Consider the following 56,641-nt stretch of genomic DNA (forward strand, 5'->3'; position numbering starts at 1 on the left):
TTGCTGGAAGCTTTACAACACAGTGCTCTTTGGTGACATCTGGTGGACAAAATATGAAGAGCAGCTTGAATCTACAGATGAAAATGAACTGCTTAACTATGATTGCCCCATGTCATGTTGTTTTATCGAAACTCAGCATCCTGTCTTTGTCTGCTGTGTTTAATACATCACAGCCATTGGCACACAGCCCACACACTCTTTACAGCCTTTAAGTCAGTCACAGAGTCCAGGTTAGGTTTGTCTCCTCCAGTTAGATGACTGAGTGGGTTCGCAGCAGCAGGAAGTCCTTTTTCAAAGTGTTTCCATTCTTGTGACTGAGCCTCAAGTCAGTGTGACAGTAAAGGAGCCTGGATGGATGCTGCTGTCATGATGAGTCACTATTAGGGTGATCGTGGCTTAAAGAGTGGGCAGTTCGTCTTGTAACCGGAAGGTTGCCGATTCGAGCCCCAGCTTGGACAGTCTCGGTTGTTGTGTCCTTGGGCAAGACACTTCACCTACCGCCTACTGGTGTTGGCCAGAGGGGCTGATGGCGCGATATGGCAGCCTCACTTCTGTCAGTCTGCCCCAGGGCAGCTGTGGCTACAACCGTAGCTTGCCTCCACCAGTGTGTGAATGTGAGCGTGAATGAATAATGGCATTGTAAAGCGCTTTGAGGGCCCCGAAAAGCGCTATATAAATGCAATCCATTATTATTATTATTATTATTATTATTATTATTCCATTATAGATGGAAATGTGTGATGAAGTTTCACCGCCAGCTCACCTCAATCCCTCTGCAGCTACACTCCCTCATCTCCAGTCCTCTCCCCACACCTGCCATCCTCACAGTGGCCACCAGGTGTCCTCAAGCAGCTCCTTTATAGCTGTTGTCTGTTCAGCAGTTGGGAGTTTATTCATTCATTCTCACCATCATGTAGGCAGCAGCTTGATAAACAAAGCTTACATGTCATTGGCACAGATCAGGTGAAACAGATTTTTCATCACATTTCCACTCTTGGATTATTTAAAATAATTTTTATAGTATAAAATTTGTGTGTAATTGTGATGCAGTGGTGATAATAATAACATAAACTTAAGTAAAAACATCATGAATTGGAGGGTGGAATAGCCTCAGCTGCTCAGCAAAATATAGAAATTGTGAAGAGAATTTAAATTTACACTTCATCTTCATTTTGTTCATGTTCTTTGGATTTTACATCATCATCATTGTCATCATAAGGAGTTATCCAGTTAGGATACAGGGTTTAAATCCAGTTGTTCATACGCAGCAACCGCAGCTACAATGACTCTTGTAATGAGTGACAATATGAAGGCCGTCCATTTCCCCAAAATCCTGTCAAACCATATAAACATGGAACTGTCTGTTCCTGCATTCTGTTTTCATCAGCCAATGTTTCTATTTTAGTGAGGGCTTCTGTACAAGAATCATTAGCTGCTGTATTTTTAGGGATGACGGTGCAACATGCATCACCAAACATCACACACACCCTCCTTTCTCAGCTGACAAGTGTCATTCCACCCTTCATTGCCATCAGACTGTTTACCTGCATTTGGTCTCCTAGAGCTTTAAGAACATCTCTGGTGACATTAGTAAATCTTTGCTGGTTATAATAGATGTAATTTTATCGACTCTGTGGTTTTATTGGTTTTTATCAGAACTGGGTCACGAGAGCCATTTATTTTCATCAGGAACCCAATTGTGGTGCTCCAATAGCAGCTACAGTATATACACTTTTAGAGTCAGCCTCAAAGATGTAACTGAAAGCTTTAAAAGGGCCATAAGGGTAGTGCTGCAATTGAACCTGTGGATGAATCACGGTTTGTTGAATTCATTTAACTGTGATACTTGCCTTTCCAGGTTTGTGGTAAAACCGGGAACAATTCAATTCAATTCAATTCAGTTTTATTTATATAGTGCCAAATCACAACAAAAGTCGCCTCAAGGCGCTTTATATTGTACAGTAGATCGTACAATAATAAATACAGAGAAAAACCCAACAATCATATGACCCCCTATGAGCAAGCACTTTGGCAACGGTGGGAAGGAAAAACTCCCTTTTAACAGGAAGAAACCTCCACACAGCCACCATATATCAGCCACTTTTGATTTGGATTTTACAGCAGAGTGACAGATAGGCATTTATCTGTCCACTTAGAGTGCCATAGGTCATGCAGCCTTTTGTCATTTTTACTGTAGTAAGATAATCAGTTTGATAACAGCCCTGCATCAATAATTAAACTGAACTGAGAACTGAGGATCCAATGCACAGGTTTCTGAAGGGTCAGGAATCGGTGTCACAATAAGAACCGTTCTAGATGCCACACAGGCTGTGCATGAAAAAATTAATAGTGAAGTAGTCGTGACATTTGGGGTGGCTGTAACTCAGGCGGTAGAACAGGTCATCTACTCATCTGAAGGTTGGTGGTTTGATTCCTGGCTTCCCCTAGTCTGCATGCCAAGTATCCTTGAGCAAGATACTAACCCCAAATTGCTCTCTGATGAGTATGAATGTGTGTGTAAATTGGGTGGGTGTAAGTTAGAAAAGCACTAAGAGAATGTGCTTGTGATGTTTGGGCAGTTGTTTATCATATGGAAAAATGAGTAGAAACGTCACAGAAATAGCCACCATAGCCACTTCTCCATCAGCAGTGCACACTTGTCGGCATTGGTCCCTGTGCAGGCTAGTGTGGTGTTAGTTTCACACTGACAGGGTGACCTGTTGTCCAGGAAACTAGACTCACCCACGTGAGACTACCTGAGGTCCTGCCCCCCTCTCCGTTAAACGTGTGTGTGAGCTTTAAAGAACAGGAACCAGAGTGTTCCTCAGACCTTCATGCTGTTAATGAAGCATGAAGCACACGGAGCTGCTCTCACTGCTAACGTGTCTGTGCTGTGATAATGTAACAGCCAGAGATCATCTTAGAGCTCTGTGCACTGACATCATGAGCCACCCTGTCACACTTTAGCAGAGGTGGTGTGTGATGCTGCTGCTGTTTGTGCTGCAGGGACACACCCCATCCTTATTCCTCATTACGAACATGCTCGCGGTTCCTACCACCTGAGAGATGAGTAGAGGAGAAGAGAGGAGTGCAGTGAGCATGGCTGTGGTGCTCAGACATTAAAACTGTGGAGTCCGTCCATTGTATTGTTATAGTTTCTCCTGCATGTTCTGTTTTCTGACAGGTCAGCAGAGGATGACCCAAGACAGCTTTTATCCAATCAGGGCGCAGAAACATGTCAACCAGCATCCAGAGAAACAAGGGTGGGGAGCTGGGGGGACTTCATGTTTTTCTTTCTCAGAAATGTAGAAAATGTCCAAAAACTCCGATCTGAGTTTGTCATCACGGGGCCCTGAGTGCAGATCACTGAGGACAACATGGAGTTAAATCATTGAACCGTTTATTTCTTAAACTCTGTATTTGAGTTTTGAGTTTTTTTAATTTATGTAACTTTTACTAAAAGTTGGTAAGCTGGTGAGGGGTAATTGTGGATGCTGCTCAGGTTCGTCCTCTTCCTCTGCAACAACACTGCAGACCACACCCCACCACAGTTTAATTTCTGTCTTAAAACCTTCATCTGTTCATGATCTGAAGTCCAGAGTTCAGAGTGTTTGATTTCATGTATAGTTAATCATTTCTTCTTCCTGCTGGGATCCTTTGTCTTTTATTTCCCTGTCGTTCCTGATTGTAGAGCTGAGATCAACATAAAGCACCACTTCTGTTTCCCTCTTTCATTTACAGAAGAACATGTCTGCATGTGTTTCCGAGTAAAGTGTGCAGTGACAAAAACAGCCTGGTTTACATGTGAACACTTTAATGACAGATTTAAAGCTCAGTGCATGAATCTGAAATAATAACACACATGTACATTTCAGCCTTTGTGCAAACACACAGTTTCAGTGAGTTTTGTTGGTCTTTGAAACTATAATGGTCTCTCAGATTAATCACATTCATATATATCAGACGCTGTTTGGTTTCTTAGTGCAGCTGTTTGTGTTGGTGGAGGTCAAAGGTGTGTTCAGTGTCTCCACAAAGAGTCTGAAATCACAGGAGTCTGTGACCTGTGATTAAAAAAGGTTCTGGCTCAGGCTGAAATCAACACATTAATCCCACAAACACTGATGTACAGCACAGAGTGAAGCTTCCTGTAGTTGTGTGTGTGCAGTGTGTAGCATCCATGCTAACATAAACTCAGTGAAGCACAAAAGCTTCATATTTCAGTTTTATTGTGTTTGATTCACAAAATTGCTCTGGGCTGGTTGTAAATGACGGTCATGTGACAGGACTTTGAACTTTCTGTGTGTCGCTGTGAACCTGGAGCAGTTACACTACTGGGAGGCTGAACGTCCTCCTCTTTCCTCAGAAGTGATCTGTGGCTGGCCGGACTTCATTCCACAGATGTGCTTTAACAAAGTGTGAAGCTGAACTCTGTGACAGTGTGAGCAGTGTGAGAGTGTCAGTAGATGATCAGCAGAGGAAAGTGAGAGCTGCTGTGAGCTGATGTCCTGAAGGGCTTTTAAAGAGTCTCTGAGTTTGACAGGAACATGAAGATGTTTGTGGTGTTTGTGATCCTCCTGCACGGTAAGTACACCTTCCTCTCTCTGCTCTCATCATCATCTCTCTCTCTTTAATGTGTTGAAGTGCAGCAGGAGGAGATTTCCATCAAACACTGGATTCTGATTCAGATCAAACTAACAATCCAAAGCAGCAACTTTCAAATCACTGGATTCTTCTTGGTGGCTTTCAGATGAGCTCATGTTACAATCAGCTGCTGTGTGTGTGTTGTTGTGTAGCTGAAGCTCTGACTCACATTTCATATGTGACCAAAGGAAACTTGGTGCTGTGTGACACACTTTAGATTCTCTGCTGCTGCTTTGAACTCTTCAAACTAAAGAGCCAAACTGATGATTGACTGTGCAGCTCTGACATGGCACCAAATGTCCCTGTTATCAGCTGCTGGATGGACGTTATCAGAGCTTTTTAGTCCCACACGGATCACCAGGAGCTCCTCCTCTGTCTGCAAACAGGCTCAGCGGCTCTGATCATTCATTGGAGTCAGCACAGAGTGTGGAGACATCTAGTAGTGGTGGAGAGAAGTGCATGTAACATGTGTGTGTTGTGTTAATCAGCATGAGTAGTTAAGGGGACGTGCCTCCCTGTGCCTGATGGGAGTCCTTGTAATTACCCAGCATGCTGTGCTGTGTGTTTCATTTCTAACACTGATTTCACTGAAGAGCTTTCTGAGCTTCTTTCATTGATTCTGACCAACATACATGTTTGCTGTGGATCCACATCTGCTCTTACTGCTAATTTCATGAAGCTGTTTGAGTGGTGAGCAGTCAAAGAAGCAGGTCCTAACAGGGACATAGCAGGATATTCCTGCCTCTAAATGAGCTGTAACTGCACATATGAGCACAGCTGGTCTGCATGTAGAGAACAAAACGAGTCTGTGTGAGCTGAATTTACACCAGTCTGTTTGTGTTCCTGTTATTTTGGCCCTTGGACAAATTAAAATGTATTTAAGCTTAAATGAAAGTGCACTTATAAAAATGCTGTAAAATCACAGTCCTGCTGATTTTCCTTTGGTGGACACCAAACATTTTTATCTGAAGGTGAAACTTTGCAGTGACCTGAGTGTGTGCTGTTCTCTGGCATCTCTCTGAATCATGTTGACCTGCTTGATGTTCTTGTCTATGGTCATGAGGATCTTATCTTCCATCCCTGCTTCTGTTTCCTGCTCACAAACCTGCATCCATCTCAGCGTCTAAACTCAAAGTCAGCAGCAGCTTCTTAGCTGTCTCTGCCCTCATAGCCCTGATCATAGGGAGCTCTCAGGGCCTCTTAGATCATTTCAATATGTACATGGAAATCTGTCCTTGTCTCTGCTGCCGTAGATCCTCTGAACTGTGACAGAGGTCTCACTCTGGAGGAAACTCTCAGCACTTTCCAGCAGCTCCTCCATCATGGAGGACGTTCCCTCACTGTAACAGGTGGAGGAGAGAGGAGAGGAAGCACAGTTGGATCCTCTGAGGAAGAGGAGCGTTCCTACAAACCACATGATCACATGACCAGAGGACAAGCATGTGTAGAAACACATTAAAGTCAGCCTGTAATAGAGATGGACCGATCCGATATTACATATCGGTATCGGTATCGGTCCGATACTGACGTAAATTACTGGATCGGATATCGGCGAGAAATAAAAAATGTAATCCAATCCATTAAATATCAAAAAAGCACCTCACAGAACTTGCGACACGGCGTAATTCGGCTCATAACCGTAGCATGTCAGAGCAGTATGCATCACGTGATAGAGCGGCTGTGTGTATTTGTAGCCTCGCTACCAAACCAGCATTTCATCTCCGAGGAAGTTATCCCAGAGAGAAGTAAAGCAAGTGTGTAAGTTCATCTGTGAATGTTTGTGAAGCGTTCCCACGTTAAGCTTAACAACCGATATATGGAGCATCCTGGTAACTGTGCAGGCGCGGATCTAGCAAAGTTTAGCCAGGGGGGCCGATAGGGCATTAACAGGAAAAGGGGGCACAAAGACATACTTTTCTTTCTTATTCTCATTTAAAATGTCTAGCTTTGAATAAATAATTATCTGAATCTTACACCCAAAGTTTTAATCTGATGTAAAATATATAGAAATCCATTACTGTATATAGTAACTGTTAAATGTCTAATATACCCTAGTAAGCTATAGTACTTTTTCCTTTGGGAAGATACCATCTGTGAATACCATCTGGGAGGAGGTGTTGGCCGTTGGGATCTGGGATGCGGGGCCTCCCTGCTGCTGCGGAGCCTGGGGCGGTCTGCTTGCCTCCACCCCAGGGGAAAGGGTAACATCTCCTGGGTCTAGGTGCCGTTTCCCCCTCTGGGGGCGAGGGTACCTGGACCCGGGGTATAGAGTATGTTTGGGAGTGTGATTGTGTGTACATGTACATTTAGGCCAGAGGGGCCGATGGCGCGATATGGCAGCCTCGCCTCTGTCAGTCTGCCCCAGGGCAGCTGTGGCTACAGCAGTAGCTTGCCTACACCAGTGTGTGAATGTGAGAGTGAATGAATAATGGAATTGTAAAGCGCTTTGAGGGCCCCGAAAAGCGCTATATAAATGCAATCCATTATTATTATTATTATTATTATTATTATTATTATTATTATTATCCTTACGTTGGGTGAGTGCTAAGTATTTGTATATGTGTGCATGAGGGTGGGAATGCATGTTTGTGTCTGTGTCTATATGGCTACGTTCACACTGCAGGCGAAAGCGCATCAAATCCGATTTTTTTTAAACCTATGCGACCCTTATCCGATCATGGTATGACAGTGTGAATGGCACAAATCTGATATTTTCAAATCCGATCTAGGTCACTTTCGTATGTGGTACTGAATCAGATACATATCCGATGTTTTAGAAAGCGACTGCTGTTTGAACAGTCATGTCGCATTAAATCCGTCTTTTACGTCACTGACACAAGACAGACGCCAATTATCAGCGCCGGAGAAGCGCCTGAGAAGACATCGCGAATGCTTCCTGGCCATCCAGTGTAGATGTTAGTGAAACTGTTGGGAAGACAATGTGAACATTTTATTTATACTGTAACTGAGTTACTTTTGATAGAAGTAACTAGTAATGTAACTAAGTTACTAATTTAAAGTAATTTACCCAACACTGGTAATGACCCACGCCATGTTTCATACTTTATGTGGTGACTCACATGATCAATAGTGGATCAATCACCCTCAGCACCACCTCCAAGGTGACAGGAGTAACATACCTGAGACTCTCCAGGTATCACATGAGAGCAGAAACATCTTCCAAGAACAAATGAAGACCCTTCTTTAAGGTTGGTTCAATGATTGCTCATAGGCTGAGATACACAAACACAGGATCTACCACTAATCACATCACACTCATAAAAAGCATGACTACAATTTAATAGTTTTTATTATGATTTTTTTTTACTGATTTAACAATAAAAGTAAAATAAAAAAATACAAAACAGATTCCCACTCATGTCACCATCTCCCACTTTTACTATTTAATTGTTTATTATTTAAAATTTTGATAGATTCAACATAGATAATTTAAAAGAAATATTAAAGAGTCATATTTGACTTCTTTTCTCATGAGTACATGAGACATATCATAAATCACATTGATAATAGGCTATGTCAGATCTCAAATGAATGAAAGCTTTGACTTAAGTGAAAGTTAATGACAGGTGATGATATTACTCTTAATTTATTAAGGCTGTTCCATAACTCACATTATGTTATTAATCTGTGGCAGATCTTATTACTGCCTCATGAATCAGATTTAAACAGGATTGAACTGAAAGCCTTTTTTGTCATTATACATAGTATAACGACATTAGAAACAGCTCTATAAAAGGGCAAACATGCTTTAGCACATTAAAAACTATTGTTACACCCCAGCCCAGGGAAACCTGGCGTGCAACATACGGAAAATAAAAATAAGGAGAACTGCCCCCACACTCCCTGCTCTCAAGGAAGACGAACCAAAAACACAACTGCCACGGATTTCACAACAGCCAGTCAGTTTATTAAGGCCCAAAAGGTAGCGGGCGTCAGGGTGAGCATGGCCAAAACAACAAACCAAAAACTCTAGAAATGAAATGCAGCTGGCTTACCTTTACAGAAAACCCCAAAAGAAAATTACAGGTGTCTTACCTGCCTCCCTAACCTAAAACAGGAGAAAAGGTTCCCAAAGAAAAATGGCTTCTCACCCCTACAGCTACCGAGTAAAATTAAATATTGACAACTATTTACATCAATATACAACACTATTTACAACATGGAAAAAGCTTCCAGAATACAAATTCACACGCAGCCACATGCACAGTTCATTGGGAACAGGAAGTAGGCGGGGGGGGGGGGGGGGGGGGGGGGGACGTGCCAGTTGAGAAGGGTCCTCATTTATAGCCGGCCTCTCCCAGTCCTCCACCAATGGTCAGCCTCCACCTGGAACTCACATAGCAGCAATAACACAGGACACAAACTATGCCACCCTCTGGTGTGGCAGACAAAAAACACAGTACAACAATATCCATAACACTGAATCATAACATACACCCTCCAGCCCTGGTAAAAACGATGTTTTATAAGGAAAACGCTCAAAAGCACTCTCCGTCTGTGAGCAAAGACAACACCAAAAAAAACCCACCCTTTCCTATTGGTCGAAAAATGTACCATGTCGACCAATCAAAACATGATATGGCAACATGGCATTTAGTTGTTTAGGAAGGGGGGAAGTTTTAGGAGTGACAGCGGTGGTTTGAGATGTGAGAGATTTGAGACGTTTAGCGCAAATCTTGTGTAGTCAGTGTGTAGTGTAGTCAATAGTTTTGTTGTGTGTGTCAGAACAATGAGGCGACTGCTGAATGTTACAGGTGTTACAGGAGTGATACATCTCCTGTTGTCAGGCCTGCAGGTATCAGGCTGTTGTTCTCCTTTATCTCATAGTGGACAGAAATTAGTTTTTGGAGTGGCACAAATAATTTGTGTGGCATCAAATTTGATGCAGAACAGCTGATTGTTCTGTAAATAGTTTGAAATGTTTATATAAAAAAACGCCTTGGCTGCATTTTTAGGTAAACAGCTGCAAAAAACTTTGTTGTTTGCAAAACTCAGTAACTTTTTTGAAGAAGTAACTATATAATTAATTGCCCAACATTGGTCATTATATACTGTATTTTGCAGACAGAGAGTTACAGACTCTCTCCCAGACCACAGACTCATACTCATAATTAGAGATGGCACGATACCACTTTTTTATGTCCGATACCGATATCATAAATTTGGATATCTGCCGATACCGATATGAATCCGATATAGTGTGTTTTTTAATCAATAAAACTGTTTTTTAATATCTTGCTGCATTTTGTATAAGTTCAAACTCAAGTTTTTTTTTTAAAAAAACACTAAAGCTATTCTGTTATACCTGTATGCAAGAAATACACTGCACCCAAAATATTTCATAGTTCAGCAATACTGATCAATCTAATAAACTTGAACCTACACCATCCTCCGTATTCTGGTATTTTAAAGAGTAAGCAACCTAACTAATAGGGTTGCAAACTCCCAGCAAAAAAAAAAAAAGGGAACCACCCCCCGCCCTCCTCCTCATGATGCTTAATTGACGTAATCAACTTTAATTTGATGCAGTGTGAAAGAAAAAGCACAGAAATCAATTATTTTTCAAGAATAATTAAATAGATTCAACATCTTTCTTCAACAGAACTGCAGACTGCACAGATGGTATCTTCTCAAAGGAAAAAGTACTATAGCTTACTAGGGTATATTAGACTTAACAGTTACTATATACAGTAGTGGACTTCTATACATTTTACATCAGATTAAAACTTTGGGTGTAAGATTCAGATAATTATTTATTCAAAGCTAGACATTTTAAATGAGAATAAGAAAGAAAAGTATGTCTTTGTGCCCCCTTTTCCCTGTTCATGCCCTATCGGCCCCCCTGGCTAAACTTTGCTAGATCCGCGCCTGCACAGTTACCAGCCGTCAGCTACGTAGAAAAAGGATCCTGGTGTAGAAAGTAATATTAAATATATTCTAACAACAGCTTATCAAGGTTAAACGTGCTGCTGTTGTTCAGCCGCTGGTTTCCTCTTTCTGGCGCGAATTGGGCGATAAAAAAAACAAGAGAGACGGACTCGCGACAGAAAAGCCGATCAGCTGATCATTAAGCAGTTGAAGTAGCAGCAGGAGAGGGAGGGAGAGAGAGAGGCAGTTGCTCCATATATCGGTTGTTAAGCTTAACGCTGGAACGCTTTACAAACATTTAGAGATGAACTTACACACTTGCTTTACTTCTCTCTGGGATAACTTCCTCGGAGATGAAATGCCTGTTTGGTAGCGAGGCTCCAAATGCTCAACCAGACCGCCGACAGGTCTCGCACAGAGTCCTATCACGTGATGCATACTGCTCCGACGTGCTACGGTTATGAGCCGAGTTACGCCATGTCGCAAGTTTTGTGAGGTGCTTTTTTGATATTTAATGGATCGGATTACATTTTTTATTTCTCGCCGATATCATTGTAAGTGGGCTAAAGCAGTTAATTAAAAGTATTGGGGAATTTGTGTGTTCACTCAGACACATGAAAAATTAGAGGGAACATTGGTCAGCAGGTTCTCGATGGTGGATCTGTAGAAGGTCACCAGCAGCGGGGGGTGTAGTTGTTCTTTCCTGAGCACCCTTAGGAAGTATAGCCGCTGGGCCTAGTTGGTAATAGTCTGTACGCCTTGCCACACCTGTCTGGGGTCGTTAAGATGTTCCACTATTCTCCTCTTGTATTCTGCTTTGGCTGTTCTGATGCCCCACCTCAGGTTGGCTCGAGCGGTGCTGTACAATGCTCTGTCACCCGACCCGGAGGCTGTATCACGGGCCCGGAGGAGCATACAGATCTGGCTCGTCATCCAAGGTTTCTGATTCGGGAACACCTGGATGCGCTTTTCCACAGTGACGTTCCCAATACAGTAATTGTGGTAAGACAGTACCGTATCTGTAAATGTTGCCAGATCTTCATTGTAGAAGACATCCCAATGTGTGTGTTCAAAGCAGTCCTGCAATCGGGGGAGAGCGACCTTGGGCCAGGTGGTGATGGTCCTCTTTATGGGCTTTGTTTGCCGGCTGAGGGGGGTGTATGCTGGGTGGAGGAGAAACATCAAGCATGCTCTGTAAGCGTGCTTGATGTTGGAATACACATGATCCAGAGTGTTTTCCCCTCGTTGAGCATTTTACATGCTGGTAAAATTTTGGTAAAGCAGTCTTGAGATTTGCCTTATTAAAGTCCCCTGCTATGATGTGGATGGCATTAGGATGGGCGCTCTGGTGAGAAGTGTTGGCATTTAGCAGCAGAGAGAGAGCTGTGTTTACATTAGCGTCCGGTGCTACATAGACTGCCGTGATTATTACAGCACTTAGCTCTCTAGGCAAAAAAAGAGGGTCTGCACCTCACCATCATGAACTCCAGGTCAGAAGAGCAGTGTCTGTCAACAACAGTGCTGTTGTTACACCAACCTTTGTGCACGTAGATGTAGAGTCCCCCTTCCTGTTAACTTCCTGTTCAACCGAAAGTAAACTTTGTGTGTGGGGGTGTTTGGAAGCTGCAGGTCTGTCCAGCTGTGGGTTTGTTGGGTCAGCAGAGGATTTAACGGGACTTTGTGTCGGTTTGAGTTGCTTTTAAAGAAGGATGAAGACGCTGGTGGTGTTCCTGCTCCTTATGAATGGTAAGTCTCTGTTTAACCTGCAGCAGCTCCGCAGACAGTCCTCTGTGAGCGGAAGTGTTACACTCAGGTAAAGTAGCCTCATGTCTGCGCTGTTCTGAAAAACGTCCTACTTTGTGAAAATATCCTGCCTTTGCGTAAATTTATAGTCATGTCTATCAATTGATGGAAGATTGGACTTCCCCCCTGATCCTTTGATTCTGACCTGGAACAAGAAATGACTCCGAGACGAACGCTTATTCAATTCGACAATTTTATTCACCATGTACAAAAGCCTGCTGCAGATCCGACGGGCACTTATACTTTTTCAGAGTTCCTCATTCAGCATCTCCCTATCCTGTTTTCTTAATACTCTGTGTTCTTCATGCACAGTTTCAATAAAAAACATCTTTGTATGGTTTCTGCCCCAACTTCTATTTCTACTTTCTCTGCACATGCTCACACTTCCTCTATGTGTGGGTGGCCTTTACATGAACTCTCTATGCACCTTAAGCTTCGCTACTAAGTTCTGTTTTCCATTCTACGCTGATCTATACCTTTCTTTATACTTCTCCAGTGCTGTTAGACACTTGTTAATGCTTGTTTTGCACCCTTTCCTGTAAGTGTTACTTCCTGCCTGACTACTTCTCTTTTAGAGCTACACAGAAACCTACCCTTACAAGAAGGCCTGACCTTAAGATAACCCTCTCATACTTCAATGCAACAATATTCTATTGCTAATCTTTATAATGCAGCAATCTAATGCTACTGAGTTATAAAAGGTTTCCACACAATCCGTACTACCTTATCAGAAAATACGTCCTTACGTGATTTATGCCTCCATCGTACATATCTATAGGTAGGTCGTTCTGATGGCCAAATCACTATCAAAACGTGCTTCCTGCACACATTCATCTAATGTTAACACAGAATACAAGAAGAAATGGAGGGGAAAAGACAGCTGTTTTTATTAGAACGTTTTACATGTTTTCCTCATTTTTTTTTTGCATTTCTATTCAAGATTGCTCTCTTTATATTTTGCACATTCAAAATGTGCCCATCATTGGCAAGAATCACACTGCACCTGGAAAGGAAAAATTAATGGCTCATATTCTTTTTGGTAAATACTTTAGATAACATTTTAAACATGATTAGCAAGCAATGATAATAAGACTTGTGTTGTTGTGGTTTTTTTGACCATTTCAATCATGCTGCGGTCAGCATCAGTGTCATAGTCCTGGGTCATTGGCCCAGCATTTTGTGTTTATTATTATTATTGTTATTATTATTACCATCATTATTATTATGTTATGTTCTGTCTATATGTATTTGGGGTTGGATGTTCTAGGTCTTTGGTTATAGTTATGCTCCCGGTCAATTTCGTGTTCTTGGTTTTGTCAGTGTATACTTCCTGTTTTACTTCGTAGTCCCATGTGTGACTCCTCTGTGTTCCGTTTTGTGCTCTCCCTGTCTCATCTGTGTAATTAGGATCAGCTGTGCCTCCCTCCGGTTTGCTGTTTTGTGTTCCTCAGCATGTGTATATATAGTGTCTGGTTACCTGTGTTCCCCGTAGGTTCGTCTGTGTTATTCTGCGTCATTTAGTCATCTCTGCGTCTCTCTGCTCCACATCCTGCTCTCTGTTTCCAGCTCTCTATTCCCTGCGTACCTCCTTATGTCTTTCCCTGCGTGTGACCTTGTGAGTTATGGTTTCGTGTTTTGTCATTATTAGTTTTCCCCCAGTTTAGGTTTATGTTCGGTTCTGCCTTCGCCTTTGTTATTGTGCACTGTAAATAAACTCACTCACACCTCCGCCGCTGTCTGCAACTTGGGTCTCATTCACTCCACCACACGACTGCTGCCCCAGACGTGACAATCAGCATGCAACACAGAGCAAACAATGCAGTAGTCCTCGGTGTTACCTAAAACACATTCATTTTTATTTGCTGTTGTTCAAACATTATTTCTTTAATTGATAAAAATATAAATAAATTAAAAAAAAACAGATTTTCATTTAATTTGTAACAAATTAAATATATTTTTCACAAAGTGCAGCTTTAATAAAAAAATAATAATAATCTGTTTATAAAGCACTATTTAAATTGGAAGTACACACTCTAACATGATAAGGACATTACTGGACTTACCTCGATGTTCAAGTAGGATGCAAGCTATCTCCATTCGCTCCAGCACAACTGCTTACGTAGTGGTTAACACCCCACTGACTTCTCCAAAAGCAAGATAGTCTTCTACAAACTGTGAGATTTATCATATTTATAATGTAAACTCTTAATTATAGTTTACAATAAATTGAATCATTTGAATAAGTGCTTTTAACAGTAAAACTCCGCAACTGCTGGAATCCTGTTGCTTATTGTGTTGGAGAGTCTGCAACTGCCACTCCAGGGTGTCTTCATGCCCTCGCATCCTCAAGAAATTCCTAGTTGAAAAAGCAATTCATAATGAAATGAGAAATGTTTTTTCAAACAATAATACCTCAGTATCATACATACCTCCAGTTGCGCAGAATTTTCCTGTCATAACAATATTAATTCCCCCTGAGGTCTAGAAATGTTGACAATCTAAAGAAAATAAATAAATTAGAAAGTAAAATAGTTTTTGCCAATGAAAACCAATTTAATAATAACACATTCATCCAGAAACTGCTTCACAACAAATTACGCTAATTAATAACTAAATGAACACATACCACAAGAATCCAGTGTGAACCAAAGTTCACAGGGCAGAGCCACATGTTTCAACTGGGAACTTTATCTGTGGGATTGGAAGTTTAGAATAACTTTTATTTACTTAGGTACCATGCGTCTCAGGGTGATTTCAAATATAGTTACTGTCACGACTCGGGCAGCAGTCGTGTGATGAATAAATGAGGACCCAAGATGCAGACCGTGATGGAGATGCGAGTGGAGGTTTATTTACAGTGAAAATAACAGAAGTGAGGGCAGGACTGAACATAAACCTAAACTGGGTGAAACTAACAAACAAACCTGGAACATAAGGTCAGCGGGAGAAACTCAGAGATGGCAGATGAGGACGGCAGAACAGGGAGACGTAGGGAAACATAGGGAATGGACACAGACGACGCGACCAGGAGCACAGGCAGACACGCAATATAAATACACACACCAGGTAATTAGGAAATGGCAGACAGGAGGGGACACAGCTGGAACTGATGGACATAACAAGACACAAACCTACAAAGTAAAGCAGGAAACTCACAGACTGTTTTACACAACCAATTGGGGACACGAACAGAACACAAAGGAGAGACACAGGTAGGAATGAAAGAAACACACAACTCAAACCCTAAGAACAAATACAAAATCAGAATAAACTAGAAAAAGGATAATAATAAACTTAAAGCGCTGGGTCACCGACCCAGGACCATGACAGTTACACTCGTGGTCCTAAGGCCAAAAAACCGCCATGCCCTATAAAATTGTATATTAATATTTTTCCACTTTAACTGAGTCACTCTTTTAAAACTACTTCTGCCTAAAATATTCATATCAAGTATTAATTATATATTTTGGGGTTTCAACCCTTTAAATCCCAGTGTCTTTACATGAGCGCACTGTTATTTTAGCCGAAAAAAAAACAAAAACCTTAAATATTTTTTATAAAATACATTTCAAGTAATATTTTATTGTTATTATGATTAGGCCTTTATATTGGTCAAAGATTGGCACCAACACTGAGTTTGATCCATCAGTATTTTATTTGCAGGGGCACATTTAATGCATGCTTCAAATGTGGAAAAATGGCGGACAGATAAAAAAACATTACAAATTTAAGGCCAGTAGTCTAAGATGAAATCCTAACGTTAAAGGAATGAGTTAGTTTTTGTTATAATAAATTTGGACTGAAAAATGAAAAATGTTTATCATGGTTTTCATTGGGGCAAAGTTCAAGGGGGACGAATACTTTTGCAAACCACTGTACTTGTAACACTCCGAATTATTACCTCAGGTTTTTCTCTTCACATTTTCTGTAATATGACAAATATTTTACTGTCAAGTTACCTGTGACATCGAAAGTATCTATTTAAATTTAACCACCTCCATTTGCAATAATGTGACCAAAAGTTACATTAACGTCTTTTCAACTCACTTATGAGGTGCAAAATACTTATGCATCCAAGTTTCATTTTTTTCTCTTGAATCTCAGTTACCCATTACGTTACAAATACATCACTATATTTTTGACTCTGACAACACAGAAAACAGAAAAACATATTTTAAGTGATGTTTTCTTCAGCAAATTTTTACTATGTCCACCTCTGATTATCACTTATTCACTCTTAAGTAAAACATAGCCAGCAATGCTCCTGAGATAAAGAATTAAATCTTTAACTTTTGTTGAGTAAGATTATAAGTTTTATTCAATTACTTTTTTTTATCACCTCTTGCAGCATGTTCCTGATGCGCTTGATCTTAATTTTTGCATCACCTCCTTCTGAAGAGGCCAGGGAATACTGGTCCAGTTTTTATGAATGTTATTTCCAAGTTAACAGTGGTGATCCTTTACAATTCATTATTCATCTGTGGAAAAAGAAGAAGAAGAAGACACAATTAAATAGTACAAAATGTTAATGTAATACACAATGTCACCTGAGCAATGGCGGTACATTAGCTAAAATCCAATACAGTGCTGTAATTTTGTGCTTTTTTTCTTGAGGTACCAAGTGGATTACACACTTCAAACTCAGAGGGAAATGGCTGGACTCTCTCCTGATAACAATTTATTGTACCCTGACAAGTGAAAAATTTTAATTATAAGTGGAAAAACTGACAATGTACTCTCTTATTTGTGAGGCACGTTTGCTAGCTAAAAGAAATGGCTAGCTAACCTTTTTAAAAAACAAAAAAACAACAACAACTCTACTCTGCTAAATTATGATTAAAGCCATCAAATTTCAGGTCTTTAAAGATGACATTTTAAAGTGTAAATATAACTTGTAATTCATCTATTTAGAATTCAGTAGTGATGTGCGATACCACTGATTTCCTTTCCGATCCGATACCAAGTAATACTCAGGGTGGTATCGACGATACTGATCCGATACCGATACTTTGTACAAAAACTTATTTTATTTATTGTATCTCAAATTATAGCTTCATAATAATTACAGGACATCAGATTACTTGTTTTTATCACTTAATAATGCAGGGTTCATCATATAGAAATAAAAAAACTGAAGTTGTGCGCTATTTGAACACCTTGCCTGCCTGCAGCACTAAAGGACTCCGTGAGAGACGTCTGTCTCGCCCTAGCAGCACCTGTCCCTCTCCTCCTCTTCAGTTCGTCTCAACATACGCTCGTCATATTCTGTGATATGATTTACTCTGAGGTGTTTGACAAGGTTAGTGATGTTGCCACAACCATACATGCCAACCCTCCCGATTTTTCCAGGAGAATCCCGAATTTCAGTGCCCCTCCCGAAAATCTCCCGGAGCCACCATTCTCCCGAATTTCTCCCGATTTTCCACCCGGACAACAAAATTGAAAAACCATATTGCAGAATTCATAGCGCGGCCCAGCCAATTCCAGTTTCCAACAATGACGACAGCTACTTAGTTTTAATATTACTCTTATTTCTCTTTCTGGGTCGCAAAAAAACTTTTAACATATTTTCAGGTGAGAATGTAGCTGTGTAAACTTCAAATATCTGAGCCGATCGACACATCGTTTTCAAACCCCCGCGGTCTTTCACTACTTAAACATGATGCATAAGTCACTTTCATAACTTAAAAATGTTATTGTTTGGCTTTTTCAGTGTTTTATTTGTTCGTGAGTAAATCGGTTTTAGATTAAAGTTATTAGATTAGATTAAATTAAATTTAACTTTATTAATCCCTCAGGAGGGTTACTCCAGGGTTTTCACACAGCTGAATAAACGTCAAACAGAAAACTGATTAAACGAAGTGTGAGACGGTCGAGAGTTTACGCCAGCGCCCTGTTATATTTTAGATAGCAAAGAGCAGACGGCAGTTTCACTCCACCGACGGATCTCGTGCCGTACTACCCGGCTTTCTTTAGACCGCGACGGCCGGGTCCTCAGGTGGAAGCAGCCTCTGAATTTGGACACCCCCGCTGTTTCCAGACATTTAACGTATTTTATCCGATAAATAAACACTGTAAAATGTATTTATCCCCCCCCCAACAGCCCTTTTGAATATCTCCTTAGTATGGCCACAACACCTCACGTTTTTGCCACATGTATCGCAAACCACGTCTCAGTTTTTGTGGAGGTAAAATACGTCCGCACATGACTCTAATTACGCTCAGCCATTGTTGTGAGTGCGCACGCCAAGGGGCTGCGAGACAGACAGCCGTATTTCCGCACATGACTATGAAAGGCGGAAGATGAAGTAGTTCCTTTGAATGTAGACAATCCGAATGTTATAGTTTCTTTCCACTGTGTTCCTGTTAATGATAAACTACAAATTTACCCTAAATTACTAAAATATCGATATTTTAATGTGAGAATCGATTCTAGAACATAAATGATTGGTATCGGAGGAATCGATATTTCAGGATCGATCCGCACATCACTAGAATTCAGTGCTTTGTTAACTTACCCAACACACTCTCGGGAAAACACACCTCTACTCCCACAAAGCGAGAAGAATGCTGTTGTGCCCGTGATGATACAAACATATGCTACGGGGTTGCCCTGTGCTGCATGCATGGTCTCATACAAACCTATGACTAACCAAAGTAACCACCAAAGTGACAGATTTAAGTAATAACAGAAAAAAATACCATGCCTTTTACTTTTGTAGAGTAACAACTCAAATAACAGGCTAAGGCTAAGTTTCAGTTTACATCATGTAGCTGCCATTGTCAGACTAAACTTACACAGTAAACTTATAGAACTAGTACATAATAATAAAAGAGTATAAAACAAGAAACTTACCAGGTAGTGTTGCCAACCTCTGTTTCTTCTTTTGCTTTTAACGGTAGTTTCAATTATTATGTTATGGTCCAGTGCGTGGCAACTCAAACGTGAAGGATGTTTAAACTCGCTTTTACATGTTACACAAACTTAATATTTTTTGTTATTGATTGATCACAAAAGTATTTTGTTCAATGTACTCAAACATTTAACCCATATGGAAAAGAAATAGAAAAAACTTATAAAAGACTTGCATCAGATTTGGCTTGCTTCATATAGTAAATCATATAAGGCTTATATGATTTACTCATGAAAGTGGCCACTTCCTAATTACTTTCATATATTGTTTTAGGAAGTATCCAAAAAATACAAGTTTCATTTATATAATTTTTCAAGGGACCTTATATCTGTTTTCACTCTCGTATGCCTTTCATACAAGTTTCACACAAGACCGATACAGACTTTATAAGATTTATATATATCTTTTCCATATGGGAAATTAAGGAGGTGATTTTTAATTTTGTGTTGCACTGACTTTTAACATTGATTAGTCAACTTACGGAAACGTGTACATGTAGACAACTTACTTTTTTAAGCAGAAAAATGCTTTTTTGTTAAGTTCTACCTACAAACAGCATGATTATTTTTACAGGCTGTGATCAGCTGACCTGCTGCTCTTTGTCATTCATATGAATCTCTGCTACACTTGATGTAAGCTAACTGTGGCCATGAAACCACAGCCACTGTGCACCAGTCAGACACTGTTTTTTTTTATTTAAATCCATCAGCAGAAATGACCTGACACTAAAAAATATTACTCCCTTTATGCCTGCTCCCCTTCAGCAGAGCTAGCTAGACGCTGAATTACTGCAACTAACAACACGTGCAGTCGTTCAGGTGTTGTGGCAAAAACAAAAACAAAAAAAACCCCTTTAACCACTTTTAACCCCTGACTTTGACACATCTTTTTATGTGATATCTCCTGGTGATTAATAAATGAACAGGATTTACTTTGATGTGTTTCTGGTCAGGCTTAAATCGGTTAAAGGGTCTCAGTGATGAAATACTAATAATAACTCCACAAAGTATCGAGTCTGTTTTGAAAATGTAAGGAGTAGAAAGTTCAGATATTTGTTTAAAATTGTAGGGAGTAAAAGTAAAAAGGAGTCACAAAAAAGTACTCAAGTCCAGATAGCTGAAAAGTTTACTTAATTATTTACTGCGCAACCCTGGAGATGAGAAGTTTTTATTACTCACATTATGTAAATTAACTAGCTGTTGATGTTAAAGTGTTAGAATTGTCATCAGTTACTATGAATCTATGTAATCAATATACACTAATAATGTACCATTACACAGTATTAACTAGGGATGGGTATTGATAAGATTTTAACAATTCCGATTCCATTTTGGATTCAGTTTAACGATTCGATCCTTTATCGATTCTCTTATCGATTCTTTTGAAAAAGGAGAACACTAAGGTCGATTAGCTTAGAACTTTGTTTTATAGCTTCTCTTTGAACAAGATAGAAATTTAGGAGTAATATGGCGTTACAAACCCAACAGTGCAATCTCAAGAGAACCAGCCTTCAATGGGGTGTCACAGGGTCCCCAGGAAAAAAAAAGCAAATGTAAAATAATAAAATAAATATTCTTCTGTACTATAACATAAATTATTCTGTAGCAATTACACAAGAATATCCAGTAATGTCCCTGCCTACAATTAAACACCTTCACTTACCGAAAATCGGGGGCATCTGCTGTGACAAATGGGTGCAAGGCTTTGACCACAAACTTAGTCACTGCTCGGTGACATTCGTCTATCCTGGCCTGAAAGGAGACGCTACCGGTAGACTGCAGCGAGAACTGCCAGCATCTGAGCCAGCCAGACTCTGTCTCTCTCATCACGGTCACCTAAATGCACAGTAATGGCAGGTTTTGTAATAAAGCAGATCGCGCGTGTTTTGTGAGCAAATGCTTTTGCAGATTCGTAGTGTTTCCTCCCTTAAGTGAAATACCTACTTTGCAAGTATTGCAAGTTGCCCTGTTGTCATCCGTTCTCGTAAAGTATAAACAAACTTTTGAGCGTTTGAGCCGCCATGTTTCCTGCCAGGTAAATGACGCTCCGCAACGTGGTGATGTCATTCGGGGCGACTGGAATCGATAAGGGAATCGTTTGTGTTGCCTCCCTAAGATGATGACCAGAGGGGCAACTGGTTTCCTGTTCAACAACGTGTGGTGCTGTGATAAAGAATAGAAAAAGGGACACACGTTGAGCTGATGTCAGTTTCACAACAGGAAGGTTTATTCTTCACAACAGCTTAGAACAGCTTCAGGTATCACCATACTAACTGCAAAGAAATGGCCTTATGTTTCAGTCCAGTTTACCATACATGGCCACAGTTCCCTGAGCTAGAGACTGTATAAATCTCTCAATACAACTTTGACAAAACATAAACAAAATGTTGCTTAAATCCATTGATAATATCAGATCCACAATGTATCACAATAAACACATTTGTTTTACAAGAATAAACAAAACACAATAGTGTACTCTGTACTTCATTTTTAACTACATTTACAAACATCATAAAATTAACTCGTTTTTAAACATTTTAATTCTCGTTCAGCACTAACTTATTTATGTGAAATGTATTTCCACTGTACTGACAATATAACTTCTGTTTTTTTAATATACAGCTATTTTACTCTTTACAAGAAAATAATGTCTTTGACATAAAACAAACATTCACTGTTCTTATACAACCTACAACTATATAAAGTGCAATGCTCCTTTAACAGCGTTCACTACTACTGTGCAGTCAGCATTGATCAAACAGTTTCCTTATAACACTCTATAAATGTCTTTGTATTAAACCACAGACTTGTTCTTGTAACCACAACATCAACCACAAGAATAAAACATAGTATAAAACCGATTTATCAGAGTACATAATACATTAAGAGTTCACAGTCCAGAAGTCTCTCACAGGTCAGATTAGCTTCCCCACACACACTCAGTATCCCACATTAGCCCAGTCCGCTAGCATTAGCATCATTTAGCCTGCAGCCTTAACCCACAATTCAGACACAACTCAGAACGAATCCATTTCTTTAGCGAGTTGCGCTCATTACCCACATAAACAACATCCTCTGTTTGTAAGGTCTGCAGTATACATTCATTTAAATGCATTTACTAACCTGTGATAAAGAATAGAAAAAGGGACACACGTTGAGCTGATGTCAGTTTCACAACAGGAAGGTTTATTCTTCCTCTGTGCCCCAAAACGCTACTCGATACCACTGCGCGTAATGCGCCCTCTAGCGGCTGGATGCAGAATAGCATTGTAAACTGACAGGTACACAAATACAATCATAACAAAAACCTTCAGGGGGGGGCTGTTTTCCCCAGTTTATTTCTGATACCAGATTTTACTAGAAAGCTATTTTCAACTCTCTACACTCTCCCCCACTTAAAAGAATGTCTCCTGACATTTGTTTCTTCATGTGTGGACCCATCAGTGTATGAGTGTGAAGTCATTGTGGTAGTACGGCTGGGAATAGATGGGGTGAAAGAATGATGGGACGCTGTGTGTCCACATCCAGGGTTGCCTAGCCGAAAGGGTGTTCATATCTGCCCTCCAGTGACAGTATGATGGCTGACCCAGTGCGTTGTACGTGAGTCTTTCTGCTGGTCTCCCCCTCCTCTGTGACCTCCTTACAAAGTCATTTTCTCTATTTTCTCCATCCCTTTCCTCCATGTCTTTTTCTGCTAACTCCTCAGCCTCTACAACATCTTGCTCTCCCCCATATTCTGGCCTGTCAAGTGGACAGAACTCTCTCGCTGTCGCACGTAGCTTGGGCTCGCTTTGAGGATTCTGCTTCGGAATGACAGTTTCCTGTTGCTGAGGGTGCTCCTGTTGCATGGCAGGTCCTTGTTGTTGAGGGTTCACGAGTCTGTAGCATGGAATCTTGCTCCGGAGGCCATGGTGGTAGGTATAACTATCTTCCTCATCAGAGCTACTTGTCGCTGTTTCATTGACATCTCTTACAGGTTGTCTTTGCCTTTTTGCTTTTGTCTTTTCTTCCACAGGAAGTTCTTCCTCAAAAGGTAAGTCGTTTACTGGTAGTAGGAGGTTTCTATGAAGAACCCGCATGGCTTTACTACCTCTCTCTGGCTGTACCTTATAGACTGGTCCATCTCCCAGTCTCTCCACCACGCGATGTACTACCTTCTCCCAATAGGCGCGCAGTTTTCCTGGCCCTCCTCTCTCTGACAAATTTTTCACCAGTACTCTGTCACCTGGCTGGAGAGTGGTACCTCTTACATGTCTGTCGTACTGCTTTTTGCTTTTGGCTGAGGACTGTCGGCTGTTATTTGCAGCTATTTGGTAAGCGACTCGCATCCTCTCAGCCCACTTTTGAACAAACGTTTGGTGGTTTTGTGCCTCAGTGTCTTTCCCTTGGTGAAAAAGTAGGTCAACTGGTAGCCGTGGAGCCCTGCCATACAAGAGAAAAAATGGAGAGTACCCTGTTGCGTCATGCCTTGTGCAATTGTAGGCATGCACGATCTGAGGCAGATGATCTTTCCATTCACTCTTTTTCTCTTCTTGTAGGGTGCGCAGCATTTGGAGAAGTGTACGATTTAATCGCTCCACTGGATTGCACTGAGGATGATAAGGAGTGGTGCGTGAGTGTGCAATTCCTGATAGTTCTTGCAGTCTTTGGAACAGGCTGTTTTCAAACTCACGTCCTTGGTCATGATGCAACTTCTCTGGATACCCAAAGCGAGGAATAAAGTCCTGAAATATCTTTTCAGCAGCTGTCTTTCCTGATTTGTTTCTCGTTGGGTATGCCTGCGCAAAGCGCGTGAAGTGATCAACGAGGACAAGGATATACTCACATCCTCCTTTGCTTGGCTCCAAGTGCAAATAGTCAATAGAGACCAACTCAAAAGGTGCACTGGTGGTGAGGGATCCCATTGGAGCTCTCTGCTGGATATTGGGGTGCTTCTGTTTAATACACTGGCATTTTTTTGTCACGTATTCTTCCACATCTTGCTGCATGTACGGCCAATAGAACCGTTCTCGGGCAAGATGTATCACCTTTTCAGAACCTACATGCCCCATGTCGTCATGTAAGCTTTTCAGTACCACTGATTTGAGCTGTTCAGGGAGGACCAGTTGTCGGTTTTGGATTGTTTTTCTGTAGAGTAGTCCCTTTTCTACTTCTAACTTGTTCCACTCATAGAGCAGTCTCCTTGTCTGTTTAGACATTGTTTTTTTCTCTTTTTCATTTGGAGTCCATGCTCTCAGTTTCAAAGAAGTAACTTCTTTAATAGCTGGATCTGCTTGTTGTGCAGCTCTCATATCTCTGGGAATGATGCCTGAAACACTATTGTGTGGTATAGCATTTCCATTATCACCGTTTAGTTGCAATGCAGCCACCCAGGGAACATCATCGTTTTGCACCAATTTTGTCCCCTGCCACACGGCAGAGACCACCTCCGGTGACACTGTCTCTGTATGGTCATTCATCTGCTGCTGCAGGTTCACGGGATACCTGGACAACATATCGGCATCAGCGTTCCTCTTTCCTGGTCTATACTTAATGTCAAAATGGAAATCCGCCAACTCCCCAACCCATCTGTGACCCACAGCATTCAGTCTTGCTGAACTCAGGATGTAGGTCAAGGGGTTATTATCGGTATAGACCGTGAAAGTTGGTGCATAATACAGGTAATCCCGGAACTTGTTGCAAATAGCCCATTTAAGTGCCAGGAACTCAAGTTTGCCCGAGTGCAGATGATAGTTCCTCTCTGCAGGTGTTAAGGTCCTGGAGCCGTACCCAATGACACGCAGTTTGTTGTTTTGGCGTTGGTATAATACAGCTCCCAGACCTTCGTTTGAAGCGTCTGTGTGCAACACAAATGGAAGATCAAAATCTGGGTAGGCCAGGATGGGGGGGTTTGTCAACATGTCCACCAACCTGGACACCACGTTCTGATGTTCAGTAGTCCAAGTGACAGGTGAGCGAGAGGGAAGTTGCCCCTTGTTCCCTTTGGTCGCTGGACTTTTTCCCTTAACAGTCTGAGGCTTAATGGCATGACCTGTCTCAGCTGGGCTTTGGAGAATTTCAAACAGGGGCCTCGCCAGTCGTGAAAAGTCTTGGATAAAGGACCGGTAGTAGCTGAGAAATCCAAGCAACGTCCGGACCTCTCCAACTGTGCGAGGCTTCTTGTCTTTCAGGGCCAGAACTGCTTCCAAATCCTTTGGATCGATCTGAATCCCTTCTCCTGACACCACTCGCCCGATGTACCGAATTTGTTTCTTAAAGAGCTCACATTTGGCTGGGCGAAGCTTAATACCGTGTTGTCGCATCCGGTGGAACACTTGTCTTAGATGGTCTACATGTTCATCAAACGTTTTGGAATAGCAAAGGACATCATCCAAATACGGCACGCAACACTCGTCTCTGATGCCCTCTAACACTCCCTCCATGCACCTCTGAAAGGCAGCTGGTGCATTCGTCAGGCCGAAGGGTATTCGTACCCATTCGTAGAGTCCCCAGGGTGTGCTAAAGGCAGTTAGAGGTCTTGACTCCTCACTCACAAACCCTTGATGGTACGCACTCCCTTGGTCCAAGATGGAGAACCATGAATTGCCTCCTAGGCTGTCCAACAAATCCTGGATCCGTGGGAGTGGATGACGATCTGGAACGGTTTTGCGGTTAAGCACACGGAAGTCAACACACAGGCGAAGACTGTTGTCTTTTTTTCGCACACACACTACAGGTGAGGAATGGGCAGAAACAGACTTCCTAATCCACCCCCTGTTTAGGAGATTCTGGATATACTCCTTTACCTCCTTAAACAGTGGCCGTGGAATGGAATTGTAGCTTTTTTGAACTGGAGTGTCATCAGTCGTATTGATTTTGAGCTGTAAGCCAGGGACACACCCAATGTCTCCTTCATCACGAGCAAACACGTCTGATTCCTCATAAAGCATTTGCCGTACCGTGCTCTGGTCAGGCTCAGGCAGGTGATCTAAATCAACATTTGGATGCCATCTTTCCTCCACACTGCCAGCCCGGCCATTTTCCTTCCCATTACTTTGTTCTTCACTGGTTGGACTTGTTTGGGTAGCGCACAGAAGGGTGTCATTGTGTGGTTCTCCAGGCCCCTGCATAGTTGGATGGATGTTTACAGGCGTGCTTTCAACAATTTCTTCAATGAATCCTAACACTGCTTTTGGAGGTAAAAAAACATCATGCCTTGTTGAATTCTGGATTGGTATCCTCACTATTTTTGAGGCGCCAGCCGGCACATCAACGAGCGCAGGAAATAACTCCAACCCATCTGGCAAGCGACAGTCTACTTTCGGCTCAAACAACATGACTCCTCCTCCAGGAAAAGCTCTCATGCGGCATTTCACCTGACAGATCTGACTGCGGTGGATGGTGAGTCCCTTCTTTCCAACTCTTAATACTGGACATTCTGACTCTTCCAGGGGTTGCTTTGTGTGAACCACCGAAACAAGGCTTTCAGCATTACTCTTCTGAATTCTCAGGGCTTCTGAAAGGAGACTCACTAAGTTGCCGTCGTCTCTTTGATCACCATTCCCTGCAATCATCTCTTGTATCACATTGAAGCCTAGTAGCGGGCTGCTCAGCCCTCCGCGACTTACTAGCATGGGAACATGAATAGCAACTGAGCCATGTCTGCTACTTGTGATCTCAAGAAAAACTTCTATCCATCCTTCAAACGGCACATCTGTCCCATTAGCTGCAGTGACTTTGAGTGGGTGATCTGAGAGTAGGCTTTCCAGTGGCCTAATTGTCACATTTGGCAAGGCTTTTTGCACCCAAGATTTCTCCACAATACTTACTTGGGCCCCACTATCCAACAACATTTGAAGTTTGACCCCATCTAGATAACAAGTTACCATACACCTACCCCCAATCAGCTGAGCAACACGCTCCCTTTTGGACACTTGACACGATCTGGAGGTCCTGGTTGAAGATGGAATTTTCTCTTTGGAGTGCAGCTTCTCTGGGATTGGGGACTCTGCTTTCTCCAAGGTCACTGGTGGTCCCTCCCCAGCGACCTCACCCGGTTTCCCGACAGAGTTCCCTTTTGTAAGCAGCCAATAGCTCTGTGTCCCTCTTTTCCACATCGGAAGCAGTGTGAGCAGATGTCATTTCCTTGGGATACACATTGGTGACATTTCCCTTTAACTTCAGGCTTAGCTGACTGTTTTACGTGTGGCAAAGGGTTGTAAGCATTTTCTGTTGCCACATTCACTACCGGTGTGATGGCTTTCTCCAAACTTTTGGCCAAAGATGACACTTGGGCTGTTAACTCCTGTATAGCACTGCGATTGGCCTGCACCTCTGCCTGCACTTGAATGGCATTCTGTTTGTCACTGTCCAGCTGGGCTGTATTGATACTGATTGCTTTTTGTTTGCATACCTGTCCCAACCTGGTTTTCCTCTCGGTGTCCTCCCTCAGTGATCTTGTGATCACCTCGAGTATAAAGTCGTCAGTCACATTCATGTCTGAAATATGTGGTTGAAGATCTCGTCTGATGTATGAGCATTTTTCATTCATCCCCTGGTAAAGTGAATGAAGAAACACCCCCTGCACCAGTTTGCTGTCATATTGAAAGTCTGTACCTTGTTTAGAAGCAAACATTATACGCTGCTTGACCCCCGTTAGTCTATACATAAACTGTTGTGGGCTTTCTTTGTCATGTTGCTTTGCGTTACTTAGTTCCTGGAACAATTCAGTACTGCTCTTATCCCTAAGGTGTGCTTTAAGGAACCTTTTTAACTCAGCAAGGGTCAGGGTGTCTTTGGTCATGAGCATGTCTTTAAAGGTACCAGGCTTAATTACCTTGAGCACTGTTCTTAAGACCTCAGCTTCTGAGAACCCCTCAGCCAGACCTTCATCAATTTGTTTACATAGACAGTTAAAACTCAAATCAGAAGCTGAGTCTGAGATTTGACCACCATGTATCTTAAATTCTCTATGTGGTAACAATGCAGCAACATCTGTCAGTTTTACTAAACCAGTTACAGGATCAGCAATCACTGATGTTGGGACTCTCTTATTCATTACTGATGCTACTACTGCTGGTTCAGTCTCTGATACAGAAACAGCATCCCCTTCATCAGATGCATGACCAAGTTCAACAGTTACCTGGGGTGCTTGCAGGTCATCAATGAGGTCACGAAATGCAAGCAGACGAGACATGCCCTGATCTTCGAGGCTCTTCAGTCGTTTACTTCTCAGAAAGTCAACGATAAAGTCAAAGAGCTCCACCTCAGTTGCATCCTCACCGGGAACATCTTCCACCTCTTCTTCTTGACACAATACTGCAAGTTTATGTAGCAGGTCCCTGTTAGCGGCTCTGGTCAGCTGATGAAGCTGGTTCTGGATCTCCCACTGTAGGTCATGCAGAGAGGCCATGTCTGGATACCTGATGTCAATCGTTACTAATGCTGTGCATCAGAGGGATATGGATCCCGCAATTCTTGGCTGATTAGCACCTGACCGCCATGGCGCTAATCCCGGACGAGCCCCCAGAATTGTTGCCTCCCTAAGATGATGACCAGAGGGGCAACTGGTTTCCTGTTCAACAACGTGTGGTGCTGTGATAAAGAATAGAAAAAGGGACACACGTTGAGCTGATGTCAGTTTCACAACAGGAAGGTTTATTCTTCACAACAGCTTAGAACAGCTTCAGGTATCACCATACTAACTGCAAAGAAATGGCCTTATGTTTCAGTCCAGTTTACCATACATGGCCACAGTTCCCTGAGCTAGAGACTGTATAAATCTCTCAATACAACTTTGACAAAACATAAACAAAATGTTGCTTAAATCCATTGATAATATCAGATCCACAATGTATCACAATAAACACATTTGTTTTACAAGAATAAACAAAACACAATAGTGTACTCTGTACTTCATTTTTAACTACATTTACAAACATCATAAAATTAACTCGTTTTTAAACATTTTAATTCTCGTTCAGCACTAACTTATTTATGTGAAATGTATTTCCACTGTACTGACAATATAACTTCTGTTTTTTTAATATACAGCTATTTTACTCTTTACAAGAAAATAATGTCTTTGACATAAAACAAACATTCACTGTTCTTATACAACCTACAACTATATAAAGTGCAATGCTCCTTTAACAGCGTTCACTACTACTGTGCAGTCAGCATTGATCAAACAGTTTCCTTATAACACTCTATAAATGTCTTTGTATTAAACCACAGACTTGTTCTTGTAACCACAACATCAACCACAAGAATAAAACATAGTATAAAACCGATTTATCAGAGTGCATAATACATTAAGAGTTCACAGTCCAGAAGTCTCTCACAGGTCAGATTAGCTTCCCCACACACACTCAGTATCCCACATTAGCCCAGTCCGCTAGCATTAGCATCATTTAGCCTGCAGCCTTAACCCACAATTCAGACACAACTCAGAACGAATCCATTTCTTTAGCGAGTTGCGCTCATTACCCACATAAACAACATCCTCTGTTTGTAAGGTCTGCAGTATACATTCATTTAAATGCATTTACTAACCTGTGATAAAGAATAGAAAAAGGGACACACGTTGAGCTGATGTCAGTTTCACAACAGGAAGGTTTATTCTTCCTCTGTGCCCCAAAACGCTACTCGATACCACTGCGCGTAATGCGCCCTCTAGCGGCTGGATGCAGAATAGCATTGTAAACTGACAGGTACACAAATACAATCATAACAAAAACCTTTAGGGGGGGGGCTGTTTTCCCCAGTTTATTTCTGATACCAGATTTTACTAGAAAGCTATTTTCAACTCTCTACATTTGCAAAAATGGCAAACGATTCCAAGGAATTGAAACAGTGGGAACCGGTTCTCAACAAGAACCGGTTTTCGATACCCATCCCTAGTATTAACCTGAATGAATTTTGCCTCCAGAGGGTTACAGCTGTGAATGATGTCATCAATGGGCATTTGTTTGTGTTTTTATTTGTGTGTCCTCAGTTTCCCAGCATGCCCTGGCTGTTGTGGTGGAGGTGAATGAGGGGGAAAGATATGTCCTGCTGCCCTGTCAGTACTTGGGGTTTATACCTGAGAATCCCACAGTGATGTGGACTCGCAGTGATCTCAATCCCAAATCTGTCCATGTGAGACAAGAAGAAACAGACGATCTCAGAGGACAAAACCAGCTTTACAGCCAGCGCACATCGATGAGACCTGATGCTCTGGACACCGGAGACTTCAGCCTCACTCTGACAAAACCAACAAAGACTGACAGCAGCATCTACACCTGCTCCATCAGTGATGGGACAGAAGAACGGCGACTGAGAGATATCCAGCTGCAGGTCAAAGGTCAGCCACAAACACCTTGTGTACAGGTCAAAGATCCTTCACAGATATTGAGCTTTAATCCTAGAAACTGAAACAGAAATTGATCATTGAGATTTTTCATCCAGTTAGTCCTGATGTAGTCCTGATGTAAATATTACGCTCATGTTAGGAACCACTCGAATATGTGTACATATCAGTGTGATGTGTAAATCAGAGTGTAGCTAGTAACTGTAGTATCCTTAAGGGTAGGTTTTTTAAATTTACGGTTTAACACGTTACATTTATCAAAGATTGTCTACGACAGCTGACTGCTGACATGAATACCTCAAATATGTTATCCTACACCAGATCAGATGTTAGAAGTTATACACACTACAGAAGAGGACAAATTATTAGCCCGCCTATGAAAGTTCATTTTATAAAAACATATTTACCGGGTGTCGTTAAAGACAGGAAGGCATTTTTAACAAAGCAGTTTCAAACCCTCTAGTTTTGTTTTTCGTCATTATATGAGTTTACTTTGCACACATAAACAAAGTTATTAACCAAAAAACAAAAATTACCTCATGAACAGATTTTTTCTCAAGTCCAGATTTATTTTGTCTTTGGCCCGATGCTTTCTGAGTGAAAGCTCAAACCCTTGAGTATCAATACCTGGAGTTTCGATACTCGCCATCTTGATTTTCTCAAGATAGATAAACGAGAGACAGCGTGCCAAACACACAGGCGCTGTTTTGTTTTATTGTTTTTAGTTAATTTTGTGCCACATGTCACTGTCTTATATTCGCCAGACATTATTGGAAATAGGTTTATCCACCCAAGTTTTAGCTCGGCTTGGAAGTGACAACCAAGGCTTCCTGCCTCCCTATTTGAAAGACTTACCACCGTACTGGCATTCTTTACCTCTGCCACCTGAAGCGACGCAGGAGACGAGGTAACTGTGGAGGTTGCATTGTCAAGTGAGAATCCAGTTTTCATATTTTCCCCATGAGCTTTGCTTCATTCGTCGATTCTGTCCGCGACTCTTGGTGCCATTGCCTGCCACCTGGTTGGTTCCTGTTGTTAGATCTTTCGAGAAGAGTTATGCCAAATCCCCTCCTCTTCGGCATCTGTGCTGGCATGGAGTGGACCGAACAAACCTCCGATCGGTGGATCTGGTTGTTACTACCTCGGAAGCTCCCGACCCAGTTCCCCTTAGGTTGGGTTTAATTAATGCGAGATCTGTGGTGATTAAGACCTTCATTTTGAAGGAATTTTTCTCTTCCTATGCGCTGGATTTTCTTTGTCTGACTGAAACCTGGATTCCATCCGGTGAGTTAAGCGCCCTTTCTGAAGTTTCTGGTTGCGGAAGAGGGCTAGCTGTTGTTTTTAAGGCACATCTTAACTTTAAGCAGCTATCCCCATCAACACACCAGTTTCGAACTCTGTTTGTGTTAACTGGGCCACTTGCCTCCGCTGCATACCGTGCATAACCGTGCATAACTGTATGACCAGATCCTTCTGCTCAGTGATTTTAATATACATATCTGTTGCCCGGGGAAGCCCTTAGCCAAGGACTTTCTGGATCTAGTGGACTCTTTTAATTTTGTTCAGTCTGTTAAAGGTGCCACTCAAGAACGTGGTCACACATTGGACTTGGTTTTATCACATGGTTTATCTGTCCGTAACGTACTTGTCGAGGATGCCGTATTCTCTGACCATATGCCTATTTTATGTGACAGTGTTCTTTTTAATCCTATTGTTAAACAGGCTGTACCTGTTCGATGCTATCGTGCTTTTGGCTCAGATACTGCCAAGATACTGTCCTATCCTCCTGAGTTGTCCATCTCAGATGGATTACTTTCTTATTTGGATTCTGCTCGTAAATTTATCCTTGATGTTGTTGCTCCTTTAAGTTTCAGACAGTGCAAGCCCAAGGCTAGTCTTTGGATAACTGATTCTACCCGAGCCATTAGAAAAGAATGTAGAAGATGTGAAAGATGATGAAAAAAGGACTCGTGTATGTATGTCTGGAAGCTCAGAAGACTAGCTGGAAAGTTTATCAGAGAGCAATAAAGGCCGCCAAGCACTCCTATTTTTCTCAACTTATTGCTGCTAGCTTGCATAACCCTCATGTTTTGTATAACACTAAAAATTCTGTACTTAATATCGAAGCCCATGTTCTTGATATTGAAGCCCATGTTTTTGTGCAGTCTTCTGAGGTTATGTGCAATCATTTTATTCATTTTTTTGTGGACAAGTTTGCTAGCTTGAGACCTCCGACTCTGTCTATTGCTCACCCGGTCATGCATCTTTCTTGCTCATGTCTGTTTTCTGCTTTTCTACCAATTGCACTACCTGATTTAGAGACACTTGTGTTAAATGCTAAACCGTGTGGTTCTCCGAATGATGTTGTTCCTCCGTGCTTTCTCAAATAGGTATTTCCCACCATTGAACCACACATTTTGAACATTATCAATACCAGTCTTTTGACTGGTGAAATACCTAGCGAGTTTAAGCATGCAGTTATACATCCCCTACTTAAGAAACCAGGCAGTTCAGTCATGTCAAATTTTAGACCTATCTCTAAGCTTCCCTTTCTGAGTAAGATCCTGGAAAGGATTATCTATATTCAGTTGATGGACTATCTGAATGACTCTCAATTGTCTGAAATCTTTCAGTCTGGCTTTAAGTCATTTCACAGTACGGAGACAGCCCTCATAAAAGTTATGAATGACATTCTGGTAGCGACAGGCTGTGGTAAATATTAGGGATGGATACCGGTATCCTGACATTAATGGTAGTAACTAGACCAAAAAGCAGCGCACATTTCGGTGCTTTATTTCGGTGATTTTTTATTCCTGAGATGTCATACACTTTGAATTCAAGCCAATCATTTTACCTTTTCAAGGATAGTAGGCGGGCCCAGGTACATATGTTCTTTTAGAGCAGAGCTACAGATTAAAAATGCCCAAGGTGAAGCGGTCAAAAGTCTGGCTGTACTTCACAGCAAAAGATGCAAACTTAGCAGCCTGCAACAAGTGCTTTAAGGTGATACTGTGCTAAGGAGGTAACACCTCGAATCTGATGACGAACCTGGTGACGCATAGCGTTTTTTTAAAGCCGAGAAATGAATCGTATTTGATAGCTTGCTGTGAGACCTCACACCGAGCACATCGACTGTTGGTGTGGTGCCTGTTATCGGACCCGGAGTTAGCAACATCCCCCAAGAACCCGAAGAGGAGAGTCCTGGCCCCTAACCCTGCCAGTGTAGCAGAAATGATGACGGATGATGATGGCAGCAGCAGCCGTTCTTCTCTTTGTGAGTAGCTTAGCCGTATAGCTCCAGAGAAGGCTAATATGATTATCTTTTTGCAAAGAAATAAATAAACAAACAGCTAAATATGAGAGCTTTTAGGACAACATTTGTGTTTTTCATTGTTTAAGCACAGGTTCCAACCAAAGGAGGTATGTTGTATCAACAGAAAGGGCTAACTTAGTTATCATTTTGCAGAAAAAAAGAGACGGCTTAAAATAAAAAGATAAGCGGTTTTTGGACAAAGTTTATGTTCTCCATTCTTTAAGCACTGGTTTGAGCACCGTTTAAGCACCGACACCGTTTCAAAAGTACCGGTTTGGCACCAGTATCGGATGAAACCTAAACGATACCCATCCCTAGTAAATATGCAGTGCTCGTCTTATTGGACCTGACCGCTGCTTTCAACAGAGTCGATAAAGACTTGCTGATCTCCCGCTCACAGCACTATGTGAGAATTTCTGGCTTGGCACGCTTGTGGATAAAGTCATGTTTTTCGAACAGGAGTTTTTGTGTTAAGTAGGGGTTGGCTTCATCCTCTGTGGCCCCTCTGCTTTGGGGTGTGGCACAGGGATCTATTCTTGGGCCATTATTGTTATTGCTGTACCTTCTGCCTCTTGGCGTGATATTTCGAAAACATAAAGTGTCATTCCATTTATATGCTGATGCCTGCCAGCTTTGTTTACCTTTAAGTCATTCTCATAGTTTTGCTAGTCGACCTCTGCTTGACTGCTTGAGTGATGTTAAGTCATGGATGGCTAAAAATTTTCTAAATTTTAATGATTGCAAAACAGAAGCGATTTTATTTGGCCCAAATCATTTTTCTAACCCTCCAGATGTTGATTTTGCTGCCTTGACTCCTCATTTGAAGAGTTCGATCACAAATCTAGGAGTAAAAATTGATTCTGCACTTACTTTTGATAGTCACCAATGTTGCCTCTAAGCTGCGTGCGTCTGCAATTGCGCACTGCTGGCATGGTCTCTGCACACAAAATATCTAACCTGAATTGAAATTAAAATGAACACTTTAACAATTCTGTTTTGCAGTGTTAGTCAGTAAGTGACTGGCTGCTCCCGTATGGGATTAGAACGATGCCACCTTATCCCATAGTCCAGCCAATCACACGATTTACATTTGTATATACCGAGCTAATCAACGTGGTTGACAGGCTATAACAGCGTCCTTATGTGCCAACACCGGTGTTTTAGCTAGCAAAGCGGCGTGGCTGATGTGGAGTGAAGCCACGTTAATGACAACGTGTACAACCATTGGAGATGTGAGCAGGACAGACAGAACAATTGACGGACTTTATACCAGTTTTTAAATTGTGTTGATCGGCCACATAAAACCAGAGTTATGATTTAAAAAAATGCAATGTTTGGTTTTCTTCCTGAATACTGTCGTTGTTTATATTTACTGCGGGAAGAAACGGTACAAACGGCGTTTTATAAGGAAAACGCTCGAAAGCACTGTCCGCCTTTGAGCAAAAACAAAACCAAATCAAACCCACCCTTTCCTATTTGTCGAAAAATGTACCATGTCTGCCAATCAAAACATGATATGGCAACATGGCATTTAGTTGTTAAGAAACGGGAGGAAGTTTTAGGAGTGACGGCGGTGCTTTGAGATGTGAGAGATTTGCGACGTTTAGCGCAAATCTTGTGTAGTTAGTGTGTAGTGTAGTCAGTAGCGGTTTTAGATACGGGCGACACGGGCGGTTGCGCGGGGCGGCATCACGGGCATCGGCAAAAAAAAATTAAAAATGGTCGTACTCATGCTGCCCCGACGTCATGCCAGCGCATAGTGGGAATGGCATAGGCACCGATCGGTTTTCTATCGCCCATTTGCTGGGAGTAAAGGCGCCCTCCGTTTGCGAGGTGCGCCTGCTGCTTGCGGCGCAGAGAGGAGAGGGCGGGGCGGCGGGGGATTCTCTGACCGGCTGGAGCAGCATCTAATAACCAACTCGCAAAATAAAACAAAATAAAAACAAACCAACAAACACGAAAACACCAGACATTATAATACAGACTTATAATTTGCACCGATGTTTTTTCGAAATTCTATACGCGAAAAGTGAGCGCGAGAGGGAGTGGTCGCCCAGGGCGCCAAACAGGCTAGGACCGGCACTGAGTGTAGACAATAGTTTTGTTGTGTGTGTCAGAACAATGAGGCGACTACTGAATGTTACAGGTGTTACAGGAGTGATACATCTCCTGTTGTCACAACTGCAGGTATCAGGCTTGTGATGTTCTCCTTTATCTCATAGTGGACAGAATTTTTTTTTTTTGGAGTGGCACAAATGGTCTGTTTGGCATCAGATTTGATGCAGAACAGCTGATTGTTCTGTAAATAGTTTGAAATGTTTATTTAAAAATGCCTTGGCTGCATTAAAAAAATAGCTGCAAAAAACTTTGTTGTTTGCCAAACTGAGTTACTTTTTTGAAGAAATAACTATATAATTAATTGCCCAACATTGGTCAATATATACTGTATTTTGCAGACAGAGTTGCAGGACTCTCTCCCAGACCACAGACTCATACTCATAATACAAGTCAAAGCTTCATAAAAAATAAATAAAAAAGTTGTGTTTTCAAAATTGGAGTTCAAGTTATTTTTATGTAGCCAAGTACAGGATAGGGTAGGGGAAGTTAAAGTAAGATGGAGAGAGCCAATAGCTAGACTCGTAGGAGGGATAAAGTGAGTTGCGTGCAGAAGAATGACTGGAGCCACAAGTAAAGTTGCTTTGAATTGTATTGAATTATATAGCAACAATTAAACAGCACTTCATAAACAGGAATGAAAACATAAAATAAAATAACCAGAATCCTATCTGAGCTCAGCTATGTCAGTCTTGCTGGCTTAATAGTCAGTGTTCAGTCAGGTCAAATCCAATAGGTCAAAAGTCTGTGATTGGTGTGATTTTGTCCTACCGCACTGTTGCAATTGTTCGTGAGAGAAGAGCAACCTGCCCTTCTGGGCCAACTCGGAATGGCTGTGGTTCGATTCAAAGGGAAAGGCTCGCCATCTTCCTTGTCAGAAAGAAATCCAGGTCTCACGATCCCACAAAAAAAACCTAGCCAGCACGCTTCTAATGTTCAACTCTCAAGGAGGATCTTGTCCGCTTCATCCGCACCCGTCCAGATCGCGATGGTTCCAAAGTCCAAAATGTTCACAACAAATCAGGTGTGTTTCTCCAAGGTCCATGCAGATCTCCGGTATGGATATTTGCTCAATTTATCAAGTTTATGGTTATTTTCCAGCAGCGAGCTTGGCGGTGAAAATCAGCGATGGTCTTGTGCACCTCCGTCTCTCTGTCTGAGCAAATGTGAAAATACAGAGCAGGGGAAGGCGGGGCTTGTTCCTTCCTAACCAGTAGGGGTGTTAAATGTACTCTTTGGGGTTTTATTCTTATATTTATATTAGTTATCTTTTATTATTGATTTACTTTAGCTCAACTCAGTGATTAGATTAATGATAAATCTCAATTAACAATAACAATGTTGTAGTGCATTACTGAGTCGTGTAAACTCACTGGGTTACATTTATTTCCAATAGCGTTAACATACTACACAGGTCATGAACAAGATTTTTTAAATTGAAGCAGTTAATTAAAAGTAGTCTAACATAAATGTAAATGCTGTAATTTGATTATTTTAATAAACCATGTAACTTGGATGGATTTGATGCTGGTGTGACCACAGTCCACACGTCTGCTGTGGCTCACAGTGGTCCAAGGGACCGCTCAGGGAGTTTGTGCGTTCGCTCAGACACATGAAAAATTAGAGGGAGCATTCATAGTCACGTAAACGGGGTGGTAAAATCAGCATTCTATCACCTCAAGCATCTATCGAAAGTCAAGCCCTTTCTTTCCCAGTGTAACTTGGAAACTGTTGTTCATGCTTTTATTACTTCACATTTGGATTATTGCAATTCCTTTTTAATAGGGGTTGGGCTGGGCACTTTGTCACGCTTGCAACTAGTGCAAAATGCGGCGGCACGATTTTTAACTGATAGAAGATCGCATCACTCCGGTCTTGGCCTCTCTACATTGGCTGCGAATTCAGGATCCGTTTTAAAGTTCTTTTATTGGGTTTTAAATCTTTAAATGGTCTGGCTCCTGTTTATTTGTCTGATCTGTTGAAGCCCCATGTCCCCACTCGTTCGCTTCCGTCAGCTGAGAAGCTATTGCTTTCAATCCCTAAGTCGCGGCTGAAACTTAGAGGAGACCTGGCATTCTCTATTGTGGCCCCAATGCTTTCGAATGGTCTTCCTCTCCATATTAGACAAGCTACATCAGTGCCGGTTTTTAAGTCCAGATTAAAAACCTATTTTTATTCCCTGGCTCTTAACTCTGTGGGTAACTGACACTTTTATTAATTTTTATTGTTATGTTTGGTCTTTGGCCCAGGATGTGAGTGGGCGTTAAGGCATCTGGGAAGGGAACTCAAAACTGGATTATAGATAGCAGACAGTTGGTGTCGTAAACCACCGCCTCTTTTCAAAGATGGTCGCTCACAGTGGACGTAAATGGCTTCTTTCACTCCTCTAGGAGGAGGAGTGACGCCTTAACGCCCGTCCTGGGCCATCTGACCTCAGGAAATCGAATGATAGGGTTGGGCCAGGTTGCACTATGAGCTCACCCGAAACCCTGGCTGATTGTGACCCACAGTGGCGGTCCTAGCCTGTTTGGCGCCCCGGGCGAACACTCCCTCTGGCGCTCCCCCTGTGGCCATCTCCCCATACAACTCCTCCATCTAACACACTGTGAACACTGCAATAGTTACACCCCTTTTACACACGCTCTTTTCTACTCTGTAATATTTTTGTCAATTTTCTTGATATTTATTTATAATCCCCTCTGTTAATCCTTGATGTTTATAATTGAGTGATCTGTATATATTAGTGCTATTTCTTAAATGTGTAAAATCTATAAAATAATGTATTGTTTGGAGTTTAGTCTGTTACTGTTGCTATTTTTACCATTTCTTCTTGGAGTAACTGTAACCCACATAATTTCCTTAGGAATTAATAAAGTATTCTGATTCTGATTGTTTCAAGATGACCTGCCATTATCCAATGACACATCTGCTTACCTGTATCTTTTGCTCGTTTCTCCTCCTCTTCTTTTCTCTTTTTTCTAAACTGAGCACCTGATGACTTTGAACTTTTCTTGTCCATCTTCCATTGGTTTTAATTTTGCACTCCAGTATGAACACCCATCCACCAGAGGATCACCACAACATAACCTATTATACCTACACCTTAGTTCACAGATTCACTTTGTCTAGGATTTATTTCTGGGGTTTCACACAACCCAGGATTCAGATCATGAATACATAATGGGCTTGGATTTACAACATTATGAATGAAATGTGCTCTATTTGGAAGCAACCGGCCCTCCTCCCCTTTCGACGGGTTGTGTGTGAATAATCAAACTGTAAATTATAAATTTTAAATTGTTATTGATCTCTTTACCCCTAGTCCTAAAGTGTATATTTATTTTCTTACTCTTCTTATATTTATTATTTGTTTACTTGCACTGCTGTAACTGGAGCCTGAAATTATAAGTCTGCATCATAATGTCTGGTGCTTGTTGGTTTGTTTTTATTTTGTTTTATTTTGCAGGTTGGTTATTATATGCTGCTCCAGCCAGCCAGAGAATCCCCCGCCACCCCGCCCTCTCCTCTCTGCGCCGCAAGCAGCAGGCGCACCTCGCAAACGGAGGGCGCCCTTACTCCCAGCAAATGGGCGGCAGAAAACCAATCGGTGCCTATGCCATTCCCAATATGGCATCATGTCGGGGCAGCTTGAGTACGAGTAAATTTTCTTTTTGCCGATGCCCGTGATGCCGCCCCCCACCACGATGCTGCACCCGGGCAAGCCGACCGTGTCGCCCGTATCAAAAACCCGCTGCTGGTGACCCACACCCGTTTTCACATCTTGGCTCATGTGATTAGGTAGAGGATCATCTGGGGGTCCTTTGTCCTTCTTTGGGGGGGAAACTCCCATTGGCTTTAAATCTGGGACTCTCCACCATTTGACCCTTAGAACTGAAGAAGCTTCTCGGATGAGAGGTGAAACGTCTTCAAGCAACTTAAAGAAGTCCAGACGCTTTTCTTTCTATGCTCCTTAGACCTGGATGACTGAGAACCTTCACAGACGTGTTGCAAGAGCTTGGTCCGCATAGCCGGCAATAAGTCGGACTTGTTCCTGGTGGGTGATGGGCTCCACCAGGGCTGCCCTTTTCTGTTTATAATTTTATGGACAGAATTTCTAGGCGTAGCCAAGTGGCAGAACGCTTTCACTTGGGTGGTCTCAGGATCTCATCTCTGCTTTTTGCGGGTGATGTGGTTCTGTTGGCTTCATCGGGTGATGGCCTCCAGCTTGTTTTGGAACGGTGTGAAATGGTGGGAATAAGAAACAGCACCTCCAAATCCGAGGCTTTTCTCCTCAGCCGGAAAAGGGTGGAGTGCCCACTCCGGATCAGGGACAAGTTCCTGCCCCAAGTAGAGGAGTTTATTCAATTCAATTCAATTCAATTCAATTTTATTTATATAGTGCCAAATCACAACAAAAGTCGCCTCAAGGCGCTTTATATTGCACAGTAGATAGCACAATAATAAATACAGAGAAAAACCCAACAATCATATCATATGACCCCCTGTGAGGAAGCACTTTGGCGACAGTGGGAAGGAAAAACTCCCTTTTAACAGGAAGAAACCTCCGGCAGAACCAGGCTCAGGGAGGGGCGGGGCCATCTGCTGCAACCGGTTGGGGTAAAAGAAGGAAAACAGGATAAAGACATGCTGTGGAAGAGAGACAGAGATTAATAACAGATATGATTCGATGCAGAGAGGTCTATTAACACATAGTGAGTGAGAAGGTGACTGGAAAGGAAAAACTCAATGCATCATGGGAATCCCCGGCAGCCTACGTCTATTGCAGCATAACTAAGGGAGGATTCAGGGTCACCTGGTCCAGCCCTAACTATATGCTTTAGCAAAAAGGAAAGTTTTAAGCCTAATCTTGAAAGTAGAGATAGTGTCTGTCTCCCGAATCCAAACTGGAAGCTGGTTCCACTGAAGAGGGGCCTGAAAACTGAAGGCTCTCCCTCCCATTCTACTTTTAAATACTCTAGGAACAACAAGTAGGCCTGCAGAGCGAGAGCGAAGTGCTCTAATAGGGTGATATGGTACTACAAGGTCATTAAGATAAGATGGGGCCTGATTATTTAAGGCCTTGTAAGTGAGGAGCAGGATTTTGAATTCAATTCTGGATTTAACAGGAAGCCAATGAAGGGAAGCCAAAACAGGAGAAATCTGCTCTCTCTTTCTAGTCCCTGTCAGGACTCTTGCTGCAGCAATTTGGATTAGCTGAAGACTTTTCAGCGAGTTTTTAGGACATCCTGATAATAAAGAATTACAGTAGTCCAGCCTGGAAGTAATAAATGCATGAACTAGTTTTTCAGCATCACTCTGAGACAGGATATTTCTAATTTTAGAGATGTTGCGCAAATGGAAGAAAGCAGTCTTACATATTTGTTTAATATGTGCCTTGAAGGACATGTCCTGGTCAAAAATGACTCCAAGGTTCCTCACAGCATTACTGGAGGCCAAGGTAATGCCATCCAGAGTAAGAATCCGCTTACATACCATATTTCTAAGATTTTCAGGGCCGAGTACAATAACCTCGGTTTTATCTGAATTAAGAAGCAGAAAGTTAGCGGCCATCCAGGTCTTTATGTCTTTAAGACATTCCTGCAGTTTAACTAATTGGTGTGTGTTATCTGGCTTCATGGATAGATAGAGCTGCGTATCATCTGCATAGCAGTGAAAATTTATGCTATGTCTTCTAATGATGCTGCCTAAGGGAAGCATGTATAATGTAAATAGAATTGGTCCTAGCACTAAGCCCTGAGGAACACCATAATAGACCTTAGTGAGTGAAGAGGACTCTCCATTTACTTGAACAAATTGGAGTCTATTAGATAGATATGATACAAACCACTGCAGCGCAGTACCTGTAATACCTACAGCATGTTCTAATCACTCTAATAGGATATTATGATCAACAGTATCAAACGCAGCACTGAGGTCTAGCAGGACAAGCACAGAGATGAGTCCACTGTCAGAGGCCATAAGAAGATCATTTGTAACCTTCACTAAAGCTGTTTCTGTGCTGTGATGAGCTCTGAAACCTGACTGAAACTCTTCAAATAAGCCATTCCTCTGCAGATGATCTGTTAGCTGTTTGACAACTACTCTTTCAAGGATTTTTGATATGAAAGGAAGGTTGGAGATTGGCCTATAATTAGCTAAGACAGCTGGGTCTAGAGATGGGTTTTAAGTAAAGCTTTAACTACAGCCAGCTTGAAGGCCTGTGGTACATAGCCGATTATTAGAGATAGGTTGATCATATTTAAGATTGAAGAATTAATTAATGGCAGAACTTCTTTAAGCAGTGTTGTAGGAATGGGGTCTAAAAGACACGTTGATGGTTTGGAGGAATTAATTATTGAAGTTAACTCAGAAAGATCAATTGGAGAAAAAGAGTCTAACTTAACATCGATGGTACTAAAAGTAGCTGTAGATGATATTACATCTGTGGGATGATTATTGGTAATTTTTTCTCTAATGATAAAAATTTTATTTGTGAAGAAGTTCATGAAGTCATTACTAGTTAACGTTAAAGGGATTGTTGGCTCAGTAGAGCTCTGACTGTTTGTCAGCCTGGCTACAGTGCTGAAGAGAAACCTGGGGTTGTTCTTATTTTCTTCAATCAGTGACGAATAGTAAGATGTTCTGGCTTTGCGGAGGGCTTTCTTATATAGCAGCAAACTATTTCTCCAGGCTAAATGATGATCCTCTAAATTTGTGACACGCCATTTCCTCTCCAGCTTACGAGTTATCTGCTTTAGGCTACGTGTTTGAGAATTATACCACGGAGTCAAGTACTTGTGGTTTGAGGCCTTAGTTTTCACAGGAGCTACAGTATCCAGAGTTGTACGTTGTGAGGAGGTAAAATTATTAACAAGATAATCGACCTCTGTTAGAGTGGCGTTCGGATAGCTGCTCTGCTCTATGTTGGTACAGGGCATTGAAGATGATAACAGTGGGTGTATTATATTCTTAAACTTAGTTACAGCACTTTCAGAAAGACATCTACTTTGATAAAGTCTACTCTCCACTGCTGTGTAATCAATCATTGTAAATGTAAATGTTATCAGGAAATGATCAGACAGCAGAGGGTTTTCAGGAAACACTGTTAAATGTTCAGTTTCTATGCCATATGTTAAAACAAGATCTAGAGTGTGATTAAAGTGGTGGGTGGGTTCTTTTACATTTTGAGAGAAGCCAATTGAGTCTAATAACAGATTAAATGCCATGTTGAGGCTGTCATTTTTAGCATCTACATGGATGTTAAAATCACCCACAATAATTATTTTGTCAGAGCTGAGCACTAAATCAGATAAAAAGTCTGAGAAATCAGAGAGAAACTCTGTGTAAGGCCCAGGTGGACGATAGATGATAACAAGTAAGACTGGTTTCTGAGTTTTACAGCTGGGGTGGACAAGGCTAAGCATCAGGCTTTCAAATGAATTAAAAGTCTGTCTTGATCTTTCGTTAATTAATAGACTGGTGTGAAAAATTGCTGCCACACCGCCCCCTCGGCCTGTGCTTCGAGGTTTCTGGTAGTTAGAATAACTCGGGGGTGTTGATTCATTTAAACTAACATAATCATCCTGCTGCAACCAGGTTTCTGTAAGGCAGAGTAAATCGATTTCTTGGTCAATTATTAAGTCATGTACTAACAGAGACTTGGAGGAGAGAGACCTAATATTTAATAATCCACATTTCACTGTTTTACTCTTTGGTTCAGATGTGGATACTGTATTGTTCTTTCTTTTTGATTTTTTATGTTTAAGTTTTTTATTGCTGGTTTTTGGTTTGTTTTTTTGTCTTTTTGGGAGCTGACACAGTCTCAATGGAGATGGGTTTTTGGGGGGGTAGCAGGAGGAGAGAAGCTGCAGAGAGGCGTGTAAGACTGCAACTCTGCTTCCTGGTCCAAACTCTGGATAGTCATATTTTGGGGGGTTTAATAAATTGGTCCATATTTCTAGAAATGAGAGCTGCTCCATCCAAAGTGGGATGGATGCCGTCTCTCCTAACAAGACCAGGTTTCCTCCAGAAGGTTTGCCAATTATCTATGAAGCCCACATCGTTTCTGGGACACCACTCAGACAGCCAGCAATTTAAGGAGAACATGCGGCTAAACATGTCACTCCTGGTCTGATTGGGGAGGGGACCAGAGAAAACTACAGAGTCCGACATTGTTTTGGCAAAGTTGCACACCGATTCAATATTGATTTTAGTGACCTCCGATTGGCGTAACCGGGTGTCATTACTGCCGACGTGAATTATGATCTTACTGTATTTACGTTTACCCTTAGCCAGCAGTTTTAAATTTCCTTCAATGTCGCCTGCTCTGGCCCCTGGAAGACAATTGACTATGGTTGCCGGTGTCTCTAGCTTCACATGTCTGAGAACAGAATCACCAATTACCAGAGTTTGACCCCCGGCGGGTGTGTCGCCGAGTGGGGAAAAACGGTTAGACACATGAACAGGTTGGTGGTGTACCTGGGGCTTCTGTTTAAGACTATGCTTCCTCCTCACCGTCACCCAGCCGCCCTCTTTCCCCAGCTGCTTGGGGTCTGCCGGGGAACAGCTATCGGGGCCTACGCTATCATCGGCTGCACCAGCTACAGGGGCCTGGCTAGCTACGGGTGAATGAAGGGTGCGAAGCCGAGTCTCCAATTCAGTAATCCTGGCCTCCAGAGCTGCAAATATGCTACATTTGTTACAGGTATCATTACTGCTAAAGGAGGCCGAGGAGTAACTAAACATCTGACACAATGAGCAGGAAAGTGCAACAGGGACAGGTGAAGTAGCCATGGTGCTAACGAGTTGGCTACGAGCTAAGCTAAGCTAGCGAAACAGTAAAGAGACAGTGAGTGAATACTTTGGCTATAAATTAGGTAGTGAGCACACAGAGAGGGTGATTCAGATGAAGCACGTGAAGATTATACTATGAAAAAGGTATGTATCAAAAGATTTCAATTAAATTGCTAAGCAGAAAAGCTACTCAGAAACACCACTGTGTTTGAGCAAGAACAGGAACAGGAAGTGATACTCTACCACAAAGCGAGCGAAACACCAAGTGACAGCGCCACCCACAGACCACATGCAAGTCAAACAAGTTGACCACATGATGTTTTAGTATCTTGGGGTCTTGTTCACGAGTGACGGGAGAAGGGAGCGGGAAATCGACAGACGGATTTGGTGCAGCGGCCGCAGTGATGCGGATGCTGTACCCGTCTGTTGTGGTGAAGAGAGTGCTGAGTGTAAAAGCAAAGCTCTCAATTTTATCGGTTGATCTTCGTTCCTACCCTCACTTATGGTCATGAGTAGGGATGGGTATCGTTTAGGTTTTATCTGATACCGGTGCCAAACCGGTACTTTTGAAACTGTGCCGGTGCTTAAACGGTGCTCAAACCGGTGCTTAAAGAATGGGGAACACAAAATTGGTCCAAAAACCTCTCATGTTTAAATGTTTTCCACTTTTTCTTTGGTCATTTTAGCCTTTTTGGCCAGGGTGAAGGGAGTATCTGCCATCAAACAAGAAGACAGCCGCATGTAATACCACGGTGTTCGCTAGTTCACCTTACATGCATTAATGTGGTTAGCCTACTCAATGTGAATTACACACAAACAACATTAAGCTACTCACTCAGAGAAGAACGGCTGCTGCTGCCATCATCATCGTCATCATTTCTGCTACACTGGCAGGGCTAGGGGCCAGGACTCTACTCTTCGGGTTTTTGGGGGGATGTTGCTAACTCCGGGTCCGATAACAGGCACCACACCCGCAGTAGATGTGCACGGTGTGAGGTCTCGCAGCAAGCTAAACAAGGCGCATATCTCGGCTTAAAAAAAAACGCTATTCGTTGCCAGGCGTTTCATCGGATTCGAGGTGTTACCTCCTTTGACAGTATCACAGTATCAGCTTAAAGCACTTGTTGCAGGCTGCTGAGTTTGTATGCTTTGCTGCGAAGTACAACCAGACTTTTGACCGCTTCGCCTTGGGCATTTTTAATCTGTAGCTCTGCTCTAAAAGAACGTACGTACCTGAGCCTGCCTACTTTCCTCGGAAACGTAAAATGATTGGCTAGAAGTGGCTCAGGAAAAAAAAGCACCGAAATAAAGCACCGAAATGTGCGCTGCTTTTCGGTCTGGTTACTACCGTTTATGTCAGAACCGGTGCCATCATGGCACCGGACACCGGTACCCATCCCTAGTCATGAGCTGTAGGTAGTGACTGAAAGAACAAGATCACAGATACAAGCGGCAGAAATGGGCTTCCTCCGAAGGGTGGCTGGCCTCTCCCTTAGAGATAGGGTGAGAAGTTCGGACATTCGGGAGGGGCTCAGAGTAGAGCCGCTGCTCCTTCCCATCGAAAGGTGCCAGTTGAGGTGGTTCGTGCATCTGACAAGGATGCCTCCTGGGCGCCTCCTGGGTGAGGTGTTGTCCCACCTGGAGGAGGCCCCGGGGGCAGACCCACGGAGAGATTACATCTCTTGGCTGGCCTGGGTGTTCCCTTGGACAAGCTGGAGGAGGTGGCTGGGGAGAGGGACTTCTGGGCTTCTGTGCTTAGGTTGCTGCCCCTACTAATCGGCCCCAGATAAGCGGAAGAAAATGGATGGATGGATGGGTTTCTGAAATAAATGTTTTTTGTAGAAATAACTCATGCTTGTGTTAATAATTATGTACTAATTGTAATTATAATTAAGTAGAATTTTTATCAACAGATTTTCTGTGCTTACAGCACGTCATTTTGTGTTCCAAGAGCAGTACAATTCTGAGATAAGCAAAATCACCAAGTTTAGATTCAGGAAACAGAAACTATCTCTGCTTTAATGTCAGGCTTCACTGAACATCCCTGAAATATACATGTCTTCTTACCCACATGCTGTGAGTCAGTCAGGTCTGTCTTACTCTCTTCTGTCTCTTCTTCCTCTCACACTCAGCAGGTTTTGGATGTCTTTCCCAGAGCCTGTTGAAGGTTTATTCCTTCTAAATGGGAGTTTTTTCTTTCCACTATCACCACGTACTCCTCATAGGGTTCAGTGCATATTTTGTAATGTATTCTGTTACGTTATTCAATGAGAGTAACGTATTCTGAATACTTTGGATTACTTAATATATTATCATGCTATTTACAACTACATGACTGTACTATTAATGTGTGATTTATTACTATTACTGAAGGTTACTCGCTATACCAATACCAACTAGATGTTAAAATCTTAATATAAAATGAGTAACAGTGGGGTGGACATTAGGTAAGGCTGCACTTTTAGCAGCGATCTCCTATAGAAAACTATTCCGCACGTATATAAAACAGGTCCGCGGCTCTGAACCGTAGTAAAGGGACCTCTGGCTAATACGTCGGGTTCCGTGTCGCGCTCGTAGCCAAAAACTAGCTCTACTTTGTTGTCTGGGTCAAATTTGCTAGTGAGACACAGGAGAGGGGCGTTGAAGGGCTGCTCCAACGGAAGTTATTGTTTCAGAGGAAAACACGAACACAGTGTACAGTTGAGTCTTAATAGCTTACTTACAAGTGGGCTCGTCAGGCACTCTTTTTGGCTGCAGTGGTTATTAATATATTTACATGCTTCCAGCTCCCGTTACTGGTCGGTGACAACTCGTACTTTTCCACTCCCTTTCTTCTCCCTCCCTTGCACTCAGACTCAACAGGTATGGCAGTCCATTCTCCCTGCAGCACGGACTACAATGCCCATGATTCTACATTCTTTAAGACTATGGCTGTAACACTCTGCCTATTGCCTTCATATTAAACATACCGTGCAGAGGCCTGTCCTTCCATGGTGGTTCCTCGCTTTCCTCCTCTTTCTTAGGTTTCTGTTGCGTGAGCTATTCACTGAGCTTGCAGTCAGTTGGGGCCATCTTCCTGATGTATTCGTGGATGTTCGTTGTCTCATCCTGGACCGTGGTGCTGACACATCCCCGGCCTGTATGCTTAGCATACCGCTATGATGCCTGACAGGAGCTTCCATGTGGTACTGAGGCAGGTTATTGGTTGGATGGGACCGGTCCCTTCTGTGGGTCCCTGAGGATCAGGACTGTCCGACCTTCGGTTAGCATTCTGGATGTCTCTCGTCTGGGTCATTTGTACTGCCAGACGCTCATGGAGTGCAGTCAGCTTCTTCAACCAGTAGACGTGAACCATTTTGGGGCCTGGTGCTGTCCAACTCTTCATATTGGAGACCCTTTCTTGAATGTCTGCCAGTGATGGTTACTGGTCACTGTTCAGGCAGGTTGCTGTGATCTGCCCTCAGATCCACTAGCTACTGAGCATTTCCATTATGGGTTGTGTCCTTCTCCCATATGCTCTTCCAGTACTGCTCCGTCTCCAGCCTTGGTGGTGCTGTTCTCATATGGTTCCTCTGCCACTGAGAGTACACCTTGGCTGGTTCCATGGAGAACAGCTGGTTTATTCTCCTGCCTTCTATCTCTGGTGTACCCCTTCAAGTGGCTGGCCAGGACTGTGAGTCTTTGCTTGGCAGTTTCCAAGGCCTCAGGTATGGACAGCTTGCTGTACTTCTCAGGCAGCTTCTTTGTCACATCTTTCTGCAGCTCCGATAGTTGGCTAACCTCCCTCTGTGCTACCTTGATCTTAGCCTCTAGTCTCCTTCTCCATGGAGGGTACAGCTCTTTGCAGCTATTCAACTTGTAGCCAAGCATGTCACTGATCACTGCTGCCATAGTGTAGACCAGCTTGTTAGTGTCAGTAATGGTGGCAGTAGGTATCGTCCGTAGTGCTGCATTCACATTATCTAGTAGATCTTCTGAGGGTACTTTACGTAGTCTTGGTAACCGGCTGCGGAGGATCCAGGTTTCAAGCTTTGCCATGACCACATTTTCACATAGGTGTTACTACTGTCCAGGTGTGTGAGGGTTGTGTGAAGAGCTGTTATTATGGCATCTTCTGTCTACCTGTTTGCCTTGTATGCAAACTGGTATGGATCGAGGTCTGCAGGGATGACAGCCTAAGTTTGTGACATGATAAGTTTCTCAAAACATTTGGTGATTATGGGTGTTAGAGCAACTGAACGATAGTCATTCAGGCAGCTGACTATGTTCTTTGTTGGCACTGGAATGATGGTGGCTGACTTGAGGCAGGATGGTACTACAGACTGTAGCAGTGAGAGGTTGAAGATGGTGGTGAAAACCTCTGCTAATTGGTCTGCAAATGCTTTAAGCACTCTTCCTGCTACTCCGTCAGGACCAGCTGCTTTCCTCGCATTGACTCTGCGTAGTGTGGTTCTTACCTGATGTTGCTCCAGCTGAATGGGGGCATCATCTCTCTCTGAAACAGAGAGAAACAGTTCCTGTTCTATTGGTCAAAGAGGGCGAAGAACTGGTATAGGGTGTCAGGTAAGGTGATGTCCAGAAGGTTTGTTTGTGTGAGATTGTCTTTGTAGCCAGTAAGTGTCTTGATCCCCTGCCACATTTTTCTGGGTTGTTTGTGTTAAAGTGTTCCTCACTGCACTGTTTGTATTCACGCTTGGCTTGTTTAATCCCCTTAAGCCTTGGTATCCCTCTTTGTAGACTAATTGGTCTCCAAATCAGGCCCCATCGTATCTTAATGACCTTGTAGTGCCATATCACCCTATTAGAGCACTTCGCTCTCGCTCTGCAGGCCTACTTGTTGTCCCTAGGGTATTTAAAAGTAGAATGGGAGGGAGAGCCTTCAGTTTTCAGGCCCCTCTTCTGTGGAACCAGCTTCCAGTTTGGATTCGGGAGACAGACACTATCTCTACTTTCAAGATTAGGCTTAAAACCTTCCTTTTTGCTAAAGCATATAGTTAGGGCTGGACCAGGTGAACCTGAATCCTCCCTTAGTTATGCTGCTATAGACGTAGGCTGCCGGGGATTCCCATGATGCATTGAGTTTTTCCTTTCCAGTCACCTTTCTCACTCACTATGTGTTAATAGACCTCTCTGCATCGAATCATACTTGTTATTAATCTCTGTCTCTCTTTCACAGCATGTCTTTATCCTGTTTTCCTTCTTTCACCGCAACCGGTCGCAGCAGATGGCCCCTGTTCTTCCTGTTAAAAGGGAGTTTTTCCTTCCCACTGTCGCCAAAGTGCTTGCTCATAGGGGGTCACATGATTGTTGGGTTTTTCTCTGTATTTATTATTGTGTGATCTACTGTACAATATAAAGCGCCTTGAGGCGACTTTTGGTGTGATTTGGCGCTATATAAATAAAATTGAATTGAATTGAATTGAATCCTGATTTGAAGGCACAGTCCTGTGCCCTTAGTAGAGCTCGCACCTTGCTGTTAAGCCATGGCTTCTGGTTTAGGAACACTTTAACAGTCTTTGTTGTTGTTAAAAAGTTGATGTATGAGAGTACGGCAGATGTGTGGCTCTCAAAGTCTGTTCCTTATGCAAATATACTCCGGATCGTGTTGTCAAAACAGTCCTGTAGGGCTGTGGCGGCTTATGCAGTCGTCCAATTTAGTTGTCATTCAAAAAAAGACAGTCAAACAGTATTATTTTATAATTTTATAATTAATAATTTTATACAATTTAATTTTAAATTTTAATTTTATCATTTTAATTTTATAATTGTATAATGTATTATTGTTTACAGGTCAAGAATATACATACTCAGTTCAGTTACTATGACTACTGATGTTGCCACGTAGTGTGATGGTGGGAAGCAGTACTCACTGTGGGCCCCTGTACCAGATGGAGACCAGTGAGGTTTTCTGTGGAAAGCCCACTATCGGTTGCCCACAGAAAACTCTATAACTGATATTGTGGTTTAATGTTGTCTCAGACCAACAGGTGGAGGTGAAGGTGGAGGAAGGGTCAGACTCTGTCATCCTGCCCTGCAAAACAACAGGTGACCTTCCTGAAGACACCACAGTGGAGTGGACTCGCTCTGACCTGGAGCAGATAGTTGTCCATGCGTATTCAAACAGAAGTGACCTCTTTAAGAAACAGGATAACTTTTACTGTGGTCGCACAAAGATGAACAACGACCTGCTGAGAACTGGAGACCTCAGTCTGACCTTGAAATACCCCACAGAGAGAGACACAGGAGGATATATCTGTAGCATCTACAGGGACAATGACATCTTGAGACAGAAAGTTGTGATGAACTATGTCAGAGGTCAGTGCAGTAGAAACAGATCAGAGGTCAGTATAGTAGACTGAGGTCAAAGGTCATGGATTTCTTTTCGTTTCTCCACAGAACGGTTTCCATCCTGGCCCAAAGCCCTCCTGGTTCTCCTGGTTATTCTTGTGGTTTCTGGAGCTCTTTTATTTCTTTTCCGGCACTATTTCATGTCAGGTGAGTGTCTCCTACTACACTACCCATAATGCCGATGGTTAGCAGGTGTCCTCTGGTGGCTCCTTAACCATGGCTCACACAAACTTGTTCCAGAAGCTGAAAGAGTTGAGAGTTAGAAACAGCTGATACAGAGAGCTGAAGAGAAACTTCCAGGTTTGTTCCAGAAGTCAGGAAACCTCCTTTTAGACTCAGCTGAAACAGCTCCACAATATGACTTTACTAAACAGTGTGTGTGCTTCACTGCATTGATCTGACACAGAGGCTGCATGTGTATAAGCTGTGCTTTCATTATCTGCAATTTATCCACATAAAAGTGTCATTGTGATAGGTTAAGAGGGCAGCAGAATTTACAACAAATACACTAATACAAGTAAACATGAACACATGAATAATATGCAATCACTTTACATTATATTACATTACAGGAGCGACATCAACAGTCACACTGGCGAAAAGAGCCATTTTTTCGCTTCTTTAACCCTCTAGGGTCGACGAACGCGCCCGCATGTCAAAATCACATGACCAATTTAAGACGACACAGCAACGAGATGCAGCGACCCAGAGTCTCCATTTCAACTTGGGTCGAAAGTGTGGCCTTATATACCAGTTTTTAAATTGTGCCGACAGGCCACGTAAAACCAGAGTTATGATAAAAAATACACGCAATGTTTTTTTCTGAACAAAACAGTGGTGTTTACAGCGGGAAGAACGGTAAAAACTGTGTTTTCTACAGACAGCGCTAGGAAACACTCTGACACTGTGAAAAAAGAAAAAGAAAAAACACCCCTTCCCTATTGGTGTTAAAGTCTACCATGTCAGCCAATCAAAAAAATGATAAGGCAACATGTGACATTTGGTTGTTTAGGGAGAAGGGGCAGTTTTAGGAGTGACGCCTGCGAGAGAAAGCGGGCGAGTGAAAGAAAGAGAGAGAGAGAGCGAATTTTCATATGTAAGACATTGGTGACGTTTAGCATGTTTGGAGGCTGTAGTTAGTGTGTTGTGTGGTTATTGTTTTGTATTGTGTGTTAGTTATACTGCTGAATGTCACAGTCGCTCCAAAAAAGCCACCACAGGCAGATTGCAGTCTAAACGCTGTTTCCACCTGGAAAACTGGACTGATACCCCTCCTGCTGTCAGACCTTATAATTGACTTTAAGCTCCACCATTTCTGACAGTTTTAGATCCTTTTGTAGATTATTTGAAGAAACAAGGTCAACGTATTAAAAAGCTTTTTTTTTCTAATTCTGTTCTGAGTGTGGTGACAAACATTTGTATGATGCTGTGGGAGTGTCGGCTGTATTGACTGGTTTTTACACATACAGACACAGAGAGAAGAAGGAAGAAACCCAAGCAGGGATTTATAGATAAAAACCAACCAATAGGGAAATCTGCAGATATTCAGAGTTGGCCATTTAGCAGCAGTATACAGAGAACAGTGATATACACAATTTCCACAGTTAGTAAAAAAACATAAAGCACAATAATTGACAGTATCCAACCTGTTAAGGGGAAGGCCTCGATGGGGACTGGCGGTGGCTCCCGGGCTGGGCAGAGCCCCATGTACTAATGAGAAGTGAAAACCAGTGGGGGTGGGGGGTCATATATACATGAAACCCGGAAGAGGCGTGCTTGGAAGTGTGCTCCCACTCCTGAAATTCAGATAATTTATCTCCAATTATGTGCATTTAACACCAAACTAGGCAAAGTTAAATGGGTCTGAACCAAATCAAACTGCAATGGTTCTAGTATAGAGCCCTGTGGAACATCTTTGGATACTTCCAGAAAACAGGAAGAAGACAAAGCATTGTGGACACCTTGTGTTCTAGCTGACAACAAATTTCATAAAGAACTTACAGCATTTGCAGTTAGACCAATATTGTTTAGTCTGTTTTTTAAAATGGCAGGTCCAAAAAGTTAATTTGTTCAATAATAAGGTTTAATAAGCAAACGTAAATGCTTAAACTAAAAAAACATTATTTAGATATGGAACAAAATGTTCAGTTTAAACAGTTTAAAATGCCACATTTTTCAGTAAGGTACATGAGTCTTTTAAATTAGAAGCTGGAATCTTGGTGGTTATATTCCCTTTATAAGATTTTGTTATTTTCCAGATTTTTTTAGGATAGAATAGAATAGAATAGAATAATCCTTTAATTGTCCCACAAGGGGAAATTTGGTTGTAACAGCAGCCAAAAAGATACATATACAAACAAACAGGACACAGAACAGAACAGAAACATACACAATTTTTCTTACATATTTACAATTTTACAATGGACAATGGTTACTATAAACAGAGTGTAAGAGCCAAAGTCAATGTTTATGTTTTGCTTATTTGTTATGGTGGCACAGGTGTATAGCTTTACCTGCCTCTCAGCTGATGACATGTGGGTGTGGTCACTGTCTATTTACCTGATCTTGGTGTTCGCAGCAGGTGTGTTGGGTGAGTGGTTTTGTGGGCAAACTTTTCTGTTGACCGTCATTTTTTGGTACACAAGTTATTCCATGCGCTAGTTGTAAATTGATTGAAAGCACAAACGTTTGTTTTTGTTTTGTTCTTAAAATAAATACGCAAACTACAAGTACGACTCATTATGGATTATTGGAGGCGCGTCACAGGGACACAACCAACTCAGCCGGCCGCGGCTTTATTTATGGATGAAAGTCGCAACACAGAGTATTGTACAGTTTTTAAATTAAATAAAAAATATATACAGATAAGAGGCAAACCCGGGTTGTAGTGTGAATCGGTTGATTAACTTATTGCGAAAATGTAAACATCTATGATTGTTGGGAGCAGTTGTGATTGTACAGTCTGACAGCTGCAGGGAGGAAGGACCTGCGGAAACGCTCCTTCATGCATCTAGGATGCAGCAATCTCTCACTGAAGGAGCTCTGCAGTTCAGCAACATTTCCATGCATGGGGTGGGAGACTCTGTCCATCAGAGATGTTATTTTGGCCAGAGTCCTTTTGTCTCCCACCACCTGCACTGGGTCCAGGGTGCATCCCAGAACAGAGCTGGCCTTCCTGATGAGTTTATCCAGCCTCTTCCTCTCAGCTGCCGATAAACTGCTGCTCCAACATACAACACTGTAAAAAATGACAGATGCCACCACAGAGTCATAGAAGGTCTTTAAAAGCGCTCCCTGTACTCCAAATGACCTCAGCCGCCTCAGCAGGTAGAGTCTGCTCTGACCCTTCCTGTAAAGAGCATCAGTGTTGTGGCTCCAGTCCAGTTTATTATTCAGGTGAACACCCAGGTACCTATAAGAGTCCACTATCTCAATGTTCACTCCCTGGACGTTCACCGGTGTCAGTGTGGTGGGTCTGCGTCTCCGGAAGTCCACCACCAATTCCTTGGTTTTCCCGGCGTTGATCAGCAGGTGGTTCTGCTGACACCAGTCTACAAAGTCCAGAGTCCACTGTCTGTACTCTGAGTCGTCCTCACCTGTGATGAGGCCGACTATGGCAGAGTCGTCAGAGAACTTCTGTAGGTGGCAGCGTGGGGAGTTGATGGAGAAGTCTGCAGTGTAGAGGGTGAAGAGGAACAGTGCCTGCACAGTTCCCTGTGGGGCCCCCGTACTGCAGACCAGTGTATCAGAGACACAGCCCTGTGACCTCACATACTGTGGACGTTCTGTGAGGTAGTCCAGTATCCACTGGGACATGTGGTGGTCCACTCCCGATAGCTCCAGCTTGTCTCTCAGAAGTCGTGGCTGGATGGTGTTAAAAGCACTGGAGAAATCAAAGAACATGATCCTCACAGTGCTTCCAGGCTTCTCCAGGTGAGTCAGAGCTTGGTGCAGGAGGTAGATGATGGCGTCCTCCACCCCAATACCAGGCTGGTAAGCAAACTGCAGCGGATCCACTGAAGACCTCACCAGGGGGCGCAGATGGTTTAGAACCAACCTCTCGAGGGTCTTCATCAGATGCGAAGTTAGGGCTACTGGCCTGTAGCTGCTGAGGTCCTTGGGATGGGAGGTCTTTGGTACCGGTACCACACAGGATGTCTTCCACAGCTGTGGTACTTTCCCCAGTGACAGGCTCAGGTTGAACAGATAAACTAGGATGCCACACAGTTCATCTGCGCAGCACCTCAGGAGCTTGGAGCTGATGCCATCTGGACCTGCAGCCTTCCGCACCTTGATCTTGTGAAGCTCGTTCCTCACCTGAAGTGCTGAGATAGAAAGACTGGGTTCTGGGGGAGGGGGGTGAATGTTGGAGTCCACAGAAGCCGGGGGTGGGTGTAATGACTGGGAGCTGGGAGGTGTGAAGCTGAGAGGTGTGAAGTCCTGAGATGAAGGACAGGCAGGGGGGACGATGCTGTGGGAGGGGTGGGTGGATGATCAAACCTATTAAAATATTTATTTAGGTCATTCACCCACCCCAAGTCTCCTGCAGCCTGGGGGGTTGGTTTTTGTCCTGAGATTGTCTTCAGGCTGTTCCAAACCCCTCTGATGTTGTCCTGTTGCAGCTGCTCTTCCATCTTCCTCCTGTAGTTTTCCTTTCCTTGCCTTATCATCCATTTCAGCTTCTTCTGGACAACTCTCAGCTCCTGTTTGTCCCCAGATCTAAAGACTCTCTTCTTCTCCTTGAGGAGAGCCTTAATTTCAGGATTTATCCATGGCTTGTTGTTAGAAAAACACCGTACCTTTTTGATGGGTACGGTGTTGTCCACACAGAAGTTCATGTAATCCGTAATGCAGTCTGTGATGCTGTTGAGGTCATCCTCCAGGGGGCTGCAGAGGTTGTCCCACACAGTAGAACGGAAACAGTCCCTCAGGGCCTCTTCAGTCTCTGCCGACCATTTCCTTACTGTGCGTTTCACTACTGGTTCTCTGTGTACTAGAGGTTTATACACAGGCTGGAGATGAACCAGATTGTGATTTGAGCCCCCCAGGGGAGGGAGAGGTGATGAGCTGTATGCCTCCTTGGTGTTGGCATACAATAAGTCCAATGTTTTATTGTCTCTGGTGTGGCAGGTAACATACTGGGTGAAGGTGGGGAGAGTGGAGGACAGGGAGATGTGATTAAAGTCCCCAGAGATCAGGAAAAGGGCCTGAGGGTGCTGTGTTTGGAGTCTGCTGGTCACAGTGTGCAGGACCTCACAGGCTGCTGCAGCGTTAGCAGAGGGCGGGACATACACAGCTATCACAATAACGTGTGTAAACTCTCGCGGTAGATAGTACGGTCTCATGCTAACCGCTAGCAGCTCAATGTCCTTACAGCATAGCGTCTCTTTGATAGATAAATGTCCAGAGTTACACCATCTATCGTTCACAAACACAGCCAGACCCCCTCCTCTCTTCTTACCACTCTCCGCTGTTCTGTCGGCCCGGATCAGATGAA

At 42.6% G+C, this 56,641-nt stretch overlaps 1 protein-coding gene across 1 annotated transcript; it reads left to right on the forward strand.

Annotated features, from left to right (window-relative positions):
- The first annotated feature begins 12,187 nt into the window (after positions 1 to 12,187).
- Positions 12,188 to 51,155, forward strand: LOC135932639 (uncharacterized). Its single transcript, XM_065470143.1, has 3 exons — positions 12,188 to 12,276; positions 30,222 to 30,569; positions 50,776 to 51,155. The coding sequence occupies exons 1-3, from the start codon at positions 12,240 to 12,242 to the stop codon at positions 51,153 to 51,155; spliced, it is 765 nt and encodes a 254-aa protein (XP_065326215.1). The 5' UTR covers positions 12,188 to 12,239.
- The last annotated feature ends 5,486 nt before the right edge of the window (positions 51,156 to 56,641 follow it).

The sequence above is a fragment of the Pelmatolapia mariae genome, linkage group LG3_W (assembly GCF_036321145.2).
Source record: "Pelmatolapia mariae isolate MD_Pm_ZW linkage group LG3_W, Pm_UMD_F_2, whole genome shotgun sequence".
Lineage (NCBI taxonomy): Eukaryota > Metazoa > Chordata > Actinopteri > Cichliformes > Cichlidae > Pelmatolapia > Pelmatolapia mariae.

Coding starts and splice junctions, on each gene's coding strand:
- LOC135932639 (XM_065470143.1), top strand. CDS start 12,240: ATGAAGACGCTGGTGGTGTTCCTGCTCCTTATGAATG. Junction 12,277..30,221: donor GTTCCTGCTCCTTATGAATG/GTAAGTCTCTGT, acceptor GTGTGTCCTCAG/TTTCCCAGCATGCCCTGGCT. Junction 30,570..50,775: donor TATCCAGCTGCAGGTCAAAG/GTCAGCCACAAA, acceptor ATGTTGTCTCAG/ACCAACAGGTGGAGGTGAAG.